Here is a 72089-nt window from a genome sequence, read left to right as displayed (position 1 = left end):
TAATTGGTATACCAGAGGGAGCGGAAAACCCTAATGCCACTCAATATATCGAGGATTGGCTTCACGGCAGAGTAGCTGCGACAGGACTGTCCGAACTGTTCATGGTGGAAAGAGCACACAGAGTGCCTGCGAGGAGACCTGAGTGAGCCACCTCGACCCTTCGCGGCCCTCATCCTCAATTACAAGGTCAGGGATGTGCTTTTCCAAAATGCAAGAGAAAATGCGCCGATCCTCATGGATAATGCTGAATCTCATTGTTTTCTGATTGCACGCTAGCAGTCCAATGTAAAGGATCGTCCATCCAAGCAGAGAAACAACACTTACGCAACATGGCCATTAAATTTGCTTGTTATTCCCGGACAGGCTCAAAGAGATCCACAAGCAGAAGGCTCAATTCTTTGAAGCCCTTGAACCGGCGTGGGACTGGGCTTAGCAACAATTCTCAGACTCAAGAAGAACCTACACAATCACAGTCCATAATGCCCAAACCGTGGCAACCGGCGTGCAACAAGCGACGGCGGGCACTCAATGGCACCTGGAAGGGCATGGCTCCATCTCCACAACAATCAAGGGAGAGTCAAAGGGCTGTACTACTGTTCGCTTCTTCCATCCATGTGAGCTGTCCTATTATCAGCCCCATCCCCACATTGCCCAGTGCATCAGAATCAGACTCAGGGGGCAACTCCGCCCTGTTTCCATTATTCACACCGCAGATGTCTAACAAACTATTCGGTTGAGTGCTATGTAAGTACCTTGTTACATTGTGAAAACCCTTGACGTCATATAGGACCATTGTTTCCTTACAATATCAGCACCACTGACTTGTGACTCTGCTGGGATATTTCCTTCCCCTCTCTAATAGATGGGCTTCTATCCATTATCATACTTATTACTGACCTTGCATACTGCCAACACATGCTCTGCATTCTCAGATTATCTGTTGACGGCAGTTTCCAACGGGGTCGAGGCCATTCCTCCTTAATTGCCCTCTGGTACATTACTGCAAGACCTGCTGGAGATGGTATGCTTAATGCTATAATGATCTTAATGCCATGTAAAACCCCCACGCTGACCTCCCTGCATGATTTGCCTTTTCCATGGCGATTTCGTCTGGTGTGCTGTGCATTGATTTCACCTACTGCTGGGTTCTGGGCCTGGGACGCTGGCATTCTCCAATTGGACCGCCTATACAAACTGAGAGACCCCCATAGGCTGTGGGCCATGGACACCAAGGGCGATTGCACCAACTGTTTTAATATGTCCTTGTTTGTTTTATTGTTTGGTCGAATGACATTGTATCGCTGGATCGTGTATTGGGGGAATTTATTTCAATGTTGGACTCAGTCATCTATCGTATCCAATGGAAATAATGTGGTGTCTATTGTGGTAATTGTTATTTCTACAAGGAGTGGGGGATGTTTCAACTGATACGATGCCTACAGAGTTGAATATGTATAACATCCTCAATTGGAATGTACTGGGTATGGGCTCTGTGTACAAACGGCATAGGGTCCTAGCCCAATTGCATACACTGCCTATATATTACATTCTTGCAAGAGACCCATCTTACTGTCCCAGAGGCTCAGAAAATATGTAAATAATGGAGAGAGCAATTATACCATACCACCTACTTGTTTGTGAGGGGTGCTGAGATATAACTCCGTGCCGGTGTCCCAGTTTGCAATTTTGGATACTCAGGGACGCTACATACTGCTAAGGGGCGAATCAGATGGGGCTCCAATTGCACCTAGCTGTATCTACATGCCCAATACAAAGCAGTATGTGTTCTTGACCTATCTGTCAGTGGTGTTGGACTGGACATCATACCCATGGGTATTGGGTGGGAATATTAACGCAGTTTTAGACACGACTCTCACCCGCACACATCTCTCCCATGCGACAAGCGAAAATATTGAGACGGTGGCTGGAGCCTTTCGGATATATGGCGCTGCCACAATCTCAGCATGAGGGAGTACTCGTTTTATTCTCATCCCCACACTATATACTACCCACCCTGATTGGTTTCTATGCTCTTTACACCTTCAATCCAACATTACCCACACCATCGTTTTAGGGAAGACCATATCTGGTCATAATCCACTTGAAATAGCGCTGTCATGGGGCTGAGATCCTCCTCAGATCCCGACTTGGCGCTTGCAGCTCGCATTGCTCAAGGATGAAGTTGTCAGGATCCCGCTTGAAAACGGAGGCTCCTCAGGATTCGCCCGAGGGGTTCCACTCCTTGACATCCCCAACTCCTACAATAATTGCACAGAGTTTTAGGGCGATCAAGTAAGGGAAAGGAAAGGGAAGGGAACAGCAGGGAATAGAACCTGTAACACAAAACACAGAGCAATGGAGACAATACATAAACAATATTCTTCTGCACTCAATGCATTCTCACTAGCCTACTTCTATCTGGCCACACCAACAACCACCGGCTGCTTCCTCCTATTGTGTATACGCGTGGTATTTCCTCATACCCTAAACACACTTTTCTATCAGAAGCAACAGGCAGCTTGACCATGCAATAGTAGGGCCCAAGAGTTACTCTTTCACCCTCTCAGGACTTGCTTAGGTGCAGCAACTCCATGGCGGTGAGAGTCTCGTAAATAAATCTCCAGGCAGTCTTATATTGAACTGAACTCAAAACGCCCCACTATCCACTGCTTGTGGGAGCGAGCATGCTTCCTCTAATGTGTCCGTGAATAGGTGATCCTGTGACCCCCAAAGAAGTTCCAAGTCTACGAGGGACAATAGCAATGTGATCCGCTCCTTTGGAAGGAGCTACTCTGAATGAAGTATGGCTCTCCTTCGTTTTCTGACTTGTTCGCCAACGCGCTTACCTTCAGCGCTTTGTGAGGGGATTATTACGCCGCTTCGGCTCTGCGGTCCTTGCAGACCCTCCTCGGGACGGGAGCGCGACGGAGAGGTCAAGGCGGGTACCTGAATTGAACCACCGACCACGGCTCCTCTTCTTCGAGCTCCTGTGTGTGCTTGCCGGCGCGGTCTTCTCCGTAGGCGCAGCAACGGCTGCCGGAACCCAGACTTCCCTCGGAGATGCCGCCAAGACTGGGAAAACACCTGATGTCCTCGGAAACGACAGGACGGGGCTAGACGAGATGCTACGAAGAGTAGCGTGTTTCAAAGACGTAACGGGTTCGCTGTTCATAAAATAACGCACTCCTCTCTGGTGCGTGCCGTCCTGATTTATGGGCGTAGCTCTGCCTCTCTCCGCTGGACCGGGCTTTCTGGGATGTGTAGTCCCATGCAGGCGCCCGCTCGTCGATTCCTGACAGAAGTGTTCAGAGTCACTCTTGCCACTTGCATTGACACATATTTTTTTGTGAACTCAGGTCCGGCCTCGTCCCCTCTAGTGGACTGGGAGGCTTTCAAGATTGTGGTTAAAGGTACGTCCATTGGTGCTGTGGTGGTGGTCAGAACAGAGGTCATGCGGGAACTCATATAACCAGTGTAGGAGAGTAGGGTCTGCTATCCTATGGTCACCCCAAATTTTTGCTTTTTGCTTCACTGGTTTTTGACACATAGAGGCTGTGGGCCTGCTAATCAGACCCCCAGCCTGCTGTTCTCTCTACTAAATTGACACTGTGCACCCTAGGTGCATAACCTATTGGAATTGGATCACCCTGTGAGCCCCTGCACCAGTGTACACTAGGTACCCAGGGCATTGGTGTATCTAAGGCCTACCAGGGACTGAAGCATGTATTATGCCACCCCAGGCTTGGCCTAACAAATTTGACACAACTGACGGGGCGCTAGGTGGCGCACAGCGGAATGGCTGCCTGTGGGTGAAGCTCCCGCAGCCCAGCGACGAAATCCTACAAAAATCCTGCCTGAGCGTCGTAATTTCCTGCCGAAACAGACCTTCGTGAACTGCCCGACACCGCTGCCGCTGCCCATGCTCTCAATCACCCTGTGTGACTCGGTGGTGCCGGACTGAGAAGCTGCTGCTGACTGCGCCGGCTGGCGCGGGAATCCTACTGGAGCCGAGACCGGGGTGCTGCCGCTACGTGAGGGTGGCGCTGCACACGTGGACGGAGGGCCTCGCCTCCGGCATCTGGACCGCGGGTGGCTGCCCCGTATCGTGACTGCAGTGGGCTTCGTGTGCCCCGACCGGCGCCCTCACCCGGTGACGAGACGACTGCCGCGACTACGACTACGCCAAGAACGAGCTGTGGGCACTGGCATTGAGGAGGCGAGCTTCCGGCTGACACGGCGACCACGGCGGTCGCCTCCCCTGCTCTCTTCGGGACTCTGGGGCGGCGCGGTGCTGCTTTGCCCGCCTCGCTCCGTGGGGACCACCTGACCCCCGCTGTGGCCTGCCTGCCTGGTGGAATTCGGAGATCGGCGGACTCGGCTGGGTTCTGTGGCCCGGGGGGCTTGCCTGCTGGGAGCGTTGGTCGATGGACTGTCCTGCATCGATCTCTGATCTGTGAGGCCCGCGCTGGAGATCGCGCTGAGGCTGCGGCGGGGCTGCGGCGGGCGCCGTTGGCCCGGAGGCGCTGGACGGTGGGGCCTGCCTCTTCCCCTGACTGGCTCCTGACTGGTGGGTCGCGGCTGCTGTGCGTACCTGGGGGGTCCGGCTTGGGCCTCTCCGCCCCCCCCGGCTGGCTCTTGGTTACTGGTGGCCCGGAGAGGGGTCGCAGACGACTCCCGGTGCGGGGGCCTGCCCCTGGCGAGACCATTCGCTGCTGGTGGAGGGGACCTGATTGCGCTATTGTAGGGGTTAACGTGTGCCTACGTACAGATTGGTGGATTGCCTCTACCCCTGCAGAGCTGAGTTCCCCCTTTGTTTCTTTTCCTCGCGGAATACCCTGCAATCCGGTCTGTCCGGTCGTATCCTTGCTCCTGCTGCGGACTGCTTGACGGTGTCATCATGGGGAAGCCGGACAGCCGTCAGCCTCGCCTCACCTTCGAGGCGAAAAAGACTACCAGGTCCCAGCCGGAGGCCGGTGCGGGGGGATCGGCGTCGGTGGACGCCCAACCGGTGGATGATGTCAAATCTATACTGCTGGACATGCGGCAAAGTCTAGCGACCATAGTGGATAAAATGGACTCTATGCAGTCACGTATGGACTCGATAGTACATAAGGTGGACAGTCATGGAGAACGCCTCTCAGAGACGGAGCGGCGTATTTCTAATTCCGAGGATCGCACATCACAATTGTCTGCCACTGTGGCGCGCATGGACAAAGTCCTCCACGTAATAGCGGCCAAGAATGAGGAATTGGAGGCGCGTAGTCGGAGGAATAATATTCGCTTAATTGGCATACCAGAGTCGACCCACACGGGCAAGATGGAGGACTATGTGGAGAGTCTACTGCGAGCGGTGGTGGGCACTGACTCCCTATCCCCTCAGTTCATTGTCGAGAGGGCGCACAGATCACTGGCCCCGAGGCCGCCACCGGGGGCCCCCCCCCGCCCTATCATCGCCCGCTTGCTCAACTTCCGGGACCGGGATGCGGCACTTCGGACGGCAAGGGAGAAGAAAACTCTATCATACGACGGCACTGCCTTTACTATATTCCCGGACTTCACCCCAGTGGTCCAGGAAGAGCGGAAGAAATTCGTACAGGTCAAACAAAAGTTGCGAGCTGCTCAAATTGACTATGCGCTACTCTACCCAGCTCGTTTGCGCATCACCCATCAGGGGAAACAGATCTTCTGCACTAAACCCCAACAAGCAGAGGAGTTTTTGAAACGTGTCAAGAAGCGCGGACTGGACCGCCCCTCCTCGCCGGCCTCGGAGTGACGGCGCCGAGTCGTCGTCCTGTCGCATCCGGGGCAGATGCTCGACAGTTGGTAAGCTGGTGCAAGTGTATGCCGCCACGGAACATGGTATGAGGACTCGTGGGCCTGGCTGCACTAGTAGTAAGGGGATGTAACCAGAGTCCTGCACCTATTTAGCGCGCGCCAGACTCTCAGGACTTCTCATTTCGCTGGGCGCCCTTTGTCCATGGAGAGGGCTCGGTCTTTGGCTGGGCGCGCTCCTATGGTTCAAGGGGATACAGTGTCTCCACCTAGACTGTCCTCCCAAGGGTATTACCCCATTGTCTTCAAGTTTGAATGTTGATCCCTTGTGGCACCGACTATAGAGGGGTTTTGTTTTGGGGTGGGGGGGAGGGGGATTATCCAGATGGCATGATTGGGATGCTGCTGTGGGTGGGGGGAGGGGGGAGGAGTTGGAGATTTTTTGTGACTGATAGTTTCGACTGGCATGTGGTGGCGTTTGCATCATCTTTTTTACATCATTCGGGGGGCGGTGGTTGCATTGCGTTGCTGTATCTGAGGCTTATTGTTCCCCATGAGTGATCCGCAGACAAGTAGGGACTTTACTGGGCAGCTTAACTTCCTGACCTGGAATGTGAGGGGTTTGGGAGACCCTAGAAAGCGTAGACAAATCCTAGCGTACCTGGATAGACATCACATAGGCGTGGCTTTCCTTCAGGAGACGCACCAGGACCCCTCCAGGCCTTCGCTGTTTGCATCGCGGTGGACCATACACCGTACCTTTTCCTCCTATTCCACCTACTCACGTGGAGTCGCAATCCTCATTAGGAAACACACCCCCTTTGTACACCTGGGCGAACGAACAGATAGGGAGGGCAGGTATTGTGTTGTCTGGGGACGCATGGGTATGGATACGCTCACTCTGGCGTGTTATTATGGTCCCAACTCTGATAATCCGAATTGCCTCCAGACGCTCTGGAGGGAGATTTTGAGCATAGGCTCAACTTATTTAGTGTGGGGAGGTGATTTTAATATAGCTGTTGATCCCGCAAAAGATAGGGCGAACCCTGGCCCTCAACATTACTCTCGCTCGCAGTCGTATGTTCACGATCTCCTTAATGAGCGTCATCTGTTGGACGCATGGCGCTCTAGACACCCGGCGACCATGGAGGGCACGCATTGGTCTGCCGCACATTCCACGTGGGCGAGATTGGACTATCTATTAGTTTCCCCGGGACTCGCTCCCACGATATGCTGGGTAAAACACCTTGCGCGTACGTACTCTGATCACGCCCCGGTCCTGATGGGCGTAGAATTGATTGACCTCGCTGGCTCTCCGATGTCGTGGAGATTGCAGCCTTCTGTCCTGCTAGATGAGATCTTTCGGTCTGAAATTGCACAGGAGATTGAGGGCTTCTTTCAACGAAATGGTGGAACGGTGGACAGTGTTGCTGTAGTTTGGGAGGCCTTTAAGGCCACAATCAGGGTTCTGTGCATTTCGAAGGGGGTGGGAGTCCTCAGGGACCTACGTAACACCCTTCGTAAACTAGAGGCTGACCTTAAGGACCTGGAGACTGCCCCCACGTTTCAAACTGATGCTGGAGCGCAGGCCAAGTTCCGAGACCTACTGTCCGACTATAAAGAAACCGCGGATAGAGAGGTCCGGTTTAGGGGGAAATACTTTCAGGCTCGCAGGTACGGGGAGGGGGAGCGGCCGGGTAAATTCCTAGCTTGGGCAATACGACCGCCCCGTTTCAACAACCATGTCCTCGAAATCCAAGGAAATTCGGGGGTACTCCACAGAGATACCCGGTCTATAATGCAAACGTTTGTTACCCATTACACTGACCTGTACTCCTCTGCTCATGCACACTCGCCGGAGCTGGGCCAATATTTGGGGGAGATTACATTGGGATGGCTCTCTGACGCACAAAGACAGTTCCTAATGGCTCCACTTGGGATCGACGAAATTCGGGAGGCCATAATGCAAATGGCCTCGGGGAAGGCCCCAGGCCTTGATGGTCTCCCGATAGAGTTCTATAAATCTTACATTGATATCCTTGCCCCGATTTTAAAAGTGGTATTCGAGGAAGCCCACACGCTGGGGGAGCTTCCCCCTTCTATGAGAGAGGCCCTAATTACCTCCCTTTTGAAGCCCGGTAAACCGGCAACTTCCCCGGACTCATACCGGCCCTTGTCCCTCCTTAATTGTGATGCAAAGATCCTTGCTAAAACTCTGGCTAACCGTTTGACGCTCCTCATGGAGGGACTGGTACTCCCGGATCAATCGGGCTTTATACCCGGTAGGGCGACGTCGCACAACTTGCGCACGTTATTCGCAATCTTACAGAATGTGGATCCCAGCCTACAGATGGTGGCAGTCTTTTTGGACGCCACGAAAGCGTTCGACTCCTTGGAGTGGGATTATCTGGTAGCCGTGCTGACTCGCATGGGTTTTCCTCTGGTGTTCCTGGGATGGATAGCTATTCTTTATGGCAGTCCGTGTGCCAGGGTCTTAATCAATGGCAGGACATCGGAGCCCTTCGGAATTGCCCGAGGGACCAGGCAGGGGTGCCCACTCTCCCCACTTTTATTCGCACTGGCGCTTGAACCTCTCGCCTCGCGGTTGCGACAACGCCATCAAAACAGAGCGCTGTTCTGTGAGCAGCGACAGATATTACTGTCGCTGTATGCAGATGACATTACTTTGTATGTGCGGGACCCTCAAAATAACCTGAACCCACTACTCCGGGAATTCTTGACATACGGGGAATGTCGGGCATACGAATCAATTGGTCAAAGTCCCAGATCTTCCATCTGACTGATGGCTCTCGGACTTTTTCGCTCGACTATCCCATAGAATGGAGTGAGTCCGAAGTCAAGTATCTAGGCATTAAGATTTCTCGAGATAGGGAAGAGCTCATGCGGTTAAATTACGGCACGACATTGATGCAGGTTTCCTCTTGTGTCGACCGCTGGATTACGCTCCCTCTATCGATGGCTGGGCGTGCCGCCCTGATTAAGATGGTAGTGCTCCCCAGGCTTCTGTATTGGTTTATGAACATTCCCTTTCCCCCGGGCAGGCATTTTTTCACTCGTTTGCGTTCAGAATTGATACGGTTGGTGTGGGGTGGGAGGAGACCTAGATTGAAGTGGGCTGTGATGACCTCTCCATATTCGCGCGGTGGCTTCGATATACCGGACCTGGAACTATACTATCATTGCGCTCAAGCGCACTATGCGTACTACTGGTTCCACCCGATCGCTTTTATGCCCCAACTCACTGCGGAGGACTGGTTGGCGGCGCCCCTGCCCCTGCATGGCCTACTGCATAGTGTGCTCCCACATACCAATACAAATTACAATGCTTTGCAGGGCACGGTGAGGGCGTGGCTGGAGTTATCAAAGCGAGTGGGAAGTTCGTTCCTGTATTCGCCCCTTCTCCCCATTGCCTATCACCCGCAACTTCCCCTTTTCCAAGAGAGACTGTTTCAAGATTTGATTCGCAAATTGGGAATTCAGAGATGGGGAGATCTGTTCTCCGGTGAGCTCTTTCGCGACAGGGAACATTTCTTCGAAGGTTGCACGCCTACCCCTCTGGAGCTTTTCACCTACATTAGACTGAGGCATGGAATGAGGGCCATATTGACGACATTCCCGGCTGAGCCCGAAATCACTGATCCATTACACAGGATCTTACAAGCCACCTCACCCTCCCATTTGGTCTCGATACTGTACCATGCAGTTCGCTCTGACACTGCACTCGACATTTCACGGGCTCGTGGGGAGTGGGAGTGGGAGCGGGAGTTGGGGTTGGAGCTGGGCGATGACAGGTGGGCATATTGTTGCACACAGACGGAGCAGATTTCTGCGAGCAGTAGACACCGTATCATCCATTTTAAGTTCCTGAACCGTCTCTACTGCACACCGGTCACCAAGTACAAATTCCAGCTGCAAGATTCGGATAATTGCGAGAGATGTCATGCCCCCCAGGCAGACTTCCTGCAATTATCCTGGACATGCCCCACTATTCAGACCTATTGGACACACGTGTACTCTGCCATTTCGCAAATGATAGAACTGCCCCTCGCACCTGAGCCGGTACAGGCGTTACTGGGACATACCAAACATATTCCGCGTGCGAGTCGCAAACTTGTCACGACTGCGCTCCTATTGGCGAAACGGCGTGTAGCTTGCCGGTGGGGACGGGGACGGGCTCCGAAATTTAAGGAGTGGCTCAAAGACCTTGTCTATTGCCAAGCGCAGATACTGACATACTCCGAGTTACTCCCTGCCCGGTCCCGCCCTGCCAATATCTGGGGACCATTACAAAGTTACTTACTGCAATGTCCAGGGGCTCTGACAGAAGACGCGCCCCCCCTGGCCACTGCCGGTCCGACTCCCAGTGCCTATGACGTACATCCCACACAAGGCGGACGGTGAGCTTCTGCAGACTTATGGGTGTGGATGCGGTGTTTCCCCTTCACCTTTCTCCCCCTCATCTCTGGGCGGCCTTTTTGGGTCCCTCATCTACGTTATTCCATATCACGTGGATTGTTTTATGTGCTCTTTGTACGGGATCTATGGGATGTGGTCACGCCTTGAGAGATGTGTAGTGCATAGGTGAGCTCTGTCCGAGGGTCCCCACGCCTATACCAGACGATTATACTGTATATTGTCCCTTTGCCTGATGTCCCTACCCTATGTACCAGCGTTAAGACTCATGCTATACTGTGTATGGTTGTTCACTTGGCCCCTGAGATTACACTGGATCACATGCCTTTATGACTTGTGACCTGCAATGCCACTTGCCCTTGATTCTGGTTTTTTGTATGAATGTAATGACATGACACAAAATCTAAATAAACAAAGTTTAAAAAGAAATAAATAAAAAAAATAAAAGTAAAAAATTTGACACAACTGGCTGATCACTCAGCTGGGGTAAGTTGGTGTAACCACCTCTTACATAGGTGTAGTATACCTATACCTAACCTTAAATGGGACACCTGGTAACCTATAAGTCACTCCTATGGCAGGCCTTAACAATCCTGAAGGCAGAGTGCTTGGTTCCATGTGAGATGGTGCTCTGGCATGAGCTGAGCCTGTCTGCAGTGGTCGGAACAACTTCCTTCTACCGTTTCCAGATATCGTCATACCATATACTCTTAAGTGCATTATGAACCTCGCGGTTAAATGCTATCTTTGGTTTGGCTTTATCAAAACATGTCGAGTAAGGTGTCATACGAATTGGAATACTAACCCCTCGCCAATTCTGGCGATGGGGTTAGCATTCCACCCTTCTAGAGGGACACGACATGTACAGTACCTGAAACCCGGGTAAAATCAGACATAGCCTCAGCTCCACAAAATGGATGCTGCCACCACAGACACAAGTCTGCCCTCCTGCTGCTGGGAGTCCTTCCAGCTTGGGAGACGTGGACAAAGGGTTTCCTGCCAGGGGAGGTGCGTGCACCACCCCAGACAGGATTTTGTGTATTGGTCAGGTAGGGCTTGAATAGAATCAGACATGCCTGAGGCTCACAAGGAGCCTCGGTGCATATGCCAGTTCAAACCGGTCCTGGGGCACACCAGCCCCGGTACCTGGGGCGAGCTGGACAAAGGATTGGGGGTGTAACCACCCCCCTTCCTGGTCCCACCCTTAGGGAGGGACCTAGCAGGTAGTCCGGCCCCTAGAATCCGCTTAAAGGTAGGAGCTGTGTCCTAAGACTTCAGACATCCTGGAATCAACTTAACCACAAGAAGAAGACGGGAACTTCGATGCTCTGCTGCACAGAGGACAGAAGGAAATCTCCCCTATGGTCAGGGAGTGACCATCTTGCTAACGCAAGTACCAACCAGCTACTCGATGTCTGCTTTGCCGCCGCCTCCCGCCGGAGCCCGAGCCCAGAGCCCAGAGCCCAACAAAACCTGGACCTCCAGACCTCTCACAGCCCGATCCACAGTCCCTGCAAAGAAGGAACCCGTGGAGGCACCGAGACACGTGGAGCCAGCCATCTTGAAAGACCGACGACAAGCTGCAAGCGCAACAACAGAGGCTCCCTCCAAGTTGTGCTTTGGGTCCTGAGAAGCCCAACACCCGTGCAGCATCTGCAGCAAAGGTGAGCCCTCCAGCATCTCCACGATCTGCGTGGGGCCCCTCTGCACTTTGCATCTCGACGCGCCTGCCCAGTCCCTGGCCCGTTGGCTAGTGGCCATTTTGGTGACCTAACTTGAAATCAATGACGCTGGTCTGGTTGCTCCAGACTGGCCCCAGCTGCTCTCCAAAAGAGCAGCCCCTCTGACCTTGCTGGTCAGAACAATCAGCTTTCTTTACTTTCCACGACTCCTGCCTTTGCCAAGGCTTGTTTGCTTCTTTCGAGTCGCCGACACCGCCGACAGCGAGAGCCTGCATGGGACAGCTCGTGACTCGACTCCTGGACGTCGTAGGCCTTCAGGGACCACGTGGCTGCGGAGACAAGCTACACCTCATCACCTGTTTGCACCCGACATCACCTGGTACCTACCTGGTGCCACGCCGGTCACTGGCTAGTGACTGTGAACACTGTCCCCTCTGCTTTCAGGTCTTCTACAACTCCGATCCATTCTTGGATCCACCGCATCTCTTCTGGACCGACCGCCTGCAGCATCTTTGTCATCAGGCTCCATTGAATCGATAGACGAAACCCGACGCACTTCGAGACCTATGCACCCGCTTCCTATGGGTGAGGTAAAGCTGGCACTCCGGTGCCCGAGTGTAGAGAAACATCTCTAGTGTCTGTGTTTTAAGTCTTGAGTTCGTAGTCCAGCCAGAAGACCCTTTCTGCAGTACCTATTAAACTTTTACGCACCCATTGAAAACCTATGGGAGCCCGCATGTAACTTTCCTCACTGCACACGCGACCCGTGGACCTCCTGGTCACTAACTGAAGTTAGCTCCTTGTAGGCCCAGCGGTTCTAGAGGCCCTAGGCCTTTTCCCTTTCCTGTTCGTGGTACTTATACCACTATTTTAGTACATGGTTTGAGTGGCCACCAGGGCCCATCCATATAAAGTGCAACTTCTGTATATTGTAATACTTTCTTGTTTAACGATTTGTGCTCCTGTGCTCATAAAGAGTCTAGGGGATACTTTGAGTAATAAATACATATATATTTTGAATATATATCTGTGTGGTGTCCTTTCATTGGTATGAAGGGGGGTTACATATGGTAAAACAGCCTGCTTAACACGCTTTTTAACGAGTTTAGCCTCAAAGACTGCTTAGCCTATGCTACCACTAGGGCAGCTAGTCCGAAAAGGTTGACTCACAACCACACCATAAGGGTTGCTTGGCATGGTACAAGGTGGTCACTTTAACTAGTGAACATCATATACCAGGCCAACTTCTCACATTGGTGAGCAGCGGTTGGATTTGAGCTTGCTGTGTTTTACCTCTGTAATCTCTTTGTTACCAATTGAAAGATCATACAGGTACCTTTAGGTACATATAAAACAAGATTGGATATACTTAAGTTCTACTGAACTTAGTTGTTGTAGAGCAAAGGGAGTAGCACACCCTGACTACAACTACTAGATAGGTTTAGTAGGAAAACCCAAGTGTAGGTAGATTGCAACACATCCACCCACACTTAAGAGCAATGGAGGGGGCAGAGGGGTCCAAGGTACCCATCTCTGTCGAGAGTGACCCCCAGAGGGCACCAACTCTCTTTGCTACCCTAAATCAAAATGAGCTCAGGCAGTTGGCAAATATCAGGGGCCTTAAACAGCCCAAGAACCCTACTTCTGCTGAGCTCAGAGAACTCTTACAAGCTGATGAAGATCAGAGAGCTCTCAAGAAAGCCTCCCAGTTAGGCCCCTTAGGGACTGGACTTCTGAAGATGCTACTGAGGTACCCCTTTCCAATAGTCACCCCTTAGATGAGAATCATACTACAGAGGATGAAAGTGATAAGGGTACTGATACAGAAGGTAGTGGGGATGAAGGGAGAACTAGCCCAGTGCCAAGTGTTATACGTGGCCCAGCTAACTTAAGGCTACTGGGGACTGACAATGGGATCATCCCATTGGATCTCCCTAGTGGACTTAACCAGGGGTTTGGGAGGCAGAGGAATCACTCAGGTGAGTCTAATGCTTCTCATGCCTCTAGAGGCTCTCAAGGTCGCTCCAGAAGGGGGTTGACCAGCCCTCAGAGGAGGGAGCATGAGGCCAGAATGAAGGAAGCTCAGCTGAGGATCAGGAGACAGGAGCTAGAGGTAGCCCTGATGGAAGAGAAACTGAACAAGGCTAGGCAACCTAGAGAGAGTGGGTCTATACCCACTGGTGGCAGCATTGTCCCTAAGGACAAAGATAGGGTCTTTGACAATAGGAACCTGTCCAAGGTTGTGCCCCCCTACAAAAGTGGGGATGATATCCACAAATGGATGACTGCTCTTGAGAGAGCCTGCAAAGTGCAGCAGGTTCCTGAAGAACAGTGGGCAGCAATCTTATGGCTCTCCTTTGAAGGAAGAGGCAGAGATAGACTCCTCACTGTTAGGGAGGAGGATGTCAGAAACTACAGAGCACTGAAGAGTGTCCTAGTTGATGGGTTAGGCTTAACCACTGAACAGTACAGGTTACTGTTCAGAGACACCCAGAAGACACAGACTCAGGACTGGTCTGAATACATTGAATGTGCCACTAAGGCTTTGGATGGTTGGTTGCTGGGAAGTAAGGTATCTGATTATACAGGATTGTACAATTTGATGATGAGAGAACAGATTTTAAATAACTGTCAGAACCAGCAACTGCATCAACACTTGGTTGACTCAGATCTGACCTCTCCCCAAGAATTGGGAAAGAAGGCAGACAAATGGGTCAGAACCAGGGTTAAGCAAAAGAACCAGAACCAGGGCCAAGGGGGTGATCAGAAGAAAACAGACCAAAAGGGTGGAGATCAGAAATCTAAAGACCAGAAGTCTTCAACAGGGCCCCAAACTAGTACTAACGAGGGTGGGTCCCAGCCTAAAGGGAAGAAGAAAGAAGGTCCAAAGAAACCCTGGTGCAAATCTTGCAAGAATACAACTCACTGGACTAGTTATTGTAAGAAGGGTGGAGCCCCCAACACTGTTGCCCCTAAGGCACCTGCTCCCAGTACTACTGTTAGCAGTGTTGGTCCCCAGACCAAGGGTGTAGTGGGAATCACTATGGGAACTGAAGGAGATTCTGACTTAGACAGAACCCTGACACAGGCAGTCTTGATCTGTGATGGGGACATGGATTTGTCCCTGACTGTGAGCCCCAGTAACCTGGGCAAGTACAGACAGACTCCTTTAATAAATGCAAAAGTGGCTCAAGCCTACAGGGACACATGTGCCAGTGTCACTATGGTGACACCAGGCTTTGTGGACCCTGGACAGTACATACCAGGTGAGAATTACCTGGTGACCAATGCCAGCAATGCCACTACTTCACATAGTGTGGCAGTTGTTAACTTCTCATGGGGAGGGGTAACTGGCCTCAAAAGGGTTGTGGTTAGTGCAGACCTTCCAGTAGAATGTTTGTTGGGCAATGACCTAGAGAGTTCTCTATGGTCAGAAGTGGAGTACAGGACACATGCAGAGATGTTAGGTATATCACCACATGTCCTTGCTGTGACCAGGTCACAGGCCAAAAAGTGCCTTACTGAACCACAGGTCTTGGATCCTGGAACAATGGACCAAGCACCTACCAAGAAGAAGAACAGGAGGGTAAAGGCTGTGCCTTCCCGCCTGCCTCCAAGTGATGATCAGCCTTCCCAGGAAGATGATCTAGAGAACCCTGAAGGAACTGTCCCTGAAGAGCTTGAACCTGACCAGGTTGAGTTTCTGGGGACAGGGGGACCTTCCAGGGCTGACTTGGGGCAGGCTCAGTTAACCTGTCCATCTCTGGAACCCCTCAGACAGCTGGCTGCTGCTGAGGCTGCTGGGAATGCTCACGGTACCCATAAAGTGTATTGAGATGATGGGCTCCTTTATTCAGAGGCTAGAGACCCAAAACCTGGTGCAACCAGGAGGTTGGTTATACCTCTGCAATTTAGGGGCTTCCTTCTTACCTTGGCCCATGATATTCCTCTAGCAGGACACTTAGGCCAGAACAAGACTTGGGACAGGCTTGTCCCTCACTTTCACTGGCCTCACATGAATGAAGATACCAAGGAGTTTTGTCGCTCCTGTGTGACCTGCCAAGCCAGTGGCAAATCAGGTGGCACAACAAAGGCCCCCCTAATACCACTACCTGTGGTGGGGGTCCCCTTTGAAAGAGTGGGAATAGATATAGTGGGTCCCATGGATCCTCCCACTGCATCTGGGCACAGATTTATACTGGTGGTAGTGGATCATGCCACCAGGTATCCAGAGGCGATTCCCCTTAGGACCACTACAGCTCCTGTTGTGGCCAGGGCCCTGCTGGGAGTATTCTCCAGAGTGGGGTTTCCTAAGGAGGTGGTTTCTGACAGAGGTACCAACTTCATGTCAGGATACTTGACAGCTATGTGGAAGGAATGTGGTGTCAACTACAAGTTCACCACTCCTTATCACCCACAATGCAATGGGCTTGTTGAGAGATTCAACAAGACCCTAAAGGGTATGATCAAAGGATTACCTGAAAAGCTCAGGCGAAGATGGGATATCCTTCTACCCTGCCTTCTGTTTGCTTACAGAGAGGTCCCACAAAAAGGAGTTGGCTACAGCCCCTTTGAATTGTTGTTTGGGCACCCTGTAAGAGGCCCACTGTGTTTAGTGAAGGAAGGATGGGAGTTACCTCTCAAAAAGCCTAAACAAGACATAGTGGACTATGTACTTGGTCTCCGCTCCAGGATGGCTGAGTATATGGAGAAGGCATCCAAAAACCTTGAGGCAAGCCAGGCCTTACAGAAAGCTTGGCATGACCAAAAGGCTGTCTTGGTTGAGTTTCAGCCAGGACAGAAGGTATGGGTGTTGGAGCCAGTGGCCCCAGCAGCACTCCAAGACAAATGGTCTGGACCCCATACAATCCTGGAAAAGAAGGGAGAGGTTACCTACTTGGTGGACCTAGGAACTCCCAGGAGTCCCCACAGGGTACTCCATGTTAACAGGTTAAAAGCATATGTTGACAGGGCAGACATGGGCTTGCTCATGGCTACAGATGAGGGACAGGAGGAAGAGAGTGACCCTCTCCCAGACTTGTTGTCTCAGAACCCTGAAGATGGTTCAGTTGAAGGAGTGACCCTTGGAGGCAACCTCACTGAGCATCAGCAGATGGAATGTAGACAAGTTCTACAATCATTTCAACACATGTTTTCATTGATACCTAGTCAAACTGACTGGTGTACCCATGTGGTGGACATCGGTGACAGTCTTCCTGTGAAGAACAAACTTTACAGACAACCTGACCACGTCAGGGACTGTATAAAGGCTGAGGTACACAAAATGCTGGAATTGGGTGTCATTGAACCCTCAGAGAGCCCCTGGGCTAGCCCAGTGGTTCTGGTCCCCAAACCTCACACCAAAGATGGCAAGAGAGAGATGAGGTTCTGTGTGGATTACAGAGGACTCAATGCTGTCACTAGGACAGATGCACATCCTATTCCAAGGGCAGATGAGCTCATAGATAAACTGGCATCTGCTAAGTTTTTGAGCACATTTGATTTGACAGCTGGCTATTGGCAAATCAGATTAGCTGAGGAGTCTAAGGCCAAAACAGCATTCTCAACCCCAGGTGGGCATTATCAATTTTTGGTGATGCCCTTTGGTCTGAAGAATGCACCTGCCACCTTCCAAAGGTTGGTGAATCAAGTCCTTACTGGGTTGGATGACTTTTGTGCAGCATATCTTGATGACATTGCTGTCTTTAGCTCCACCTGGGAGGATCACCTGATCCACCTGAAGAAGGTACTTGAGGCTCTGCAAAAGGCCGGCCTCACTATCAAGGCTACTAAGTGCCAGATAGGGCAGAGTAAGGTTGTGTATTTGGGCCACCTTGTAGGTGGAGGCCAAGTTCAACCACTGGAGAGTAAGATACAATCCATCAAGGACTGGTCTCCTCCAACCACCCAGACTCAAGTTCGAGCTTTCTTGGGCTTGACTGGGTACTACAGGAAGTTTGTTAAGAACTATGGGTCCATTGTGACTCCTCTTAATGATCTGACATCCAAGAAGATGCCCATAAAGGTTCAGTGGACAGTAAGCTGTCAAAAGGCATTTGAAGACCTGAAGAAGGCCATGTGCTCTGCACCTATCCTGAAAAGTCCTGACTACTCCAAAGAGTTTATTGTCCAAACAGATGCTTCTGAGTTGGGTGTGGGAGCTGTGCTGTCACAACTTAATGTAGATGGTCAAGACCAACCCATTGCTTTTATTAGCAGAAGGTTGACCCCCAGAGAGAAGAACTGGTCAGCTATTGAGAGGGAGGCCTTTGCTGTGGTGTGGGCCCTGAAGAAGCCGAGGCCCGACTTGTTTGGCACTCACTTCAAGATTCAGACCGACCATAAGCCCCTCTTGTGGCTAAATCAGATGAAGGGTGAAAACCCCAAACTGCTTAGGTGGTCCATTTCCACTTTAAAGTGGAGCACCGGCCAGGTACAGACCATGGGAATGCAGATGGTCTCTCCAGGTACTTCCACTTAGGACATGAAGACGAGACTGGTCAAGGCTAGTTTAATGTCCCTGCGTTTGGGGGGGGGGGGTTGTGTAGGAGAGTAGGGTCTGCTATCCTATGGTCACCCCAAATTTTTGCTTTTTGCTTCACTGGTTTTTGACATATTGAGGCTGTGGGCCTGCTAATCAGACCCCCAGCCTGCTGTTCTCTCTACTAAATTGACACTGTGCACCCTAGGTGCATAACCTATTGGAATTGGATCACCCTGTGAGCCCCTGCACCAGTGTACACTAGGTACCCAGGGCATTGGTGTATCTAAGGCCTACCAGGGGCTGAAGCATGTATTATGCCACCCCTGGCCTGGCCTAGCAATTTGACACAACTGGCTGATCACTCAGCTGGGGTAAGTTGGTGTAACCACCTCTTACTTAGGTGTAGTATACCTATACCTAACCTTAAATGGAACACATGTTAACCTATAAGTCACTCCTATGGCAGGCCTTAACAATCCTGAAGGCAGAGTGCTTGGTTCCATGTGAGATGGTGCTCTGGCATGAGCTGAGCCTGTCTGCAGTGGTCGGAACAACTTCCTTCTACCGTTTCCAGATATCGTCATACCATATACTCTTAAGTGCATTATGAACCTCGCGGTTAAATGCTATCTTTGGTTTGGCTTTATCAAAACATGTTGAGTAAGGTGTCATACGAATTGGAATACTAACCCCTCGCCAATTCTGGCGACGGGGTTAGCATTCCACCCTTCTAGAGGGACACGACATGTACAGTACCTGAAACCCGGGTAAAATCAGACATAGCCTCAGCTCCACAAAATGGATGCTGCCACCACAGACACAGGTCTGCCCTCCTGCTGCTGGGAGTCCTTCCAGCTTGGGAGACGTGGACAAAGGGTTTCCTGCCAGGGGAGGTGCGTGCACCACCCCAGACAGGATTTTGTGTATTGGTCAGGTAGGGCTTGAATAGAATCAGACATGCCTGAGGCTCACAAGGAGCCTCGGTGCATATGCCAGTTCAAACCGGTCCTGGGGCACACCAGCCCCGGACCTGGGGCGAGCTGGACAAAGGATTGGGGGTGTAACCACCCCCCTTCCTGGTCCCACCCTTAGGGAGGGACCTAGCAGGTAGTCCGGCCCCTAGAATCCGCTTAAAGGTAGGAGCTGTGTCCTAAGACTTCAGACATCCTGGAATCAACTTAACCACAAGAAGAAGACGGGAACTTCGACGCTCTGCTGCACAGAGGACAGAAGGAAATCTCCCCTATGGTCAGGGAGTGACCATCTTGCTAACGCAAGTACCAACCAGCTACTCGACGTCTGATTTGCCGCTGCCTCCCGCCGGAGCCCGAGCCCAGAGCCCAACAAGACCTGGACCTCCAGACCTCTCACAGCCCGATCCACAGTCCCTGCAAAGAAGGAACCCGTGGAGGCACCGAGACACGTGGAGCCAGCCTTCTTGAAAGACCGACGACAAGCTGCAAGCGCAACAACAGAGGCTCCCTCCAAGTTGTGCTTTGGGTCCTGAGAAGCCCAACACCCGAGCAGCATCTGCACCAAAGGTGAGCCCTCCAGCATCTCCACGATCTGCGTGGGGCCCCTCTGCACTTTGCATCTCGACGTGCCTGCCCGGTCCCTGGCCCGTTGGCTAGTGGCCATTTTGGTGACCTAGCTTGAAATCAATGATGCTGGTCTGGTTGCTCCAGACTGGCCCCAGCTGCTCTCCAAAAGAGCAGCCCCTCTGACCTTGCTGGTCAGAACAATCAGCTTTCTTTACTTTCCATGACTCCTGCCTTTGCCAAGGCTTGTTTGGTTCTTTTGAGTTGCCGACACCGCCGACAGCGAGAGCCTGCGTGGGGCAGCTCGTGTTTTGACTCCTGGACGCCGTCGACCTTCAGGGACCATGTGGCTGCGGAGACAAGCTACACCTCATCACCTGTTTGCACCCGACATCTCCCGGTACCTACCTGGTGCCACGCCGGTCACTGGCTAGTGACTGTGAACACTGTCCCCTCTGCTTTCAGGTCTTCTACAACTCCGATCCACTCTTGGATCCACCGCATCTCTTCTGGACCGACCGCCTGCAGTATCTTTGTCATCAGGCTCCATTGAATCGATAGACGAAACCCGACGCACTTCGAGACCTATGCACCCGCTTCCTGTGGGTGAGGTAAAGCTGGCACTCCGGTGCCCAAGTGTAGAGAAACATCTCTAGTGTCTGTGTTTTAAGTCTTGAGTTCGTAGTCCACCCAGAAGACCCTTTCTGCAGTCCCTTTTAAACTTTTACGCACCCATTGAAAACCTATGGGAGCCCGCGTGTAACTTTCCTCACTGCACACGCGACCCATGGACCTCCTGGTCACTAACTGAAGTTAGCTCCTTGTAGGCCCAGTGATTCTAGAGGCCCTAGGCCTTTTCCCTTTCCTGTTCGTGGTACTTATACCACTATTTTAGTATATGGTTTGAGTGGCCACCAGGGCCCATCCATATAAAGTACAACTTCTGTATATTGTAATACTTTCTTGTTTAACGATTTGTGCTCCTGTGCTCATAAAGAGTCTAGGGGATACTTTGAGTAATAAATACATATATATTTTGAATATATATCTGTGTGGTGTCCTTTCATTGGTATAAAGGGGGGTTACATATGGTAAAACAGCCTGCTTAACACGCTTTAACGAGTTTAGCCTCAAAGACTGCTTAGCCTACGCTACCACTAGGGCAGCTAGTCCGAAATGGTTGACTTACAACCACACCATAAGGGTTGCTTGGCATGGTACAAGGTGGTCACTTTAACTAGTGAACATCATATACCAGGCCAACTTCTCACAACCAGAGTGCAGGCTGGGCCCGCTGGAACAGGCTGCGGTTGAGAACGCTGAAGCAGCAGAGAGGCTGCAGGAGGCTCGGATTACCTATGCAGAGCTCCTTGAACGCCTCTGTGTCACAGACTACAAGGTATACACTCAGAACACATACAGATGCCGAAACTTTCAAGATTGTTATACACTACTGTACACTGCCCCAACGCCCTCTGACCCGGTGGATATTGCCTCCTTACGCCAAACAGCACTGCCCAGAGTACTGGCTGATAATTAGAAGGCCCTTGGTGCTCCTATCTCAGCAGGTGAGATACGCGGAGCCATCAAAGAACTCGCCCGCAATAAAACTCCACGGTCAGGCGAAATCCCCTTTGAATTTTACTCCAAGTATGGAGCGCGATTGATACCTCAGCTAGAAAAAGTATACAATTGTTTCCTCAAGAATGGCTCACTTCCCCCCTCTACTAGGGAAGCATTAGTGACTTAGTTGCTAAAACCCGCCAAAGCACCTATGGAGTTCATCTCATACACACCATTGTCATTGTTAAAGACTCCCGCTATTCCCAGGGTTATTGCAAACAGCTCAATGCGCTTCACTCTCCGATGCAGCACTTTCCTCTATATCCATTGATTATTTTATATAATGGATGCTGTCCGTGTTTTCCGTGCCGTTTGCTGGCTGTTTATCCTTGGATATCCATCAGGCTTTTGACACACTGGGATGGGACTTCGTGCTAGCGGCATTGGCTAGATGCAGAATACCCTGACATAAATTCAATGGGTGAAATTATTATACACAGCGCCCATGGCCAGGGCCAGCACAGAGCCTTACATCTCTGACTCATATCAGATATCACGTCGACATGACAGGTCTGCCCCCTTTCGCCGCTCCTGTTTGTGCTGGCCATTAAGGCTATTGCCTGACTGCTTCATCAGGAATCTGGGAGGGAGATCCCCATAGGCCCGATGATACATTCCATTTCCTTTTATGCCAATGACATTATCCTGTATCTGAAAAACCTCCACTGAGGACTTAATAGTGTAACCCAGTGGCTAACAGAGTTTGGAGAACTGTCGGGCTCCATGTAATCACAGATAAATCATGTGCATTCTCCTTTGCTGCCACATATATGGAACTCATGCTGCTGCTGGGAATGATGTGTATACCGGTAGCATCACATGCATTTCAATACCTAAGTATCCAAATTTATTGTGAAACACAGGACGTCCTGGAGAGCAATCTCATTCAGACGATCAACTCACTGCAATCCCAAATCATTTTTTGGATGACGTTGCCTTGTCCTGGCAAAAGTCCTCATGCTGTAACGTCTGATGTATCCCTTGGTGAACATGCCGATTATAGTACAGATATGGGTGTTCAGATTATTGAACACCATGCTAGTGGAGCTTGCCTTGGGATGAGTACATCATAGAGTAAGCCTTGTTAAACTACAGTTATTGACGAACGGGGGGGCTGGAAGCCCCTGTGGTTAAGGCACATTTTCTAGCTGGACAGTTGCAGCGGCTGTCCTATTGGTTGGCTGGATGTAACCTGTTGGATATAGATTACACTGCGGCACAAATTAACCAGGGCCACCTCCATCATTTAGTGTGCCCAGGTGTGGCCTCAACAGAGTCCCTTTTATTGTACATAGCCCTGAACTATTGGAAGATGGCATGAAAATATAGTGACTCCATTGTGCCATATGCACCGAATATACCACCGCTCTGTCTCCCTACACCCTCAGGTACACTGATGGTGCACAGGCTCGACCCCCAGGTGTAGGAGGGGTTACTGACGGTGGGCTCCTTGTTTCAGGATGGCGTGCTGATGTCACATACTCATTTTACACATACACTTGGGCTACCAGAAACTTTCTCTCTCACATACACCAGCATTCTCCATTATGTTTGACAGTACTGGGCACCCAAAAAGAGGGAACCAGCAACACATTAGCTGCTTCAGGCGTTATGTAGTACGGGGCATGACAGACACCTAGTGCGCTGGCTCTACCGTGGGCTCCGGGCCCATCTCATGACACAGCTTCTATGTTAAAACTAAATGGGAGGCTGTGTTTTTGGACATAGAATGGGCCAATCTGTTGGAATATCCCAAAAAAGTCTCACATAACTCGAGATTTGAATTCATCCAGTTCTCTATATTGCACAGAGCCTATTTAACCCTATTATACTTAGCTCTATGTTTCCAACAGCGTCTCCGGCATGCCCTCATTGCCCTGCAGAGGACGCCGATCACATGCATATGCTATGGACGTGCTCCTCATTGTCTACCTATTGGGCGGAGAATGCAACGGCCTTAGCTGAACTGACTGGCATTGCTTAGTGGGATACCCAAGCACGCCGTCTCTTAGGGCTTCATTCTAGACCGAAGAGCTCAACAGTGGCACTACGCTCTATGGATTTGGCCCTATTACTGGCAGAGCAGCTGATGACCAGACACTGGAAGTCTTCCAGGGCTGCAGAGGTAGTACAGTGGCGGGAGGAGGTTGCGCACTGGGGACTAGCGAACAGCAAGGCGCTGCGGCAGGTGGAGTATAGAAGTCTATGTAGGAAGCACATCTCACTTGAATGGGATGCCCTTTTACAAGGATTCAAGGTGCAGGATGAAGTATCGGAGGAGGAGGGATGAATATGGGTGTCCTTTTCTATACACACTGGGGGCATTTGCCCACACCACCTGCCCTACCTCCTCTATCTCACTGCTGCCAATGGCCCAACAACTACTGCTTTTCCTGTACTTAACGGATACTGTAACCACCCCCCTAGTAGAACAGTTGCACCCTAAAATTACCCACTACTATGCAGATATTTGCAGGACTTCACACATACTTCCTTGTGCGATTCTTCATACACCCTGGTTAACAGAGAGGTGACACCGTTTTGTTAGGCATGGAGTGAGGGAGAAGGGAGTTAGGACTGCATTATTCTGAAGGACCAATTTTCTGTGTCAAGATTTGTTCATGTCCTTCTATTGTGTCTCACAAGTTCACTGTACCAGTCGATCATGCAACGTCTGTTAATGTATGGACGCAGGATGCTGACTGTTTCATGGCTTCACAAAATACAATAAAGTTTGTGTTAAAAAGAATCCTGTAGCTCTCACTCCCCTCAGTTCCTCAAGTAGAGTTAGCACAGTGGATAGACTTCTGAAGCTCAAGCCCCACTATTCACTTTAACCAGCTAAATAGGGCTCTATGCCCCAGGCCTCCTTCTTCATCTTTGCTGTTCTAGACTGGTGATTGGCATGGCTTAGAGTCCCCCCCAAACATTCCCTTTGGGGTTTCCCGAAGAATCCTATCAAGAAAGACACATCAATCCCTTACTTCTTTCGTGCGCTAATACAGCTAAATCTATAAACAGCCCAATAGATGATGCAGAGCAAAACAAAACTGAAAGGATCTAACGAAATCATATTTTTATTAAATCAGAATCAAATTATGTATATCCAATGTCTAACAATCCTTCTTCTATGGACAATTACATATTTCATTACTACATCATAATGTGATAAATAGACATGAACAAATCATTCATAAATTAGTGAATACCAATCCCTAGCCACCCTTAAAGAAACCTAAAATTCAATAATGTGCCCACATTCATCCACAGTCAATAAGATTCAACCAATTAAAAGAAACTCAACATCATCATGGTCTGAACATACAGATAGACACTTAATTTATTTAATCTTGCATCGGTTTTCAATCTTTTAGAAGCATCATTTTTCGACCTTTAATAATTTGTTATAGTTAAACGAACATAACTTCACAGCTGTATATAACCAAAGCATGCTTGTATCTAACATAACATGAATCTTATGCTTTGTGAGACCACCTTCTGGCACCTCTGAGGAATCACCAGTGTAGATTGAAGTTACCATAAACTGGGGTTATTAGGCTCGCATGGGATGGAGTGGTCACGTGACTCATTCTGCACAGACCCGGAGTCTCCGTGTGGATTGCTCAGCGGCCTATAATGATAATTCAGTGTGGAGGGTCTGTTGCCTGTGAGGGTTTTCAGGCGTCGGCGGTATCTGAGCGATTTGGTGGGGGCAGGCATGAGCGCAGTTTGCAGCAGCATGGCAGTGCCTAATCTGAGCCGGTGGTTTCCGGTGCACTCAGAGGCGCAACTAGAGCCAAATTTCGGGGGACGGGGGGCTACTAAAAATGTCAGTGGGGGCTGATTTTTCAAGCAATATCCAGAGTGGAGATGCAGGGGCTCTAAGAAGGGGTGAAAACACAACAAAGCTTTGTTAGCAAGTAAATGGTCTTTAAAAGACCTGTGAAGTACTCGGTGCTGCTGTGTGTGCCTGGGAAGCTGTCTCAGCCGGGCTGACACAAATGTGGGGGAGGCGCTAAAGCCCTTTGATCCCAATGGGCGTTGCGCGCCTGCCGACACTTAATCATCAACACCGGTGCTTTTCATGAGCACCAGTAAAGGGCACATTAATTTACCAGGAGATTAAGGGATGTTCCCAGAATCACAGGATGTTGAGCCCACTCCGAGACTCGTCCCCAGCTCTGAAGTGGCAGCTCTGGCCATTACGCCCCATCCTTTCCCCCCAGGTTAGTTCTGTTTTAGGCAGCTCTAACAGGAGAAATAGGCTGGTGCAAGCTGCCTTCTGAGGAGAGCCCAGGCACTTCTTTTTCAAATTAACCACTGATGCATGGGGTACCAGGAGGAGGAATAAAGATGGGGGCATCCATTCCAAGACACACCATGGGGTGTCTTTGAGGTGGACCAACCTGGAGTTTAAGGGGGGTCCTCAGGTTTTTACATGGACAAAGAAAAATTGCCTATGATGGCTCAGTGAGTTGGAGGGAGTGCCATTTCTATGCGTATGATTTTACTTGAATGTTTTTACTGTTTTTAAATTTATTTTAAAAACCGTTCCTTAGCACGTTTGCACTTTTTGGGCCAAGACTTGTGGGGAGAAAGTTAAGCTCAGGAGCGCTTTACTGACAATTGCTGATGCAGACCTATCTATTCCTCTTATTCATTTTAACTATTTTTAATCTTTTAATTTCCTCACTCTAACCGGACCGATAGTGCTGGGAAGCCCGATGTGGGTAGCCATACGCTTTACAAAACCGATGAATACAACAGAATCGAATAGTGAGTCTGGATTTTCATCCTTGTAGCCTGTCTCTTACAATTGTCACATATCATATTAATGTTTACTATCATTCTTTTTTTAATATATATTTCACAATAATTAGCCTGATCATTAATTCTTAACAGATATACTACATTTGTAACTAGTTATTTTCCTCCACCAAAAAGGGATTTATAAATGTTCACTGACTTTGCCCGTGTAATTGCTCACAAAGGATATCAGTCCGGCACATTGTAAACACAAATCCCGAGGCCCTTCTGAATTCCTCATCGTATAACCAATTTATGAGAATGTCACAAGTGTTATAGTCATGTACCCTGGTCTGCAGTTGCCTACCTCATGTTCCCAACCTGTAGTTTGTCTCATATTCCATCCCATGCTCAGTGCCAGATTAACAAATAGGCAAAGTAGACACCGGCCTATGGGCCCTCACTCCTTTTAGGGGCCCGCAACAACGGATTAAAATATTATTGATTTGATCTTGAAAGAAAATTGCAATCAAACTTTCTTAAATTACTTCCAAAAGATAGAAAAAAATAAATCCACTCAAAGAAACGAAAACTTTACATTAAAGACTCTATAGAGAAAATACTGTATGCATGTAATGTACCAATTACTCACTTGTCATTATGGCCACTGAATACCATGTCTTGCAAAAGGTAGACTTCCAAGATATCCTGAAAGATTTCACCACAAACAAATTGAGGAAAATGAATATTTAAAGTTTCGTTGGTTTATTCAATTTTTTTAAAACTACATTTTTGTTTAATAACATTAATAATTCTTAATGTTTAGTTTTGTGTAATAAAATCGGTTTAACAGTGTTGGTTGGTAAAATTACAAACATATCAGGAGATAATTTGCGAGGGGGGGGCCAAATATCGACTGCCTAGGGGCCCCCACAGTGTTTAATCTGGCACTGCCCACGCTACTCACCTATGACTAGCATGCAATCTAATTCATCACGTGTTGCATGCCATTCTTTCAATTCGCTATATGAACAATTCTTTTAATACATATTTCAAGGTAGATGTGTCTTTTAAAGGCAAAGAAACACTACAGGAATTCTCTCGTCAAACTGTATATTTTTGTGCATGAGGCAGTTTGGAGTGAAGATTAAACATATTCAGACTTGCAAAACAAGCAGAACATGTCCTAGTGACATTAACAGACTGTGGAAGGAGTCCCTTTGCCCTGTTTCTTCCTTTCACTGAACAAATTCATAAAATATTGATCGCACCAGCAGCAGTAGCATTTTAAACCAATATATGTGAGGCGTGCAGAAAGCTCTGGGGTGATCAACGTCCCTTAAAAAGAAAAGAAAGGCTTCTCAACTCTTATAGCCTTGGAGACGTTTTCTACTTATACAATTTGAGACTCTTAAACAAAAAGTAAATGGTGCAATTTTTGCGCAAAGGATGTCATCGGGAGATAGTAGCTCAGACCGAGGTCATTCTCTTTTGTGCTTTTATGTGCTTGAAAGTCCACAGAAATAAGGCACTTAACTGCAAGTGTAGATTATTGAATCTTGTATGAGCAAGTGGGTACTAACCACGCCATCTTTACACGTTTCCTCATAATCCAGATTCAGACAGAAACTTTATTCCCCACCTTTAATGGAATTACACATATGGCGGTAAAACCTGTACCTCAGTTTCTCTTCTGAACACATTTTGCTTGTGAAAAATGGAAATGCATCTAGTGAGAAGTGCTCAGAATGAGGAGATACCTGCCGACATTGGTGCGTCAAAACCAATTCCTATGGACAACCCTTATTCCATATTGCGCAAGAGCATAAAGATGATATAATACCAAATTGAGTAATTACTGTGCTCTGCTTTATCTAATCCTGGGTGCAGTATTATCACGCCGGTTTACAACCAGGAGTAGTAATGCCCCAGATACTTACCGGTATTCTTCATTACTCCGAGTCCTGGTCTTCTTGGATACAGTCCTGAGTCCCGCCCTCCCACCCAGGCATGGCAGTTGACTATTTCCTGTTTTGCTGTTGTCTTGTTGGTGTGGTATGTTACAGGAAGTGATTCGTTAGTTCCTCCCTTTTGTGGTGGCTCTTGGGTAGCAGGGGCCAGCCTGGGGGAACTTTTGGGGTTTCAGCTAGGGAATTGGTTCTGCCAGAACCGAGAAGTATCTCATGCATAAGGATTAGAACCATGATGATGAGCCTCCGTCTGAGGCTGCACTCCAATACTCCCAAACCATGCTCTACCAATTCTTGACAATTCCGACAGTGAATGGCATCAACTCACCAAAATGATAGTGGAAGCAGGTTGCCTGAATTCCTGGTCACATTGAAAATATCACAGAAGGTGACCGCACACACATTCTGATGCAGCCCGGCGGTCTCCCTTTCCCTGTTCCTTGAAGCCCCAGGAACCACTTAGCAACGTCAACGATGGATGCAATTCCCATATAACCAGGACAGCAGGCAACCTACTTGTGACCGGAAGTTAGAATTGCAACCCTCACTCACTATCCTGTTGAGCAGTCCTAGACTAGCTCAGAGAGGATAGGGTGAACGTTGAGATCTGGTACAGGACAATACATTTATAATTCATTGCATTCCGCAACCCTGTACAAAGCCCTGCCTCTAATTTCTTTAAAATGGGCGACTTGTAAAGCACACTGGCACCGATTATAAAGAAAAGAGGTTAGAACTCGACTGTGATAAGTTATTCAGTCCTGCTGTCACAATGCCTGTAACGTGAAAGGCAGGGCAGATCACGGAGCAGCTGTTTAAAGCAAGGTAAATCAAATGTTGCTTTTCTTTCTTCTGCTCTGTTTTTCTAGCTTTAAGTGACTAGCTGAAAGAGCATGATTATTTTTTGCTTTCCTTAGATAATTACATAAAAGTTCAAATCTGTCTGCATGTTTCTACACACTCCGAACTACTTCAGCTTTTTTATCTTTTAAACTGACTTGTATTGAACTGTTTCGAAGATATTTTGGCAACAAATATCTAACAGGTTTTTGATGTGTTTAATTTTGCACTAGAGTTTCTATTTTTATTCTTCACATTTGCAAACATGCTCTCACTTTCACATGAAGGAGCAACACACCATGGGGCGTATTGCCGAGCCCCAGTTTCTTACTTTTGCACCACTCGATGTGGTTGAACAATGATGCAACTCAAAAAAGAGATTTAAGAAGCCACACAAGGCGTTGCAGTTCTCTGCGCCAGGTAGGCATTTCCATGGGTGTTGCCTGGGTGTTCCCATGCAACATCCATGGATTTTGATGCATTATCAGATTTACAAAAACAGTTAAACCTAGGAATGCGCCAAAACGATGCCTCTCTAGGAGAGGCATAACGAGGAGAAGTTCTTTATTTTTCCTCATTATTTTCATCACTTTATTTTTCCTCAAGTCACCTTCCTGCACAAAAATAATTATGCAGGCAACGCAGGCACCCCTGCACCATATTTCAATGACTCAATTGAATGTTTGCTCTGATCATGTAAGCACCATCATAACGTTCGAATGAAGGCATACGTTAAATGTATCAATAATCTCAGTTAGACTATAGAGATGTTAGAATTAATAAATGACAAAATGACGACATATGTATATGTATATAAACATAAATAAGCAGTGTTGAAATATTATTTAGATCCCTTTCTTTTTTCTTGAATTACAGGAATTGTGGCTTTTTCCTGACGAAGGCGCTAATTGCGCCGAAACGCGCGTCGAATAACATACAATTGTGCCACAACATTTGTTCATTTTTTATTCACTTTTATGTAACCCATAAATCCCCATTTTTTATTGTGTATAATGATTTTGTTTTGTGTATAATAAATTTGTTTTTATTCCTGAGTGTACTAAACAACTACAATTGTAAACAAATTATAATTAATAAATAACCACTATTTCTATTTTCTGTCTCACTGCTTATATATTTCTGACTGCAAGATATAAAATTAATTTTCGTTGTCATTTAAAAGAATTTGCCTAGGTTGTTATTTTACAAATATATATTACCCTGTCCTAGGAATTATCAGGGGGTCCCTGTTATCTACGAGAATTTACCCACAGCTTGTCTGTGCGGGACTCTATGTATAGCTTATACACAGAGAAAATAGCCATAAGACGTCTTCCTTATATAACAGTATGCCTTCATGTACTCTAAGAAATTATTAAACCGTATATCATAATTGTTTTCTCATTCTTTTCAATTACGGCCTCCCAGACTATCTAGCCTAACTTTACCATCGTCCTCACTGCTCCATATAATAGTATGTCATCTAATAATCTGAGAAACTGTTAGATTATATATCATTAAGCTCTCCCCTTTTCTTGCAATCTCTGATTCTCCTACCATTCTGCTTTATTATTTCATCTACTCTAATCTGTCCCTCATGGCCCAACTAAAAACATTTGGGTTTACAGACGAGGAATTTGCACTACTAGTGGGCACCAGTAACGCCTTCGGAAATAGCTCTAGATCTAGTAATGTAAATAATGATGACATTAATAAATTAGTTGATCTTAAGAAAAAACTTAAAAGAATGTAAGCCCATGGAGAATTCATGCTGGAATACCTGAAAGCAGGGATTATCCCACAAGGCTTACGAGTCCGTAATATTCCAGGATTATTCATTCATTGCAAAGAATTTCTAGAAAAGTGGAGCATGATTGCCAATCGCTGCTCACGAGATCTAATGATATTAATCATTGAAACAGCTAAAGAATTGACAGCATCACTCAAAATAGAATTGAAAGAATTAGAAGAGTTAGTTAAAAAGAACAATAGTATAGAAGAAGCTACAAAAAAACTAGAGGATTCAAATAAAGAATTAGCATCCTTCGCTGAATATCTGAATAAAAGAAAACTAGACAAATTAACAAAGGATAAAAGGTTCTGTACTCTAGAAAGAACGTACCCTTACCTCAATGTAGATTTTTACAAACAAAATCACTTTACTAATGACCAAACATCAAGACAACAGAAAGTTATGACTTTCTCAGATACGTCCGACTCTGAAAACGAAGGACCATCCCATCAATATGATCCTCCAGACACATACAACTCCTTTAACTCTAAAAATTCTTATCAACCTTTTTTAGGACAGCGAGGGAGAGGCAGGGGGAAGCAAAGAGTCCGATTCCAAACTCAACCTCAATCCAGAGGGAATTATCAAGGGCACCATTACCAACCAGACCCTCAATACCTACTGGAAACCAGAAACAGACAATATTGGAAAAACGGGATATAATTCCAATTTTCAATTTGTCATCCCATCAACTTGAACCCCCAGCCATAGACCTTTTATCCAAAGGTCTCTCTTTTGTTCCTCATGCACATGCCAATACATTTGAACTTTTCCAAGATATTTTTTCATTTTTCAGAAAAATTAGATTACACAAATTCTTTGGAAATAATGAGCAGAATATAGCCGCAGATCCTAACCTGAGTAAACTCATATTACCATCTACATTTACCCCCACATTAGAGCAGGTAGGACCAGAAATATCCATCTTTGAAAATATAGTCCTCAAACAACTTGAACAAGAACTTAAATTCATTCCCAAACCAACCTATAATCTTAATAAACAAGAATTTGTAGCAATGAACACCCTAAAGCAGAACAAAAACCTAACAATAAAATGCTGCGATAAAGGTGCGGGCATAGTCATCTTGAATACAGATGACTATAAAAACAAAATGCTCCACATGCTAAAAGATAATACATTTTACTCTGAGATACAAACCAATCCTATATCAGGAATAGAAAAAAGAATATTCACTTTAACAACTCTTGCTCTAGATGAGGGATACATTACCACCAAAGAACATGACTATCGGGGGAGGAGCCTAGCGCGCAACCAAGATGGCCGCGTAGGTGCGAGGCTCCCGAGGACCTCCGCGGCCTCCTGCATAAATCCTGACAGAATCCTGTCCCAGATGAGGGGACTGTATTTGTGAGCCCGAGCAGAGGTGACGCCCGTTTTCCGTTTTTAAATCGGACCTCGGACACCGGCAGGAGTATCGATTGAGGTTTGCGGCCTTCTCCACACGGGCCCCCCGTACTGGAGTTGTGGGGCGATCCGGACACAAAGTGAACAACAGCGGCGGGCAAGGCTGGGTGACTCGCGTACCCTGCACTTTCACTTTCGCTTTTGCGCCCTCCTTGCTGCCAGGCGAGGTTGGGTTGCGGGGCGGTGTGCGGTGGTGTGGTCTCGCTGGGGTGCCCTGCCGGTCCGCCAGCTGCGGTCCGTCCTGCGGAGCGGTGGTCGCTCCCCCCTGGACCCCTTGAACTGGATTGTCGGCCCCCCCCTTTCTTGAGGAGACTGACTCGTCTTGGGGATCGAAACCATGTCCACAAAACAAGATGGCGATCGGGCTAAGATAAAATCGACCCGCCGTGGCGCGGCCCAGCAATCCAACAGTATGGACCGCTACACCCTCCAGAAGGGATCCCCAGAGGCGCCGCGTAGGTCCCCTACGGGCCCGACTGATGCTTCCGCTCTGCCCACGGACCTGACCCTCCGAGACGTCATGGGCGCCATCGCCGAGATGAAGGCCTCGGTGGACCAGCGCTTCGACACTCTGGCCCAGAAGATTGACTCGGTCCTCGTGGACGTGGGCCTCGTGAGGGCTGATTTGTCTAAAACCAACGACCGGGTCGACTCTTTGGCCCACTCTACCACGGGCCTCACAACGGACGTGGCGGCCCTCCAACAGGAGGTGCGCAGGCTTGGCCAGGCGAGCACCCTGATGAATCGTCGGCTGGAGGATTCCGAGGGTCGGGCCCGGAGGAACAACGTTCGCATTATCGGGGTGCCGGAGGGACGCGAGGCGGAGGCGGCGGACCTATTTGTTGAGGACCTGGTTCTCACCCATCTCCAGCCTCGGGGGCTGAGTAAATTCTTTGCGGTGGAGCGTGCCCACAGGGTCCCCGGGGGTAGGCCTAAGGTTGGAGCCCCTCCGAGGCCTCTCATCGCCCGGATCTTCAATTTTCGGGATAGAGACGCTATCCTACAGACTTCCAGGCTACAAGGGCCGGTCAAACTTGACAATATGGACATCAATTTCTATCCTGACTTCACTCCGGCAGTCCAAAAGCAGAGGCTGAGCTTTCTTGGTGTTAAACGTCGCCTAAGGGACCTGAATCTCAAATATGCGATGCTTTTTCCAGCTAAGCTGAGAGTGGAGGTGGATGGCCACACGCACTTTTTTGATCGACCCGAGGTGGCCGGGGACTGGCTAGACACTTTGCCCGGAGATCGGGGCCGGGGGGGTGGGGGGGGTGCGGTTGGTGGGGAGGGCCCGCCGGATCAGGACTGAGGGACTAATGGTAGGCCTTGCTCTGGACTGCGTTGTTGTCACTATTGACTGTTAGGGTAAGTTCCCCTCCTGTGGAGGTCGTGTGGGGTCTCTTGGGGGATCTCCCTCCTCCTCTGGGGGACTAGTTAGTTTTCTTATCTATGGGGCGACAGGCACACTGCACTTTGGGGGGGCTGTTTGGGCTCATGCAGGGGTGCAGGGTGGGGGGAGTTCTGTTGGGTTGGGTGGGTTGGGGTGGGGTGTGGTTCGTTTTTACCGCAAGGCAAACCCGTTATTGTATTGTTGTTTTTGAGATGCTCTGGGGGGGACAACTGATGGCTTCGTTACGTGATGGGGGGTAGGGATTTGACATTGTTGTCCTGGAATGTTAACGGACTGGGTGATAGGATCAAGCGGGGTGTGGTCCTGCAGTATCTGAAATGGATTTCGCCTGATGTGGTCTTTCTGCAGGAGACACACCTTATTGGTAATTCCTTTTGTGCCATGAATCGGCGTGGCTATCGCTTGGTGGCCCACTCGGGCTTCACGTCGGGCTCACGGGGGGTGGGCATCATGGTGAAGAACTCGCTCCCGTTGGAAATAGACGAGGTGCGCCATGATGAGAGGGGACGCTACACTGTCTTGGTGGGGAGGATGGAGGGCAAGGTAGTTGTCTTTGTCTCTGTGTACGTCCCACCGGGGCTACAGTCCACCACCTTTGCAGATCTGGGGCGCCTCCTCCTTGACCTCCCGGGGGGGCTTCTGGTGGTTGGGGGGGATTTCAATGCGGTGGCTTCTGGGACTATGGATCGTCATCCCCCTAGGGACCTCCCCCGGGCACAGGCGTGGTTAGCGGGCCTTTTAGACACACTGGGATTGGTGGACTGCTGGCGTTTAAAGCATCCCACCCAGCTGCAGTACACCTTCCATTCGGGTGCCCATGGTAGCCTCTCGCGGCTTGATTATGTCCTTGTCCCTGCGGCTTATGCTGGGAGGGTGGGAGAGGTGCGCCATCTGGCGCGGGGTATTTCGGATCATTCCCCGCTCCTACTGCACTTGGGTGTCTTCCCGAGGGGAGAGGGCAGGGTAGCCCCAATCAATGCTTGGTACCTGCGTGACCCCACTATTCGTGCTGACCTGATTAAATCATTGCAACGGTATTTTGAGGAGAATGTGGGGTCCGTTCCGTCGGCTATCTCCCTGTGGGAAGCCTTTAAAACAGTTCTCAGAGGGGAGGCCCTCTCCTTTATCTCCCATGCCCGCAGACGCGCACAGGAGGAGGTGACCCGGGTGGAGGCCGAAATTACTGAATTGGAGGGTGGTCTGGGGAGTGGGGTGACTGACGCGGCGCTGCATGTTCTACACCTTAAACAGGCGGCCTATAGGGCCCTCGTCACGGAGGCGGCCAGGGGCCTTAGCAGAGAGCAACAGGGGCGACTGTACGATGTGGGTGATAAGGCTGGCAAACTGATTGCGTGGTTGGATAAGAAGGAGAGAGCTAGTCGTGTGGTCCCGCTGATTGAGAGGATGGATGGTGTACGAATTACTGAGCCGGAAGGCATTGTTTCTTGCTTCGCGGATTATTTCCGCGAGGTATATTCTCCGGTCTCTCCCTGGTCGGAGGAGGATTCCCATGCCCTGCTGCGGGACATCGCGCTGCCCTCGCTTTCAGTGGAGGACAGGGATTCGTTGGATGCCGCTCCCACCTCGGATGAAATCGCCCTCGCCATACGCTCGGTCGCCTCGGGCAAGGCCATGGGCCCGAATGGCCTTCCTATCGAATTGTACAAGCTGCGACCGGATGTACTGGCACCTCACCTCCGCGCGATGTTCCTTGCGGCCCACTCGCGGGGCTCCCTCCCGCCGGACCAGCGTCTAGCTACCATCGTGGTTATCTACAAGGAGGGGAGACCACGAGACCGGGTTACATCCTATGGGCCGATCTCGCTCTTGAATGCGGAGCCTAAAATCCTCGCCAAGGTGCTTGCCAACCGGCTGGTCGGCGTGGTGGGCGATCTGGTCCACCAAGACCAGTCCGGCTTTATTCCCCATCGCAACACGGCCCTTAACCTGCGGCGCTTGCAAGGGGTGCTCGCGCGTGTTCCATTCGTGCGGGAGCCGGCCATCTTGGCGTCCTTGGACGCCACCATGGCGTTTGACACGCTCGAGTGGCCGTACATCTGGGCGATGTTGGAGAAATTTGGATTTGGCCCGGGATTCATCAGCTGGGTCAAATTGTTGTACTCTGACCCATTGGCGCAGGTGGTGGTGAATGGTCGAGTCTCGGCCCCATTCGTGCTGGGACGGGGCACGCGACAGGGTTGCCCCCTGTCGCCGCTCCTGTTTGCACTGGCCTTGGAACCCCTGGCGGAGTGGCTGCGGTGGCACCCCTCTATCCGTGGTCTCCGTTGGACCCCTGAGTATGAGGACCGCGTGTCCCTCTACGCCGACGACATCCTGTGGTACTTAGCCTTCACTGATTGTCCTGGTCGATGTTCTACGCTCCTTCGGCCGTAACTCAGGTCTTGTCATCAACTGGGCTAAATCCTGTGTCTATGTGCTTTCCGGGGAGGCTCCTGCTCTCCCGCGGGGCTGCTCGATCCAGATTGCCTCGCAGGGGTTTCGTTACCTGGGCGTCTATATTACGCTGGACCCAGTGGCCCGCTACGAGCGGAATTTGCTTCCCCCCCTCCAGCGCTTGAAGGAGGACGTGGCGCGCTGGCGGCGCTTGCCGCTTTCGCCGCTCGGCCGGGCGGCATTGTTCAAGATGATGTCGTTACCGCGCTTTCTGTACGCCCTCCAGAACTCGATGGACCTGGTCCCGGCGCGTTACTTCCGTGAGGTGGAGAGTTTGCAGCGCCGCCTGTTCTGGGACGGGAGGCCGCGTATCGCCCTGGCAAAGTTGACGCTCCCGTGGTATGACGGAGGGATTGCCCTCCCGGATATTAAGCGGTATTACTGGGCCTCCCAATTAGCTGCAATTAATCACGGCCTCTACGGGCCCGCCTTAAACCCGGCATTTGAAATGGACAAGATGCTCCTGCCCGGTGGCGATTACAATCGAGCGCTCTACACTAGCGTGCCCGACTCCCGCCTGACGGGACCCACGCGTGTCATGGTGCGAGTATGGCACGCGGCCAATGCAGCTATGGGATGGAAGGACCGTTTGACCCGGGCGTCACCGTTGTATGCGTCTGAGAGGTTGGGCTCCCTATGGACCTCGAAGGGCTTCGATAGGTGGGACACGATAGGCATTAGTACAGTGGGGGACCTCTGGACGAGGGGAGGATTCAAAACTTTCGAGACACTGCAGGCGGAGTTTCAGCTGCAGGGCAGTGAATACTTTCGATACCTGCAGGTCCGTCACGCACTGGGCTCTGTCTTCCCAGACGTGGCCGCCATTCCGGAGTCCTCCCCACTGGAGGATAGAGTGCTAGATGGCCACGTTCCGGACAGCACGATCTCCCTCATCTACAAGAAGTTGATTAATGACCGCTCGGGCTTACTGACTGGGCTCCGCGAGGCTTGGGTTGCCGATGGGTTGGAGCTGGACGACGAGGACTGGATTTCCGCGGTGGCCTCCCCGAAGGAGGTGGCCATCCCGGCTCGCCTTCGCTTCGTCCAGCTTAAGATACTTCACCGGGTGTACGTGACGGGGCCAGGGCTTCTGCGTATGGGCTATGCCGAGGATGGACTGTGTAAGCGTGGGTGCGGTGCATTGGCGACCTTTTTACATATTCTGTGGGAATGTCCGAGGGTGGAGCGATTCTGGCGTGGTGTGCATGAGGTCCTGCGAGCGGTTACGCATGTCGTGCTGGTGCCTGAAGCGAGGAGATGCCTGCTGAATGTGTGGGAACCGACCGACTACTCGGTTCCGCAGACGCGATGGGTGACGCTGGGTTATATGATTGCTAAACGTGACATCGCTCAACTGTGGGGATCCCAGAGGCCCCCGGCAGTGTCGGCCTGGAAAGAACACATGGATTGGTGCATGTTCCGAGAGAAGGTGGTGTATGTGGCGCGGGGTAAGCCTGGGGCGTGGCTGAAGGTGTGGGGCCCCTGGAACGCCTACCGCGGGGGTATTTGCGAGCCGCCATTGTTGCCTCCCGCTTCACCAGCTCCGTCCCCCTAGATGACCCCCTCCCTCAATCCCGGGCACAGAGTTTTCCCAGTCCCAGACCTATTCCCCTTCCCCTCCTTCGATTTTAGTGTATGGTTGGGGTCCCCCCATTTGAGGAGCGTATGTTGTCATTTTCGCTCTCGGGTTGCCTTGCGGGTGTGGTTTTATGTTGTTGTGTTGTATAAAACGAAACCGTATTGTGGGCTCAGAGTCATGTGGCCCACGTTGCTGATACCTCCTGCTTTAGCGTCTCTGTAACGCCAAGTGCCTTATTGTATATATGTCATTTATTTCTGTTATTTTAGCGGCCGGCCGGAAGGTTGTAGGCCCGTACCTGTATATATTTGAGATTGCAATAAACGGTTTCAAAAAAAAAAAAAAAAAAAAAAAGAACATGACTATCTCAATTTCTCGAAAGGTAAAACGCCATGTATATATGGAGTACCAAAAATTCATAAAAACTTGAATAACCCTCCATATAGACCAATAGTCTCCACCATTGGCACAGTCACAGAACCCCTATCTAAGTTCGTAGACAACCAGCTGAGACCGTATATCCCCCTCATCAAGTCCTATGTGCAAGATACTAGAGACATAATAAATAAAGTAGAACATTTAACATTTCATTATAACCATGATGTATTAGTGACTCTTGACATTGAGTCACTATACAGCAACATTCCACAACAAGAAGCCATAGATGCCACTGACTGGTTTATAGACACATTCAAAATACCTTGCTCTAAACCATTCATAAAAGAATGTTTACAAATAATACTAACCGAAAATATTTTCTCATTTGGACACCATCTTTTTCGCCAAACAAAAGGCGTTAGTATGGGAGCTTCTGTAGCCCCATCTGTAGCCAATATCTATATGGCCAGGTGGGAATCCAAATTTATCTATAATGAAATAGCCCCATTTTTTGAATCGGTCACACACTGGTCTAGGTACATTGATGACATCTTCTTTATCTGGACCGGTGGGGATGACACCCTTTCTGAATTCATACAATGGCTTAACCTTACAGACCCTCATTTAAAATTCACCAGCAACAGCGGTAGTAATCAAGTTGAATTCTTAGATATCAACATCATAAATCGCTCAGGACTATTAGAAGTAGACCTCCATACAAAACCCACGGCAAGAAACACTTTGCTACATTTCCAAAGTTATCATCCCCGCAGTCAAAAACAGAGTATCCCATTCTCACAATTTCTACGAGTTAGACGTAATTGTTCTAACTTACTAGATTTTGATAAACAAGCCACCATTATGAAAACCAAATTTTTAGAAAGAGGCTACCCACGCCGCCTCATAAGAGAATCTTACAAGAGAGCGAGGTTCTATGATCGAGACTGTCTACTGCGTAAAGAGAAAATCCAAGAACAAAAGCAACTGGTATGTGTAACAAGGCACTCCACTTTGAATGCCAAAGTTAAACATATAATCAATAAAAACTGGCACATTCTGAACTGTAACTCCACTAATACCACCAAATTAGAAAAACCTCTATATGCTCACCGCAGAAATAAAAATCTCAAAGATATCATAGTACGCTCCAGATTTGAGGATCACAACACCAAACCCGCTTGCACCCAAAAGTCTATAGATGGCAAGCACCCTATCAGAGGAACATTTAAATGCTCCAACTGTAAATCATGTGACCTTATTAATCCAGGCGAAACACTGATACATAATGGATTTAAAATCCAAGCAACACATATGTGGAACTGTAAAACACAAAATGTTATATATCTGATTTTGTGCCCGTGCCAATTAGGCTACGTAGGAGAAACAGCTAGAGCCATACAAACGAGAATATCTGAACATCGCTCAGCTATAAAAACTAAAATATTTACAGCCCCATTAGTAAAGCACTTCACAGAACTACAAGACAAACCAGAAGATATCCGCTGGCACATATTGGAGAAAATAAATATGCCAGAAAATACACATGGAGCGAAAATCCGTAAAAAACGTGAGGTTTTTGGGATTTTTTCATTAAACACGTTTAATAATGGCCTTAACAATGAATTACCGTGGGAAAATGCTATTATGTAAGCAATCCTACAGCTAGCCTTAATTCTGGTAAGACTAACTGATGTAACATAGTTTCAACCTGACTTTGATTCAACTGTACTTCTACTATGGAATGGATCCACATAATGGTGTAACTTACCGACTGGCTAATAACACAGTATTCCGTAATGACCCTATATATTTATCACACTACATACTCTGCAAGTAGCCCGACATGTCCTGACATGTCCCGATATACGGCAACCTATAGATTAGCTAATAATATGGGGCCCTGTACTGCTCCTTATGCTTATCACACGGGGTTTATTTGAAAAGAATTACACATCTCGAAGTTAGCTATCTTATGCGTTTATATCGTCCACCGATACGTTAAACATCGTCTTAATACACTTGCATTTGCGAGTCAAGAAGACATTACCAAAGAAACACCGTCAAAAGTAAAGAATCGTCCTCTTTTATTCTTCTTTCACCGCCTATCTTAAAGTGTAAACAAACACTATAGATAAAAAATACCTTCGTTTTTTCTCTTTATACAAAATCTAAATGCCTAACATACATGTGATCCCTTTCACCCAATAGCGACACGCCATTTAAATACAGAGTTATACATCCTATCGGGGTCATTAGAGCAATGAAATCAACGATAGACGCGTCACGCTGCTGCATGCACCAATTAGCATTCACCTAACAAACAACGAGATAAAATATAAACGCAAGGCTTTTCATGCTACATTGTTTCTTCTATCGCCTAAAGAGCCCGGTCGACACTGCGCGTGTTTATCAAGCTGAAAGTAAGCCTCCGTAAATTCCAACTTAGCTGGCAGACACGATACTATGCTCCATTAGTCAGTTGTGAGTGCTGCCCCTCGCATGACTATCAGAATTCTATTTGTTCACCAGTTTTAGAAATACAGTCCTCGACTTTATAGGCTATAACCTGATAACCATATGCCACTAGATAGGTTACTTTGTGTCAAATAAAACAGACATTTTACGTTAATTAATCCCCCTATCAATTTATACCTACCCTATTTTTGTCATCCCTTACTTTTAGGTTATATCATACCTATCACGCCAATGCAGCTATCGCTCTAAACGTTCATCATTTTTATTTAAGACTCGGCACCGTGCATAATCCAATATCAAATAAGGTAATATATGTGCTTTAAAAGATATATCGTTCTACATAGCTTTGTCTATAAATAATATATAATAGCTATATATTATTTTCCAACTCTAATCCTCTAGATTCCATTATCATTTATATGGGCTCATCATTACGCTAATAATATATAATAGCTATATATTATTTTCCAACTCTAATCCTCTAGATTCCATTATCATTTATATGGGCTCATCATTACGCTAGGTATAAAAGAACTGCTAGCAACTCTTCGATTAACTGATCTTTTCTTGAAGAATCATCACCTACCAAGGTACCTATTCCTAGTTTCTGAATAACATCTACAAGAGATATATAGATACATGTAACAATGTATAACAATATGTTCTTTATCACTAGACATCCTCGTATCTGAAAATGATCTCTTTTAACCTCCTGGTATTTCAAGAATTCCACCGCTTGGAACACAGGTAGATACATAATGTAGGATCAAATCCTTTTACTAAACATGATGAAGTAAGGAGACCTAGAACTTAAATCTTCTGTTCTTTCTTTCTCTCCTCTTCTTCTTTCTTTTTTCACCCTTATAATAACTTGCACCAAATAAATAAAAGATCTATAGAATTTCCCTAACAAAGATATCTGTGATGCATCAGACATTGTTTCTATTATGTTTTATTTGTTAAACCTGATTGAATCTATGAATGTATTAATGTTATATCAGATATTTTTCTCATCATGTTATATTTCAATGACTCAATTGAATGTTTGCTCTGATCATGTAAGCACCATCATAACGTTCGAATGAAGGCATACGTTAAATGTATCAATAATCTCAGTTAGACTATAGAGATGTTAGAATTAATAAATGACAAAATGACGACATATGTATATGTATATAAACATAAATAAGCAGTGTTGAAATATTATTTAGATCCCTTTCTTTTTTCTTGAATTACAGGAATTGTGGCTTTTTCCTGACGAAGGCGCTAATTACGCCGAAACGCGCGTCGAATAACATACAATTGTGCCACAACATTTGTTCATTTTTTATTCACTTTTATGTAACCCATAAATCCCCATTTTTTATTGTGTATAATGATTTTATTTTGTGTATAATAAATTAGTTTTTATTCCTGAATGTACTAAACAAATTATAATTAATAAATAACCACGATTTCTATTTTCTGTCTCACTAATTTTATATCTTGCAGTCAGAAATATATAAGCAATTTTCGTTGTCATTTAAAAGAATTTGCCTAGGTTGTTATTTTACAAATATACCCCTGCACCATAGTGCCAGGGTGCCTGCGTTGGCGCTACGCAGCCCATTGTGGCCAGTGCAGGGGAAAGGACAGGAATGTGTCAATGTATCTTATTCTTTTAAATACAACACATTCCTGCCCGTTCCCTGTCACGCAGTGCAGGAATGTGACTTGCTGCGCTGAGTGACTATTTTGTAAATCTGCTCCCATGGTTTTAAGTGGTTTACTGGAAAGGTGATGATGGTGTGACCATTTATTATGTAGGCTAAAGTAAATTTTTTAAGTAGTGATTATTAATTGAGGGTTTTACATTTGATAACTTGCACTGATTTAAGTTGTTTTTTAAACGCACTGCATGTTTAAGATTCAGTGGGTAAAGTATTTTTTTCATTTTTGGTTTCACTGGCGGTCACTTTTTTACGTTCAGGAGCACTGCAGGTTCATTCGATCAATCAATCAGGGGTTTTTAAAGTGAGTCTACTCACCTGTGAGGGTCTCAAGCTGCTGGCGGGGGGTGCTGATCCTCAGGTATGGAGGTTCAGTCGAAGAGCCAGGTCTTCAGGTCCTACCTGAACTGGGTCAACAACTAGGATTGCCCGACGTGGAGGAGTAGAGTGTTCCAGGTCTTGGCGGGGAGGTAGGCGAAGCATATCCCTCTGGTTCTGGTCTTCTGGATTCGTGGGATGGAGCCCAGAGCGAGTTGGGCAGAGCAGAGTTGTCTGGCGGCTGTGTGGAAAGTGAGGCAGTTGTTCAGATATTCTAGTCCTGCGACGGGGAGGGTCTTGTAGACATGTGTGAGGAGGTTGATGGTAATTCTCTTGTCAGTAGGGAGACAGTGGAGTTGTTGGAGGTGTTGTGTCATGTGGCTGTGGCAGGGGATGTCGTGGACCAGTCTGGCTGCAGAGTTTTGGACATTCTTTAGATTCCTGAGCTGGTTCTGGATGATGCCGGTGTAGAGTGCGTTACTGTAGTCAAGTCTACTAGTGATTAGGGCATAGATGGCCGTCTTTCTGGATTTTGTGGGGAGCCATTTGAAAGTCTTTTGAAGCAGATGGAGCGTGTGGAAACAGAATGAGGAAACAGTGTTGGTTTGGCGGTTCATACGGAACAAGGAGTCCAGTGTGATGCCGAGGTTGCGTGCATGGTCCGTAGGGGCGGGAGGGGTTCCTAGTGTGACGGGCCACCAGGAGTCATACCAGGCTGAGGGGGTCGATCCCAGGATCAGTTCTTTGGTCTTGTATGAGCTGAGCTTGAGGCAGCTGTCTTGCATTCAGGCGGCAACTGCCTTCATTCTGTTGTGAAAGTTAGTTCTGGCAGCTGTGGGTTCCTTGATGAGGGAGATGATCAGCTGGGTGTTATCAGAGTAGGAAATGCTATTGAGGCTGTGGCTTCTGACGATGGCTGTGAACGGGAGCCATGCAGAGGTTGAACAGGGTGAAGCACAGGGAGGAGCCCTGGGGTACTCCGCAGCACATCTCTGTAGGTTCTGAGAGGAACAGGGGTAGTCTGACTCACTGAGTTCAGCCGGTCCGAAAGGAGAGGATCCAGTCCAGTGCCTTATCATGGATGCCGGCTTTGTGGAGTCTTGTGATCAGGGTGCAGTGAGAGACAGTGTTAAAGGAGGCTGAGAGGTCCAGTAGTATGAGGGCTGTGGTTTTGTCCCGGTCGAGGAGGGAGCGGATGTCGACGTTAGCGGCAAGGAGTGCAGTTTTGGTGCTGTGGTTCCTTTGGAAGCCAGATTGGGAGGTGTCCAGGACGTGGTTCCCTTCGAAGAACTCGTAGAGTTGGGTGTTGATGGCCTTCTCAAAGAGCTTAGCTGGTAGGGGGGAGGGGAAGGAGAGAGATGGGTCTGAAGTTCTTGAGGTCTGTCGGGTCGGGGGACAGTTTCTTCAGCAGGGGGTTAATCTCAGCATGTTTCCAGTCAACGGGGAAGGTGGTGGTTTCGATGGAGCAGCTGATGGTGAGGCGAAACTGGGGGACTATGGAGGCGGCTGCTCTGTGGAAGATGTGGTATGGGCAAGGATCCAATGGAGCTCCTGATTGGATGCTCTTCGTGGTCCTGAGTGTCATCTGTGGTGAGCGGAGTCCAGTTTAGCACAATATGTTGGGGTGAGGCGTGGTTGAATGCGGTGGTGTTTGGTGTAATGGCGGTGTCTGGGTTGTCGAAACTGTCATAGATGTGCCTGATCTTGTGATGGAAGAAGGTGCTGAGTTAGTTGCAGAGGTCTTGGGGGGTGGGGGTGGGACATCTGTGGTCTCGCTGATGGGTCTGGCAAACTCTTTGACGATGACGAAGGTTTAAAATGGATGTAGCACTTACGTGGCGCACACAAAGGGTTTGATGAGAACCAGCTTGCACCGGGGTGGAACCCGTTCTTATGATGTTCAACACATTGAGAGCGACCCTAGCCAGTTGGTATCCATGATGGATTTTGTTTTCCTTGAATACCGTAAGTGGATTGTTTTGGTGTGTTTTCAGGTTATCGTCGATTTCATCCAGCACAGGGTACACAGTGGGTTTTCAGTTGTAATATAAGACACACACGAGGACATTTTTTCTGTTTTTTTAAATTTAATTTAGTCTTTTTTAACTGAATTTAAAGTGGCAGTATAGGCAGTAATTTCACGGTTGTATAAAGCACACATGCACTTTATGTCAAAAGTGTTAGCAGCATGTTTTGTTGTTGGTTTTGAACATAATACATGCACATAGCGTTTAATGTTTTATGCAAAGTTCACTTCATGATGGAAGCAACGGTTGCTGATGGATTGTTTGCTTACATTGTAGTCACCCATGAAGACTTTCAAGTAGCCCAAAATGCATTAGGGGTATAGCTTCATGGTTATCCGGGATTAAACGTGATTAGCATCATACTGTGGATACAACCTTGGATGGGCAGTTCTCCAGTATTTAAGATTGAGATCACGTCATTTCTGTATTAACTCTAAAAGTATAGATAAAAAAGAAACAAAATGGAATACTTTGGGTTATTTGGTCTAATTTCAAATGCATACTATAGGCTGTGCAGTTCGGGTTTGGTGCACACTAGCGCACCATTTGGATAACGGACTACCTACACGCGTTTTAGGGACAGAGCACAAGCTGTATCTAGCACGCCAAAATGTTGCCTTTCAGTATTTAAAAAAAGATTACGTTGACAACTAGGGGGCCGATGTCAGACGGATCAGATCTGTCCAAAATCGGTTGGTAACTGGAACCAAATGATCTCCTGTCGTCGGTTACAGCTCTGGGAGTAGGGTGCGACCAAACTCTGTTTGGTCGCATGCCTACACCTTTCAATGGGAACATGCATTCAGAACGGAATGTATGCCGTCATTGAAAGAGCAGAGGTGCAGTTCATCCCTGCACCCCATGGCCGGCACCCCAAGGTGCCTGCCACCGGGTGCAGGGATCAATAGGGCCCCTAAAGCTGTTTCCCGATGCCTCTCTGTGCCAGAAAGGCCGGCACAAAAAAACAGTGGGAAACTGCCATTGTATTCCCTCTGCGGGAAAGAGCCGGCCAGGGGATTACTGCAGGGTTTCTGGATGGCAGACGGGCTCTCCGAGCCTGTCGTAAGCCATTCGGAAATCCGAGTAGAATTCCCTTCCGACCGAGCCCATCGAAATGGCTTGGTCCGAAGGGATCCGAACAGCAGATTCCAGTTGGGCAGAAGGGTTGCGGCCAACGGTCGGAGCGCTTCCTGACTGCATCGGCCCCTAGGTGTACACTTGACCATCAATTCGAATGACTCGTCATGTCTGTCTCATCCGGTCAAGTTGCACCCTGAAACAAGTTTGATGCAACGGATCATCACATCGGAGGCCACATGGGAACTTTGAATGATTTTACATTCATCAGCAAGAGTCATCTTTACACTTCGGCATATGGCAAACAACTGCTCATGATGAGCATTCAAAACTCAACATTGCAAAAGCACGATTGTGATATGTTTACGTGATAATTATTTTCACTGTGAAAGGAATTTATTAGGGTGGGCACCATGGGATTTATGTTCATGGCCATTATACGTTTAAGAAGTGATGATCAATTTTAACATTTGATAACTTGCACTGATTTAAGTCTTTTTTTTTTTTTAAACGCTCTGCATGTTTTAGATTCAGTGGGTAAAGTATTTATTTTATTTTTGGTTTTACTGGCGGACACGTGTTTTACTTTGGGAGCACAGCAGGTTTAAAATGGGTACAGCACATTCGTGGCGCACACAAAGGCCTTGATGAGAACCAGCTTGAACCGGGGTGGAACCCGTTCTTCTGATGTTCAACACATTGAGATTGACACCAGCCAGTTGGTATCCATGATCGATTTCATTTTCTTTGCATACCGTAAGTGGATTGCTTTGGTGTGTTTTCAGGTTATCAGTGATTTCATCCAGCATGGACACACAGTGGGTTTAAGTTCTAATACGAGACACACACAATTACATATTTTTTCAGGTTTTTTAATGGAATTTTGTTTTTCTAATTGAATTTTAAGTAGCAGTTTTTTGGCAGTCATTTCACTGTTGTAAAAGCACACATGCACTTTATGGTGAAAGGGTTAACAGCATGTTTTGTTGGTGGTTTTGAACATAATACATGCACAAAGTATTTAATGTTTTATGCAAAGCTCACTTAATGATGAAAGTAAGGGTGGCTGATGGATTGTTTTCTTGCATTGTAGTCACCCCTGAAGAAGGGCAAGTAGCCCAGAATGCACTGGGTGTTTATCTTCATGGTTACCCAGGATGAAACGTGATTAGCGTCACATTGTGGATCAGTGGCAGTTTATTGTCGAGGGTGTCAGGGCTCCGCCCCCTTTACTTTTGCCCTAATTAGAAAAATTCACAAAATAAAATAAAAGTGCTTGTTATGTTTTTAAATCAATGCAGCAAGTGCACACAATCATATCTTCTTGCTGAGGCCAGGGCTGCTGCACTCTGCCAATAACATGCAGTTAATACATTTCAGATGCTGAGTGACACTTAAAACCTGCTGCCCCAAAGTCTACACTATAGGTCAGCAGCTCAGCAATGACATGAAGGACTAGTCTCCACCCCCTGATGATGTGGGGATACAGTTAACCCCAGATGCTTCAGACTGAACCCATGAAGTGCTGGGGCTTCACGTCAATCAGGGAGTGGAGATCACCTTCACCCCACCCTTTCTCAACTCGTCACAGGGTGGGGTGGTTCCCCACCCTATGACGAGTTGGGAAAGGGAGGGGTAGAGTCTGCAGGTGGGAAGCTAAGAAATCAAGTCTGCGCAGTTTGCCATCAGGCCTTTTGAACATACACTGCGTAGACTCGAGGTGTCTGCTACCCGCGCTGCAGCTTGTCATGGAGGCCATTAGCTCTGGTGCATCGCGTGTGTGTGCTTCACTCACTGTCTGGCTGCCAGGAGTTGACTTGTGGACCTAGTGATGGTCTGGAGCCCCCAACCCAGTGGACCACCAGGTGAAAGGTTTTTACATAACACGTGCATTACACCTTTCACTTGGTTTAAAAGTTCTGTCCCCTCACTGCCACCCCTCCAGTCTGCAAAGCAATGTGGCTCAATCTCCCTTAAATGTTGTTTGTTCAAGAAGCTATAGAGATAGTCACGTCCATGCATCAACTTGCTAGCTCTGTCGTCCGTCTGGAATGTAAAGTAAAGGTAAAGAATAAGGATACCTTGTAAACCAGCAGAAAACTGAAATAATGGAGTGGAACACCAATTGTCGCGGCCCCTTGGTGAAACAAGAGATCAGATATTTGGGGATTCATGTGGTACAGAATCTCAGTGACCAGGCTCATATAAATTTTGCAAAGGCAAAAAAAAAAGAAACTACAAGTCTATTGAGGACCTGGAATAGTCTCCCTTTATCCTTCCCAGATAGATCGATTTTATTGAAAATGTTTATTCTACCCAAGTTTACGTTTATATTTTGTACGATCCCTTTGGAATTTAATGTGGACGCTGTTAAAAAATTACAAGGAACTTTGTGTAGTTTTATTTGGGCAGATAAAGGGGTAAGGATTGGGTGAAAAAAGTTACATCGGAGAAATATTTATGGGGGAATCGCAGGTCCTGATCTGTTAATGTACTGCCGGGCCTTTCAATTTAAGACTTTTAGATCTCTTCTCTTGGAGAATGCTTTTTTATATCCCACTCTTTAAGGCCCTAACAATGGAGGAAAAAGAAATTATGAATTTTTTTCTATATAAATTTGGCCACCCTAAATATTACAAAAAAGTGAGACTAAAAGTCCTGAAGGCTGAATGTAGCCTATGGTATCAGATTAGACGGACCCTGGTGATACCTTACTATTGCGCTTCGCTCCAATCTGGGACTCCCCGGGGACTTCTACGTGTCTTGCAGACAAATTGGCAGCTCCACTAGGGCTAGCGGGGATAAACAAATGGGGTCAGCTGCTGCAACATAAAAGATGATTTGCTTGGGAAATGTTAGGAAGAGCAACAGACGGATGCCTTTCCAAGTTTAAATTCTACCAGCTCTAGAGCTGGGCAAATGCTTTGAAGAAAACAGGAGAAAGTAGTAAGGACTTTCAAAGGGAGTACCAGCTAAGATCCCTTCAGAAGAAGGAGGTTGCAAAATGGTATTGGGTATTAATCGAGACCAGAGAAGAATCCTACTCCATACTGGGAGAGGTCTGGAAGAGGGACCTTCTTAGTCCGAAGTTGGAAACTTTATGGCAAGTATCAATGACTACATTTAGGTCTACTGTAAAGTCTGCATCACTCAAGAAAAATCATCTCTTCACAGTGCACAGGGCTTACTGGACACCAAAGAAGCTGTCCAAACGAGGGAGACAAGAGCCAAAGAAATGGCCTAAGTGTGGTGAGGAAAAGGATGATGATGATGTCCACATGTTTTGGCGGTTCCCTCTGATAAGAGTCCTTCTGGCTGGAAGTGGGTAAAATGGTTTAAGAGATTATAAATCAAGACATTGAGGTAAGCATATCAATGGTAATATTTGGGGTAGAAGAGGGCAGGATTAAATTATGCAAGAAACTAAAATCTTTATTGTTATGTTAATGTTGCTGGCAAGGAGGGAGATTTGTATAAAATGGGTACTGCCTACTTTTCCAACTAAATTGGAGTGGGTATCATCAATTCGGAGAATAAACTCTTTAGATTGTAAGAGGTCTCTAGAGAAAAAAGCCAAGTTTTGGGAGATTTGGGAGAAATGGGAAGAATAAGAAGAATTAAGGATGGAGAGTAAAAATGTTGAAGGAGAAATTGGTCCTATGATTAAAATATCAATAGCTAATTCTCAGGAGTGAGAAACTAATTCTAAAAGTTTAGCAACATGGCTGTGGGGCTGGTTTAGAGTGCAATATGGACGCTCCTCATTTTAGGGGCGAAAGTCCTTGGAATTGCCTGCTTAATCTGCCTAACTAAGTCTTTCCTACCTTGGCCCCACCCTCTGGAACACCTTGCCACTTTGAAGAACCAGAACCTTTTGGGCCTGGCGGCGCAGGGTAAGCCTTAATCTCCTGGGTTCTCCTGCTTAGCTACACAGAGACACGGGGACACTGTCGGCGTAAAAGATCAGATTTTATTAGCTGCAGCTAGTACAGTTGACCTAGAAGTACACACGGTATGTTCTCAGGAGACTGCCACTTCACTCCGTGAGCACAATCTTATATAGTACATATATGAAATATACATTAACCAAAAACACACCTAAAACATATAAAAAGAGCCAATAAGAAAGGTTGGGAAACAGAACAGAACCAATAGGAAAGGTTTAAAAATAAAATATCAAGTAACTCGAAGAAGCCTCTCCTCCAACTGTGTTTGTCATCCCTCCCACAGGTTAAGGTATTAACATGTTTGTAACTGGTTTGCAGGTGGCGAGATACGTTCGTGTGTTTTGGAGGACAGTTGTGAAACAAGAGAATACAAGCGGAGGACAGCGAAGGCCAGAAGATAAGATAAAGTCAGGAGAGAATAGTGTGAACCAACAGATAGTCAAGACAGGGATTAGAGGAACCAGACAGGGATTAGTGTACTCGGCCAGTCTCTAACACCAGCTTTGTAAACAGAGGCACAAGGCTATTTCGACACAATATTGCAGGAAAAGCAGAAAAGACTTCGATCGTCGTGCTGCCTGAGTGAGGGCAACACAAAATGGCGGCGGAGCACAAAATGGCGGGTCGATTCGATCACGATCGAAAATCGAATTTTCTCAACTTGCCATTCGAAAAGAAACCAACTATATCTGCTTTCGTAGATCCATAAAGACCTGGCTGTTTAGCCAGTAATTTCTCTCCTTGTACTTCACCAGCTTGTTTCACTGCCGTCCTGGCGCCGGAAAACCCTTTTGGGTAGCTGTCGCGCCTTATAAATGTAACTATTTATTTATTTATTTATTTTATATATAAAGTCTATATACGCCTATTGATGTTATATGAGGACTAAAAAAACACAACTTAAAAAAAAAATTGCACTACACTATTTACGTGCAGTAAATAATCCACTGATTTAGGAGAGTCAGCCAAACACTGTTTCCAGGTACACAAACCATGACTTTGGTGTGACTTTACTTGTCCGACATATGGAACATGCCATTTACTGGCAGACCAGGAGTTAAGCAACTCAAATGTTCACATTTCATCATGGGCACTAGGTATTGTATATTTGACAATGTTTGTGTGGGCAGGGGAAATAATGTGAGGAAGCTAATTGACTTGCACAGTATAATGCGATTTGATCAAAGGGAGATCTGTAATTTGTAACTGTATCTTCTGGTTAAGGGGGCTTTAAATGCCCACTATGTCAGATTTCCTTGGCCACTCTTCAAAGAGAGCCATTCTAGACAACCGAACATCAGTAAGAGGCCTCCTTACGGGTTGGGCATCATCAGTAGAACAGGAGACCCTTCTATACTGCTGATTACGGTAGGCCCTTAGAACACATAATTGACACCTATTGGGGAGCGGAGTCATCAGAGAAATCGGGCCCCAAACCTTTTAACTGAATCAAATGGAGGAGAGGGAGAAAGTGATTAATGCATTCAGTGGAGGGAAGATGGGGAGGGGATTATAGATCTGTGAGAGAGGGCCCTAGGAAGAAAGTATGAAAGGAGATATCTTCAAATCAAGTAGGTGGATGGAGGGCAGTGACTAGGCAGAGGGCAGTGCATTCCTGGGGTTCAAGGAGAGAGTTACAGATCGAATAACCGGGGATGGTGCAGAGTTCTGTGAAGGAATTCCAGATGTGATACAAGTCTAGTGTAATAGACATGCACAGCCCCCACCTCCTCATCTGTACAGGAACTTCAGTGTACTAAGCCACATTATTGGCATGACAAGTAAATATTGGGGGAAACTACTGAGACTAGCACAGCATCAAAATGAGTGAACCTCTCAGTCATTCAACGACTGAGATATTCCATACCATCGTTATATCTTAGCTTGTGTGGTGTTACAGAAGGGGAAGGATATGGGGCACATGCTAGTCAGCCTTAGCCCTGCTTCCTAGAAACAGTCAAGCCCAATCTGCCTGGCATGTTTACCCTTGCATCTGTACCTAAAAAAAGTTACATTTTAGATCACTAATTGTGTGGGACATGAAAAAAGAAATGTGTGTAGATTGTAGCCTCCCAGAGAGCAATGTGACAAAAGAGCAAGGAAAGATTGTATGCACCAGTGCCAACCTCTGGAACTTCTGCACAGTTACATCGGGCCTGCCCTGGTCTGATGAGCCTCATGTCAGGGCCCGTGCACCAGCTCAAATCGATATGAATGGGATAATTTCCCAAACCCTAACCACAGGCCTATCCATGACCAACAACAAACCTCTGCGTGTAATCCACCATGATGATATTCTTGCACAAATTCCTTATTTTGGTAGCCTGTTGGTGAGTTCATGTAAATACAAAGGGGTTTGTGTGTCAATTTATCAAGGGCTCTCCGACTTATGGAGATCTGTTTATAGGAAGGGATGGTTGGCTGAACTCCTGCTGGAAATCTCAAGACCTTAAAGGAACAGACACCAATGAGGCAGCCTTGCCTCTGAATTTTACACGCTGCTCTATAAACACACCTCTCTCCATCACACCGTTTCACATGAACTGAGAAGGCTGCTCAGGCTGGAAAAAGAGCATTTAAATTCCAGGACAACCATTGGAACAAAAGAAAATGTAAACCGTCACTTCTTTATCAGGCCAGAGTGTTTGCCCGGCTTATGCTGCACTCATTTTCTTTTCAAATCCAAACAGATACATCTAATTGCTTCTTTTATATCTGACTTCCTTATATTTTGTATTTTCTTCTAACTGCTAGAAATCCATCTTCTAAGCACTTACTGTATCACACCTAGACCATGGTAACTTTATTTGGGTGGTGCACCCCTAACATGCCTCCTCTGACCCGCCTACCCCCAAGGCCAAGCCCAGGATACAAGCTTGGATGTGCAGTTCTCCAGTATTTAAGATTGAGATCACGTTGTCTCTGTATTAACTCTATAAATACCATTTGGATCACGGACTAAAGTACAGCCTGCCATACATAAGGATATTGCAAGTCACCTCAGAGTTCCATAACCTTATGGAGCATCTCAGCCTTCAGCCTTGTTCCTTTCTATGGTTATGGAGCTTCTTGGTGACTTGTAATATCCTTATCATGTTCGGCAGGGGGTACTCTATCCCTTATATTACAAAAAGCATAGAATGCTCAGAGATGGTTATTGTGTTAAAAGAAAAATATTTTAATTACCTTGAATACAGATATAAATTTATGTCCAATAAAATAAAAAAACAAGCGTATGAATGGCACAATACAAGACAACAATGGCTACAGCAGAAAAATAATTGGTATCTCAGTTTTAGGAACGAAGCCTGGGGCGGAGGGGGACCAGGGCAAGTATAGCTCCTATTTATTTCTGCCCCCAAATGAATTTGGGAAGAGGCAGAGTTCGCTGGGAAAAGTGTGTGTTTAAGTTTAGTTCATTTACTTGCCAATACATGATACAGCATGGAAATAAATACTGTACATCAGCCAGGGATGACCTGATCTGCACTCAAGAGATGCCACTCCCTCCATTACCAAATGGGAAATAGTTACAATTCTTGTTAGTGTTAATTACAATCTTTCGTTTTTAGTAGAACAAATAGCAATTGTGTTTCATTGTTTCGGTATGTTTGTGCTGCACCTCTACACTTGTATTTGCTCTCTGTTTCTAGGAGCAGCAGAAATTCCCAACCTCAAAGGCCAGTGTATACATTTGTACCCAGTGATAGCAAAGACAGAAAGGATAACAGAAGCTGAGGTCTTGATTTAAGCAAGGATATTGACACATTTGTGCACGAGTATGAAGGTTTTAAAAAAAATGTTTAGTCTGTGTAACTGTGTAGCGGTTAGGTTGATCCATCTGGCCATACTATGTGATTGTTAGACCTGGCATCTTTTGGCGTGGTGTTCCCTGTCTTTTTTGCTTCTGACCTCCTGTTTTTGACTACGTGCTGAACTTAGTTTTTGTTGGTTTTAGGACTTTGGGCACTTTCCCACTGCTGACAGTGCTAGAGTGCATGTGCTCAGTGTCTAAGATGTAATGGCATTTGGTTTCTCCATGATTGGCATACTTGATTACTAAAAATACCCTAGTACAGTCATGGCTGGACTGGCCGTAGCGGGCACCGGGCAATTCCCCCGTGTGCCGCATGGGTGGGGGCCGGTTTTGGGACCCTGGGGGCCGTTTTTGAAGCATAGCTGCAATATCGGCCCTGTAACAAAATCGGCCGAAAACCGGCCGTGGCAAAGGGCTCGGCGGCACCCCCAACCCGAGCACTTTGCCAGGGCCGGTTTTGGTTCCCAGTCCGGCCCCGAGTACAGTGCATTACATGTGTTCAGGGCCTGTAAATCAAATTCCTCTAGTGGGCCTACACCACGGAGTGTCACCCACATATGTAGCCCTTCAAATATGTCTCAGGCCTGCCAATGCTGAGCCTGTGTGTAGAGTTTTAAACTGCTATTTCAACCTGGAAAGTTCACTTTCTTCCCAGGCCTAAACCTTCCCTTTTTTTTACATGTACGACATACCTAAGATAGGCCCTAGGTAGCCCCATGGGCAGGGTGCAGTATATTTAAAAGGTTGGACATGTGCTTATAAGTTTTACATGTCCTGGTAGTGAACAACTGTAAATGCGTTTTTCACTAGAGCAAGGCCTATCTCTCCCATAAGTTAGCATTGGAGCTGCCTTGTAACACTTTGCAAGTGTAACTTCCAGTTGGGAGCAGATAGAGAATTGTGGTTTGGTGTCGGCTCACAATTTAAAAGCACATCTCTTAATGAAGTTGGTTTTTAAATTGCAAGTCTGAAAATTGCATTTTTAGAAAGTTGGCATTTTTTGTTACTTTATCCATTCTGTGCTTCTGCCTGCCCCTAGAATACACGTCTGGGTTGGATGACAGTTGGTGTGAGAAGTTGGCCTGGTATATGATGTTCACTAATTAAAGTGACCACCTTGTACCATGCCAAGCAACCCTTATGGTGTGGTTGTAAGTCAACCTTTTCGGACTATCTGCCCTAGTGGTAGCGTAGGCTAAGCAGTCTTTGAGGCTAAACTCGTTAAAGCGTGTTAAGCAGGCTGTTTTACCAAATGTAACCCCCCTTTATACCAATGAAAGGACACCACACAGATATATATTGAAAATATATATGTATTTATTTCTCAAAGTATCCCCTAGACTCTTTATGAGCACAGGAGCACAAATCGTTAAACAAGACAACGTTATAATATTCAGAAGTTGCACTTTATATGGATGGGCCCTGGTGGCCACTCAAACCATATACTAAAATAGTGGTATAAGTACCACAAACAGGAAAAGGAAAAGGCCTAGGGCCTCTAGAATCGCTGGGCCTACAAGGAGCTAACTTCAGTTAGTGACCAGGAGGTCCACGGGTTGCGTGTGCAGTGAGGAAAGTCACACGCGTGCTCCCATAGGTTTTCAATGGGTGCGTAAAAGTTAAAAAGTTACTGCAGAAAGGGTCTTCTGGGTGGACTACGAGCTCAAGATTCGAAACACAGACACTAGAGATGATTCTCTACACTTGGGCACCGGAGTGCCAGCTTTACCTCACCCAGAGGAAGTGGGTGCATAGGCCTCGAAGTGCGTCGGGTTTCTTCTATCGATTCACTGGAGCCTGATGTCAAAGATGCTGCAGGCGGTCGGTCCAGAAGAGCTGCGTTGAATCCAAGGGTGGATCGGAGTTGTAGAAGACCTGAAAGCAGAGGGGACAGTGTTCACAGTCACTAGCCAGTGACCGGCGTGGCACCAGGTAGGTACCAGGCGATGTCGGGTGCAAACAGGCAAAGAGGTGTAGCTTGTCTCCGCAGCCACGTGGTCCCTGAAGGTCGACGACGTCCAGGAGTCGAGTCACGAGCTGTCCCACGCAGGCTCTCGCTGTCGGCGGTGCCGGCGACTCGAAAGAAGCAAACAAGCCTTGGCAAAAGCAGGAGTCGTGGAAAGAGAGGAAAGCGGATTGTTCTGACCAGCAAGGTCAGAGGGGCTGCTCTTTTGGAGAGCAGCTAGGGCCAGTCTGGAGCAACCAGACCAGCATCGTTGATTTCAAGTTTCGTCGCCAAAATGGCCACTAGCCAACGGGCCAGGGACCGGGCAGGCGCGTCGAGATGCAAAGTGCAGAGGGGCCCCACGCAGATCGTGGAGATGCTGGGGGGCTCACCTTTGGTGCAGATGCTGCTCGGTGGTTGGGCTTCTCAGGACCCAAAGCACAACTTGGAGGGAGCCTCTGTCGTTGCACTTGCAGCTTGTCGTCGGTCTTTCAAGATGGCTGGCTCCACGTGTCTCGGTGCCTCCACGGGTTCCTTCTTCTCAGGGACTGTGGATCGGGCGGTGAGAGGTCTGGAGATCCAGGTCTTGTCGGGCTCTGGGCTCGGGCTCCGGCAGGAGGCGGCGGCAAAGCAGACGTTCAATAGCTGGTTGGTGCTTGCGTTAGCAAGATGGTCACTCCCTGACCATAGGGGAGATTTCCTTCAGTCCTCTGTGCAGCAGAGCGTCAAAGTTCCCGTCTTCTTCTTGTTGTTAAGTTGATTCCAGGATGTCTGAAGTCTTAGGACACAGCTCCTACCTTTAAGCGGATTCTAGGGGCCGGACTACCTGCTAGGTCCCTCCCTAAGGGTGGGACCAGGAAGGGGGGCGGTTACACCCCCAATCCTTTGTCCAGCTCGCCCCAGGTCTGGGGCTGGTGTGCCCCAGGACCGGTTTGAACTGGCATATGCACCGAGGCTCCTTGTGAGCCTCAGGCATGTCTGGTTTCTTTCAAGCCCTACCTGACCAATACACAAAATCCTGTCTGGGGTGGTGCTCGCACCTCCCCTGGCAGGAAACCCTTCATCCACGTCTCCCAAGCTGGAAGGACTCCCAGCAGCAGGAGGGCAGACTTGTGTCTGTGGTGGCAGCATCCATTTTGTGGAGCTGAGGCTATGTCTGATTTTACCCGGGTTTCAGGTACAGTACATGTCGTGTCCCTCTAGAAGGGTGAAATGCTAACCCCGTCGCCAGGATTGGCGAGGGGTTAGTATTCCAATTCGTATGACACCTTACTCGACATGTTTTGATAAAGCCAAACCAAAGATAGCATTTAACCGCGAGGTTCATAATGCACTTAAGAGTATATGGTATGGCGATATCTGGAAACGGTAGAAGGAAGTTGTTCCGACCACTGCAGACAGGCTCAGCTCATGCCAGAGCACCATCTCACATGAAACCAAGCACTCTGCCTTCAGGATTGTTAAGGCCTGCCATAGGAGTGACTTATAGGTTAACATGTGTCCCATTTAAGGTTAGGTATAGGTATACTACACCTAAGTAAGAGGTGGTTACACCAACTTACCCCAGCTGAGTGATCAGCCAGTTGTGTCAAATTTGTTAGGCCAGTCCAGGGGTGGCATAATACATGCTTCAGCCCCTGGTAGCCTTAGATACACCAATGCCCTGGGTACCTAGTGTACACTGGTACAGGGGCTGACAGGGTGATCTAGTTCCAATGGGTTATGCACCCAGCGTACATGGAGTCCATTTTAGAGAGAGAGCAGATAGGCTGAGATCCTGAATGGCAGGATCTCAGTCCAACTAAGTCGAAAAACCAGCTAGACACTAGGCAAAAAATTGGGGGTAACCATAGTCAGATATCCACCTTCCTACACAACCCCCCCCCCCCCCAAACGAAGGGAGATAAGGCTGTCCTTGACCAGGTAAGCCTATATTGCCCAAGTGGCCATATAAGGAAGAACCAGCACTGGCATGGTTACCCCCTGTCTCATGGTCCACTAAGCAATCCCTCACCCTAAGGGTATCATAGGGTCTCCACCATAGGGAATCTCTACCTTTGGTGTGTCTTTGCAAAGTAAAAGGCTGGTGTTGAGATGGAGTACTGAAGTGAGTGTCCTCAAAGTGAGGCCTCGGCTTCCTCCAATCATCCTCCGCCATGGATGCCTTTCTTTCTTTAGCTGAGTTGCACTGTGCTCTCAGGGTCAGCCTCTGGCTACCTAAAGCTGGAGGCTGGGTCCCTTTTGTGGGCTTACTGGAGGGACAGGTCAGGTGTGGGGCCCTAAGGTCCCATGTTTGCCTGTGCCCAACAGAATCCCTCTGGGGGAGGTCCCTAACTACCTGTAAAGGAGATCCCTCAGGAATGTTTTTACCCATCACCTGACTAGGGCTACTAGCCAGGCAATCCTCATTCTTTTGATGGGGTGGTTCTTGTGGACAGGGGCCCTCTGGGGATCCACTGGCCTCCCTGACCTCTGCAGCCCTGGGCTGACTGAGGCAGGGTAGAGAGAGGCAGGCTACCTGCACCAGACTGGGTCCCACCTTGGAAGGGGCCACTGACATCAGAGGCTCTGCCAGGCCAGGCCTGGCTACCTCTGGGGCAGTTCCTTCACAAGGGGTGAGGTCAGATCCCTGAGGAGGCTGACCTTTTCCTAATGTCTGGGGAGAGGGAGACTTTTCTTCCTCCCCACTACTCTCTGTTTATGTGGAGTGATCCATAGTTTCAGGCTTCACTACACCTATGTCAGTCTGAGTATAGGCTGAGACCATCACAGCCTTGCCAACCTTTTCAGGGGGGTACTCAGTTTGTGTTTGAGCTGTGACTGTCACAGCTCTGCCAGTCTCTACAGGGAAGTCTGTCTTTGCCTGGGCTGTGGCTACCACTGCCCTTCCAACCTTTCCAGGGAGGAAATCTATTTGGACAGGGGTTGTGAATGGCACAACCCCACTACCCTTTTGTGAAAGGCCTACCATTTTAGAATGGGTGTCTTGTTCAACTCCAGCCCAGGCTGAGAGTTCTAAGTCATTCCCCAGTAAGCAGTCTACAGGCAAGGTTGGGGACACTGCCACTCTTTTAGGGCCAGTGACACCTCACCAGCTGAGACATACCTCTGCCATGGGATGACTGTTCTGTTTGCCATCAATGTTAGTTACCTGGTAGGAGAAACCAGGCAAAAGCTGCTCAGAGGGAACTAGCCAATGGGCCACCATAGTGATGCTAGCTCCAGTGTCTCTGTAGGCCTCAGCTTTTGTACCATTGATGTAGGGCTCCTGTCTGTACCTACCCAAAGTGTTGTGACAGGCAGTGAAGTTGGCAAACCCCATGCCACCATCACAGACAAGAGTAGTTGCTGTAGGGGAATTGGCTAAGCCAGGGTCCCCCTGTGTTCCCCAAGTAAACCCACCCAGATTTCTGGGGGCACTCCCACCACCTGGGTGATTACTGCTGACAGTAATTGGTGGTGTGACAGGAGTAATTGGAGGAACAGTTTTGTTTTTAGCCTTTGGGCAACTGCTGTCAGTTTTCCAATGCCCAGGAATTTTACATTCATGGCAGTAAGGCTTTTTAGCTGTGGTAGAGGAGGGAGCTTGGGACCCACCACCCTGTGTGGAGTTTTGGGGCCCTGAGGAAGATTTCTCTTTTGCTTTATCCCCACCCTTCTCTTGAGGCTTGGTGGTATCTTTCTTTTGGTCACCACCCTGGTTTTTAGGCCTGATCCTGGTCCGGACCCATTTATCTGCCCTCTTTCCCAATTCTTGGGGAGAGGTCAAATCTGAGTCTACCAGGTGTTGATGGAGAAGCTGGTTTTGACAATTACTTAAAATCTGCTCTCTCATCATCAAATTGTACAATCCTGTATAATCAGACACCTTACTTGCCAGCAACCAACCCTCCAAAGCCTTAGTGGCACATTCAATGTATTCAGACCAGTCCTGAGTCTGTGTCTTCTGGGTGTCTCTGAACATTACCTGTACTGTTCAGTGGTTAAGCCTAACCCATCAACTAGGACACTCTTCAGGGCTCTGTAGTTTCTGACATCCTCCTCCCCAACAGTGAGGAGTCTATCTCTGCCTCTTCCTTCAAAGGAGAGCCATAAGATTGCTGCCCACTGGTCTTCAGGAACCTGCTGTACTTTGCAGGCTCTCTCAAGAGCAGTCATCCACTTGTGGATATCATCCCCACTTTTGTAGGGGGGCACAACCTTGGACAGGTTCCTATTGTCAAAGACCCTATCTTTGTCCCTAGGGACATTGCTGCCACCAGTGGGTATAGACCCACTCTCTCTAGGTTGCCTAGCCTTGTTCAGTTTCTCTTCCATCAGGGCTACCTCTAGCTCCTGTCTCCTGATCCTTAGCTGAGCTTCCTTCATTCTGGCCTCATGCTCCCTCCTCTGAGGGCTGGTCATCCCCCTTCTGGGGCGACCTTGAGAGCCTCTAGAGGCATGAGAAGTATTAGAGTCACCTGAGTGATTCCTGTGCCTCCCAAGCCCCTGGTTAAGTCCACTAGGGAGATCCAATGGGGTGATCCCATTGTCAGTCCCCAGTAGCCTTAAGTTAGCTGGGCCACGTATAACACTTGGCACTGGGCTAGTTCTCCCTTCATCCCCACTAGCATCTGTATCCCTATCACTTTCATCCTCTGTAGTATGATTCTCATCTAAGGGATGACTATTGGAAGGGGGTACCTCAGTAGCATCTTCAGAAGGGGAGCCTCCTGTTCAAGTCCCTAAGGGGCCTAACTGGGAGGCTTTCTTGAGAGCGTTCTGATCTTCATCAGCTTGTAAAAGCTCTCTGAGTTCTGCAGAAGTAGGGTTCTTGGGCTGTTTAAGGCCCCTGATATTTGCCAACTGCCTGAGCTCATTTTGGTTTAGGGTAGCAAAGATGGATGGTGCCCTCTGGGGGTCACTCTCAACAGAGATGGGTACATTGGACCCCTCTGCCCCAGCCATTGCTCTTAAGTGTGGGTGGATGTGTTGCAATCTACCTACACTTGGGTTTTCCTACTAAACCTATCTAGTAGTTGTAGTCAGGGTGTGCTACTCCCTTTGCTCTACAACAACTAAGTTCAGTAGAACTTAAGTATATCTATCTTGTTTTATATGTACCTACAGGTACCTATGTGATCTTTCAATTGGTAACCAAGAGATTACAATGGTAAAACACAGCAAGCTCAAATCCAACCGCTGCTCACCAATGTGAGAAGTTGGCCTGGTATATGATGTTCACTAATTAAAGTGACCACCTTGTACCATGCCAAGCAACCCTTGTGGTGTGGTTGTAAGTCAACCTTTTCGGACTAGCTGCCCTAGTGGTAGCGTAGGCTAAGCAGTCTTTGAGGCTAAACTCGTTAAAGCGTGTTAAGAAGGCTGTTTTACCAAATGTAACCCCCCTTTATACCAATGAAAGGACACCACACAGATATATATTGAAAATATATATGTATTTATTTCTCAAAGTATCCCCTAGACTCTTTATGAGCACAGGAGCACAAATCGTTAAACAAGACAACGTTATAATATACAGAAGTTGCACTTTATATGGATGGGCCCTGGTGGCCACTCAAACCATATACTAAAATAGTGGTATAAGTACCACAAACAGGAAAAGGAAAAGGCCTAGGGCCTCTAGAATCGCTGGGTCTACAAGGAGCTAACTTCAGTTAGTGACCAGGAGGTCCACGGGTTGCGTGTGCAGTGAGGAAAGTCACACGCGTGCTCCCATAGGTTTTCAATGGGTGCGTAAAAGTTAAAAAGTTACTGCAGAAAGGGTCTTCTGGGTGGACTACGATCTCAAGATTCGAAACACAGACACTAGAGATGATTCTCTACACTTGGGCACCGGAGTGCCAGCTTTACCTCACCCAGAGGAAGCGGGTGCATAGGCCTCGAAGTGCGTCGGGTTTCTTCTATCGATTCAATGGAGCCTGATGTCAAAGATGCTGCAGGCGGTCGGTCCAGAAGAGCTGCGTTGGATCCAAGGGTGGATCGGAGTTGTAGAAGACCTGAAAGCAGAGGGGACAGTGTTCACAGTCACTAGCCAGTGACCGGCGTGGCACCAGGTAGGTACCAGGCGATGTCGGGTGCAAACAGGCAAAGAGGTGTAGCTTGTCTCCGCAGCCACGTGGTCCCTGAAGGTCGACGACGTCCAGGAGTTGAGTCACGAGCTGTCCCACGCAGGCTCTCGCTGTCGGCGGTGTCGGCGACTCGAAAGAAGCAAACAATCCTTGGCAAAGGCAGGAGTCGTGGAAAGAGAGGAAAGCGGATTGTTCTGACCAGAAAGGTCAGAGGGGCTGCTCTTTTGGAGAGCAGCTAGGGCCAGTCCGGAGCAACCAGACCAGTGTCGTTGATTTTAAGTTTCGTCACCAAAATGGCCACTAGCCAACGGGCCAGGGACCGGGCAGGCGCGTCGAGATGCAAAGTGCAGAGGGGCCCCACGCAGATCGTGGAGATGCTGGGGGGCTCACCTTTGGTGCAGATGCTGCTCGGTGGTTGGGCTTCTCAGGACCCAAAGCACAACTTGGAGGGAGCCTCTGTCGTTGCGCTTGCAGCTTGTCGTCGGTCTTTCAAGATGGCTGGCTCCACGTGTCTCGGTGCCTCCACGGGTTCCTTCTTCTCAGGGACTGTGGATCGGGCGGTGAGAGGTCTGGAGATCCAGGTCTTGTCGGGCTCTGTGCTCGGGCTCCGGCAGGAGGCAGCGGCAAAGCAGACGTTCACTAGCTGGTTGGTGCTTGCGTTAGCAAGATGGTCACTCCCTGACCATAGGGGAGATTTCCTTCAGTCCTCTGTGCAGCAGAGCATCGAAGTTCCCGTCTTCTTCTTGTTGTTAAGTTGATTCCAGGATGTCTGAAGTCTTAGGACACAGCTCCTACCTTTAAGTGGATTCTAGGGGCCGGACTACCTGCTAGGTCCCTCCCTAAGGGTGGGACCAGGAAGGGGGGTGGTTACACCCCCAATCCTTTGTCCAGCTCGCCCCAGGTCCAGGGCTGGTGTGCCCCAGGACCGGTTTGAACTGGCATATGCACCGAGGCTCCTTGTGAGCCTCAGGCATGTCTGGTTTCTTTCAAGCCCTACCTGACCAATACACAAAATCCTGTCTGGGGTGGTGCTCGCACCTCCCCTGGCAGGAAACCCTTTGTCCACGTCTCCCAAGCTGGAAGGACTCCCAGCAGCAGGAGGGCAGACTTGTGTCTGTGGTGGCAGCATCCATTTTGTGGAGCTGAGGCTATGTCTGATTTTACCCGGGTTTCAGGTACAGTACATGTCGTGTCCCTCTAGAAGGGTGGAATGCTAACCCCGTCGCCAGAATTGGCGAGGGGTTAGTATTCCAATTCGTATGACACCTTACTCGACATGTTTTGATAAAGCCAAACCAAAGATAGCATTTAACCGCGAGGTTCATAATGCACTTAAGAGTATATGGTATGACGATATCTGGAAACGGTAGAAGGAAGTTGTTCCGACCACTGCAGACAGGCTCAGCTCATGCCAGAGCACCATCTCACATGGAACCAAGCACTCTGCCTTCAGGATTGTTAAGGCCTGCCATAGGAGTGACTTATAGGTTAACATGTGTCCCATTTAAGGTTAGGTATAGGTATACTACACCTAAGTAAGAGGTGGTTACACCAACTTACCCCAGCTGAGTGATCAGCCAGTTGTGTCAAATTTGTTAGGCCAGTCCAGGGGTGGCATAATACATGCTTCAGCCCCTGGTAGCCTTAGATACACCAATGCCCTGGGTACCTAGTGTACACTGGTACAGGGGCTGACAGGGTGATCTAGTTCCAATGGGTTATGCACCTAGGGTACATGGAGTCCATTTTAGAGAGAGAGCAGATAGGCTGAGATCCTGAATGGCAGGATCTCAGTCCAACTAAGTCGAAAAACCAGCTAGACACTAGGCAAAAAATTGGGGGTAACCATAGTCAGATATCCACCTTCCTACAGTTGGTCTTTGTGAATTCACTCTGGAAAGTCACACACAAAGAGAGCTGAGGTTTGCTCTGCATATCCTGATGGCTCATCACCAGGCTGATGAGTCTTCCTGAGCTAGAGTGGTGGGAGGAGTTGACACTTGCACCTGAATAGGGCTGCACTTGTCCCCTCATAAACAGCTGCACACCCCCGTAGCGCATCTAGAGCCAGGAAGGCCAGTATCCTGAGCACTACAAAGACCTTTCTTTGAAGTCTCCCTACCCACGGGTATAAGTACTGGACCTCTGACAACATATATTAAGAACACTTCCGGACTAAGGACATTCTGACAGGAAGAAGAGTTCTTGTGCTGCCAGGAGGGATTGCCACTTTGCTGCTTGCTTTGCTGTGTTGGCCTGCTCCTTCTTGCCTGGGAGCGAGAGGACTGAACTTTACCCTCTGCACCCTGCTTTCTAAGGTTCTCTAAGGGCTTGAATGAGTTTGCCTCCTGTGGCTTAAGTCTCAGGGACATCAAAGACTTCACCTGCATTTTGGTACTAGCACTTGAGCTCCTCTGATGTGAGTCCTTCCCAGCCAAGTGGTGCCAAATCCTTGGAGGTAAATTTGGTGCTGCAACTAAGAATTTGACGCATGGACTCTAAAACATCAGTTCGGAACTGGCACATCTGTGCGAAATTGATGCTTCGCTGCTGCCTGCGCCAAAGCTGTGGTCCCCAATCGCCAAGTGCATGACGCATTGACTGCAATTTACAACACAGCCCAACTTGGTACAGCACCTCTGAAGAATTGCCACTGCGTGAGACTCGAGCAGTGCTTCACGAAGTCCATGATGCACTGCTGCAACTCTGATGTAGCCCCGGCCCTGCATGTCGTTCGACTGATGCATCGCCTTCAGCCCAAAGGTTCGACCTCGACACTGTAGATTTGACGCATGGCACTGTTAACATCAACCCATCATGAACGCCCCATCACCTTCAGGAACCGAGGTCTCGCACCAGCAACTGACATATTACTTCCTCTGTGCAACGCATCATCCCCAGGCGTTAAAGCTTCATAACCTTGCACTGCCTTGAGGAACCGATGTATCAATTGCATCTGCAATATTTCACCTCCTCTGTGCCCCGCACAGTCTTCGATTTTCTATGCATCCAGGGTACTGTAAGGCGGTAGGCATGACTATTGTATCCAGCCTGCGCTGCATCATGGTCGGACTGAAATTTGGATATATCCCATTTAAGTGCGACCAGATAGCCCCAGTTGGAGCTATTGACTTCTATGCCCTGCATTTCGATTTACTCTTTAAAAATTCTTATCTTTACTTGTGTATGTTTGATTTTGTCATTATGTTCTTGGTTTACTCAGATAAATATTGCCTATTTTTCTAAACTGCTGTGGGGTACTTTTGTGGTATTTTCACTGTGTTACTATGTGTGTGTGTGTGTGCGCACAAATACTTTACACATTGCCTCTAGAGTTTAGCCTGACGTATCTGTGCCAAGGTACCATAGGGTGAGCACAGGTAAACTTTTAGGGTGTGCTTCACTTACCCTGACTAGAGTGTGGGTCCCTAATTGAACAGGGTGCATATCTCTGCCTGAACAAAACACAAAGGGGTAGATTTACCAACATTTTGCACTGTGTTTCTGTTGGAAATGGCCCTTTCTGCAGGGTCACCCCAAACCTTTTGCCTTCCTCCTCCCCTTTTTGCTGAGTTTGTTTTTGTTGGCCTTAGGACTCCGGGCACTTTACCACTGCTAACCAGTGCTAATGTCCATGTGCTTTTTACTTAAAACATGATAACATTGGTTAATTCATAATTGGCATATTTAATTTACTTATAAGTACAAAGTACTCTGCACTACATGTGCCCAGGGCCTGTACATTAAATGCTACTAGTGTGCCTGTAGCACTGATTGTGCCACCCACTTAGGTAGCTCTTTAAACATGTCTCAGGCCTGCCACCGCAGAGCCTGTGTGAACAATTGTAAACTGCCATGTCGACCTGGCAAGTTAACCCTCCTGCCAGGTCCAAACCTTCCTTTTGAATACATATAAGTCACCCCTAAGGTACACCCTAGACAGCCCCAAGGGAAGGGTACAGTGTGTTTGAGAGGTTGGACATGTACTTTTAAGACTTACATGTCCATGTTGTGAAAAACTTTTAAATTCGATTTTTTTCTACTGCAAGGCCCATCTCTCCATTAAGTTAACATCGGTATTACCGTATGACACTTTATAAATGTAATTTCCAATATAGGTTTTTCAAGTTTGGTATCTCTGGGCTCTCAATTTAAAATCACAACTTATGGTAAAGTTAGATTTTAAGTTCCGAGCCTGAAAATGCCACTTTTAGAAGGTTTGCATTTTCTTACTTTAACCATTCTGTGACTTCTGCCTGTCTCTGAATACATATCTGGTGTGGGTGACAGCTGGGCTTTGTGCCTTCCCTCCAGACATCCGTACACAAAGTGAGCTTAGGTGTGACTGATGGACCATCAACATCCTGATGGGCCATCCTGTGCAGGATGCAATGGAGGAGCTGACACTTACAACTTAATTAGGCTGTGCTTGTCCCCACACAAAAGTCTGCATACCTGCCTGTAGTGAGTTTGGAGCCAGAGCAGGAAGAACAGAGACTCTGTGCACTTCAAAGGCCTCTCTTTCAAGTCTCCACCACTTCAAAGACACAACTGGGTAAAAGTACTGGACCTCCGACACCAGCACTTCAGTACACTTCTGACCGGTGGACATTCTGCCAAGAAGGAGGACTGTTGCGCTGCTGAAAGGACTGTCAATTTGCTGGACTCTGCTGAACTTTGCTGCACTCCTGCTCTGCTGTGCCTGCCCTGCTGCCCTCCTTGCCTGAGTGAGAAGGACTGAACCTGCATCTCTACATACCCAGAGCCAAATTAACTCCCAGGGCTTGCTGGCCTGATACTGCTCTAAGGTCTCAGGGACATCAAAGGCTTCCAACAACCCTGCTACAGCATCTGGACTCTGCCATCTGTGAGTCTTATGCTGCCAAGTGGTGCTAATCCAGTCCTGGGCCCTTGAAAGTGAGCAAAACCCTTGTATCGCCATCATTACGCCGGTTGGAACCGATTTATTTCTTCCCAACGCACATCAACACTGCCGCTCAGGTAAAGGATATCACATTGCCGACTGTGCGGCCCGATGATGCTTTTCCTACATCCAGTGCGGCTCGATGACAACCCATCCCTAAGTTGCACAGTTCAATGAACCATCACCTACGAATCCTAAGGACCGTAACCGATGCATTGCCTCCCTGCCCCATGCATCTCTTACGCGACGTCGACGCATCCTCCAGCAAGATACTTTTTTTGCAGGACAAGGTTGGTCCCTGTATCTGACCTTTGCTCCACCACAGTCGGCCTAAACGCTTGGATTTGATCCAGTCAAGCATGACCAGATTTTGGTGTTTTATGCTTTTAAGCACTATATTTGTAGATATTCTTTAAAAAATCCTAACTCCGGAGCTACTATTTGGAGCTTTGTTGTTTTGGTATTGTTTTGTTCAATACATTAAGCTCTATTTTTCTATCCAGTTGTGGTATCTTTTTGTGTGTGTTGTGTTTTCACAGTTTTACTGTTTTAAGTGTTGGACAAGTACTTTACACATTGCCTCCTAAGTTGAGCCTGACTACTCTGTCCCAAGCTAACAGAGGGCGAGCACAGGTTAATTTATGGTGTGGAACTGACTTACCCTGACTAGGACTGTGTCCCTACTTGGACAGGGTGCATATCTCTGCCAACCAGCACAATTTTGTTTTATTATTTACTTTTGCATGGGAAATTACCTAAAAGTAACGCAAAATAACGTGAAGTGCTGATTTTTTGTTACTTATTATCAAGAGGTGTTGCATGGGCGTTCCTATGCAACAACCCATGCTTTTTGATGCAAAACCCTATCTACCAAAAATCTGAGACAGGATTTTGTGTGAAAAATTAACACAATTTAAAAGCAGGCATTAAAAGGAGAAATGTCATCATTTCTCCTTTCTTTTCCAACTTTGCATGCGTGCTGCACTGTACAGCACACATACAAAGTAGGAAACGTTTTACAACTTGTCTAGGCCTAGTATTTTGTACTGGAAGGGAACCCTTCTGGTACAAAACCTATGCTAGACTCATCACACACCCCCCGCACTATGGCACAAAGGTGTGTGTGTGGTGCATGGCAGCCAAATTCTGTGCCAGCGCTAGTAGGAGGGGAGGAGAGTGGTATATCTCTGTAGATATGGCACTCTCCTGCTTCCTCCCTTTCATGCAGCACAACATTTTTGGCTGCTGCACTGAGTTCCATGAAATGTTGGTAAATCTACTTCTTCCTCTCTTTGTGGATCTGCCAGGCCCAGACTGGCCTTTTTCATCATTCAACATTTGCCCGGTGGGCTGGGGCATTCGGAGGCTGTTTTTCTAATTCCCAGGGCCGCTCCTGGCTCCTCTCTCACTTTATTACAGGGAGTGATAATGGAGGGAAAGAGAGGGGATGCGTAGAGAGAAAGAGGAAGAGAGAGAATAGAAGGAGAAAGACAGAAAATTGATGGCTGGAAAGAGAAATTCCGAAAGGAGTGAATGGAGCTGGTTTGAAAAAATTTTCCAAACTGCTTTTTGTTCTGAGTCGAGCGCTGGGGTTTGTGCTTGTGTGTACAACAGTGCAAACAATAATACCGGATATCGAAGAATTCATATTATAGTGACAATTGCAGATGAAAGAGGGCAATAACTAGTTATTGCATGGGCTGCGAACAGCCGAGCTCGGAAACACAATTGCATTGTTCGTGTTTATGAGCTCTGCTATCAGCAAAACAGACACTAATTCAGAGATTTTTGGAGTTCATGTATGTACCGAAGACATGAAAAGCAAGAGCACAAGCCCCTTCTGGGTCGGCTCAGTGCAGTAAATGGGATCTTGACATAGCCCTTGATGCGCAGCTTCGGGCAGTAGAGGAAGCTAATAGAACCCGTTAAACTGGAGATCACTGCTACCTCTCAGTGTGACTGTATTAAATGTAATGGGAAGGTAACAATAATTCTGAACAGGCCTGCCAAGGTTTAGAGGGAGAGAAGCAATGTGTCTGCATTCAGAGAGTAGGACCTGACCCTTGATGATAGTAGGCAGAGGGGTGGGCCAGTGCTTGCTTGGTCTTTGACAAAGGACTCTTTGCTGAGATCTACCCCGAGGGGTTTACTAAAAGAGGGGTGCTTGGCACAGCCCTGAAACTGGGGTTTAAAACCTTCTCGTGGAGAACACCCTGCGCACAAATGACTGTTCTTTCTGAAGGGGACCACATTTGTCAATCTAAGGCAGCTTTTTCTGAGGGTTCATCCTGTGGTGTAGTAATTAGTGGTTGGATTTCAACAGTATTCTGGGTGTTTGCCTTGAAGACTACCTGGGTTGTACAAATCATTTTTAAGGTGATTCTTTGCTCAACAAGGAGCTGGCAGAGTATTTTCATGGTTGAAGTAACCAGCCGTAACCTCTGGGGTTGGGGCACACTATTGCTGCCCAGTTTGGGCCACACTGTAGTTGTTGCAGGGTCTGCTGCTCAAGCCTAGTCTGTGCTAAAGTTGTCTCATTCATATTGTTTTGAAGCCTGGACCTTACCTCTACTGTTTACTTCGCTTGCAGTAGTGGCACGACCTCTGCATTATAACTCAGAGGTTAGTTTCTTTGTATGACTGCTGAAATCTGATGTGACAGCAGGTTGGCATCAATCCAGATACCTTGGTGCTTCACTTCCCCCACTGATGTAAGGGGAGTCCCCAGCTCATGTGACTACAAGAAAAACATGGCGTCTTTGTTGCATTTCCTAGGCTCCACCTAGTCAGTAAAGATCCATTGAAGCACAACTAGCTCCCTGTCTCTCGTGTTAAGACACATCATTCAAGACACTCTCAGAATCTCTACACGGGTGCAAAAGCAAATATTATTATTAACTCACAAACGGTAGGATCAGTCTCAGTTAATCGGGGAACACGTCAGGGTTGTCCCTTATCACCGATTCTTTTTGCTTTTTTTATCGAACCCCTTGCAATTGCAATTCGGAGGTGTGCAGAGATCTCGCCTCCGATTCCATTAATGTCAAAGATAAAACTTTACGCTGACGATATTATGCTACTTATTAAATCCGATTTGCAGTCTCAAGTTCGCGCATTTCAGCTTTTTGAGGAATTTGAGACTTTCGGGGGCTATCGTATTAACAAAAAGAAGACAGAAATATTGGTCTGTGGCAATCATAATCCTGAATTATATCCGGACTTAAGGGGCTGTATCAATAATAAACTTAAAAGATATCTCGGGTTTTTTTTCCAGCTTCAGTTAAAGATCTCTATAGTCTTAATTTTGATCCCCTTCTTCAAAAAGTGGGCTCAATGCTCTCTCGCTGGAATAAATTACCGTTATCAATTTTGGGCAGAATTGCTTTGATAAAAATGTCAATTTTACCGTTGTTCAATTTTTTGTTCTCAACGATTCCTTGCTTTCTCACGGGCACATTTTTTACTAAAATTGAATCTATATTTTCGCGCTTTTTGTGGGCACATAAAACGCCTCGTATTGCGCTGAACACTCTCTATGAGGATTTAGACAATGGAGGCCTCGCACTACCGAATATTAGAGAATATTATAGTGCTTACTTTGCTCAGTATTTGACTCGATTTAAAGTCCCAATTCCAAATCCAAACGTATTCATTAGTTTTTTCTTTGATTTAATTTTTTCGGAAAGTCAAATATCTTTCCCTCTTCAAGTTCCTAAATCTCCCAAACCGGTTAGGTATAAAATAATTGCATGGTTTTTTAGGAAGCGTATGGCCATGCTTAGAAGATATTCTCTCTCTCTGTTTAATTCCTCCTCTTTGTTGATCAATCTACTTTGATTTAGTGGGCGGCAGTTGGCTCTGATTTAATGGGTTATTGGACTAAAGCTGGATTTAGCAAAGTGTGCGATTTTCTACAACATACAAGGTGGATAACCCCGCCGGAGATGCGATTATTAATTTCAGGAAATTTTTTGTTAGTTGGGTCTTATACTAAAATTTATCAATCCCTGCAGCAGTATGCTCCCACATCGTTTACTCAGATTTCTTCATTAAACAATGATCTTTTTTTAATAATACTTTGATAAGGAAACCCGGAGAGTGGAAGCGCTGCTTAGCTCAGTCCAGACAAAGCGATCTGGGCTCTAAAGCTGCCAAAAAATGGCGGGAACAAGAAAATCATGTTTTATCATTGAATACGTGGCGAACTATTAATAAGTTTAATTTCTCCACATTAAGGGGAGCTAACTGGCGCAGAATGTTATTTTTTGGAAAATGGCTTTTGTATCGAACCCCGGCGGCAATAGCCAAAATGTACAGTAACTATATACCGAATTGTTTCCGATGTTTGAACTTCGCCCCAGCTAATTGGACTCATGTAATAATTGATTGTTGTATGGTAAAAGCATTCTGGGAAGACATTTTTGCTTTAAGTTCTAATTATCATATTCGGATATTTTCAAATGTAAAACTGATGCTTTATGGTTTCGATCCGCATCTCAATTTATCTGAATCATTCGCTAAACTGGTTTATATTTGCATGGCAGTTGCCAGATCGCTGTTACTTCAAAACTGGCGTACAAATCAGACTTCAACCATGCATGAATGGCTATTCAAAATGCGCAGAGTAAAGATAAGTGAGCGAAGCTATGCTTTGAGGATTGGGGGGGGGGGGAGAAAATTTGAAAACATTTGGGGGACATTTTTTGAATAATCTGTAAATTTTGTTTGTCTATGGATTATGAAAAACTGTAAGTTAACTATTTGCCCATATCAGTCGTCGAAAGCGGGGTATGCTCTATGAGATATCTCTGGGTTTCGCTATTCTATATTTTGTATTTCGAATTTTGAATATGTATGACACCTATCAATTTCAATAAAAAAAAAAAAATTAAAAAAAAAAAAGACACTCTCAGACCTTGTTTTGGTGTTTGGACTATGTTCCGGCTTGTTGTGGATGTGCACATAGCCTCCATATACCAAGAACTGCAGCTGGTACTGTGCAATTCTCTGTAACAAGGCTCTCGTTTAGCCATTAAATTGTAATGGAGACAGTGACAAGTGCTGAAGAGCACCAGATGCTACACTTGTGAGCAAGTGCTCTGATCCTGATCTGTTTTCCACAGTCAGTGGGGAGTGACAACCTACACTTGAAGGCTGTGATGAGCTCTCATTCCTTTTCGTTCAAGTAGAGCAGGAGTGATGGGTAAGGGACAAAACTGGCACCTAACAGAAGGCCTTTTCTATTTGGAATGTCTCACTAGCAGCATTGCTCAACAGTGCTACCTATTTTTTACTGGGCAACGCGTCCACCCACTAGAAGAAGTGGTAAACTTTAATAGCACATTATCATGAATTCTCAGCAGAGCAGTTATTGGATGAACTGGAGAGTGCCAGTGTTCCATACAGCTCAGATGTCCATACAATGGGACAGTACCAGTACTTCTCATTATAAAGGGCTCCTTTAGTTATTGGGTTACGCTTCACTATTAATATTAGGCTAGATATATACCAACAGGTTGTGACAGAAGCCAGCTCTGTGAGATATTGTGATGATGCTTTGAAAGTGCCAGCTTTTCTGACCTCTCATGACCATGAAAAGTAAGTGGACGACACCGCACAAGCTCTGCAGCTCTAACACAGGCACCCGCCT

The 72089-nt window shown here is 47.5% G+C and overlaps 1 long non-coding RNA gene across 2 annotated transcripts; it reads left to right on the top strand.

Annotated features, from left to right (window-relative positions):
* The first annotated feature begins 40429 nt into the window (after positions 1-40429).
* Positions 40430-42064, top strand: LOC146797592 (uncharacterized). 2 transcript variants are annotated; one of them, XR_014969013.1, is made up of 5 exons: positions 40430-40549; positions 40813-40909; positions 41090-41194; positions 41281-41351; positions 41843-42064. It is a non-coding gene; the product is annotated as an uncharacterized LOC146797592 (long non-coding RNA). The 2 variants fall into 2 exon arrangements; XR_014969012.1 differs by lacking the exon at positions 41090-41194.
* Positions 42065-72089: the final 30025 nt, after the last annotated feature.

Source organism: Triturus cristatus, chromosome 9, assembly GCF_964204655.1.
Source record: "Triturus cristatus chromosome 9, aTriCri1.1, whole genome shotgun sequence".
NCBI classification, from domain to species: Eukaryota; Metazoa; Chordata; class Amphibia; order Caudata; family Salamandridae; genus Triturus; species Triturus cristatus.
This window is presented reverse-complemented; position numbering and strand designations above follow the sequence as displayed.